Source organism: Lagopus muta, chromosome Z, assembly GCF_023343835.1.
Source record: "Lagopus muta isolate bLagMut1 chromosome Z, bLagMut1 primary, whole genome shotgun sequence".
NCBI lineage: Eukaryota > Metazoa > Chordata > Aves > Galliformes > Phasianidae > Lagopus > Lagopus muta.
In genome coordinates, this window is record NC_064472.1 from 58,427,417 (window position 1) to 58,489,688 (window position 62,272).

The 62,272-nt window shown below is 37.5% G+C and overlaps 1 long non-coding RNA gene across 1 annotated transcript; it reads left to right on the forward strand.

The window, feature by feature from the left end:
- Window positions 1-19,772: 19,772 nt before the first annotated feature.
- Window positions 19,773-47,842, forward strand: LOC125687190 (uncharacterized). The gene is made up of 3 exons (XR_007374011.1): window positions 19,773-20,041; window positions 34,597-34,699; window positions 47,702-47,842. It is a non-coding gene; the product is annotated as an uncharacterized LOC125687190 (long non-coding RNA).
- Window positions 47,843-62,272: the final 14,430 nt, after the last annotated feature.

Below are 62,272 nucleotides of genomic sequence, written 5' to 3' on the forward strand. Positions count from 1 at the left end.
ATTTCCTCTATGTGGTGTTTTCCACAACTTGTTAGCCCATGTCATTACAGCAAATCAGCCATGCTCCTGCCTCCCGATGTGTGCTGTAGGACTGAAAAACTCATGCCACTGCACTTGCATTTCATGACTGGACACCTTTTAACACATTTAACCTCCCACGAAGATGTACTAAAAAGCACTTCTTCACAAGAACAACAGAACAAGATTGGATTTTGTAGCCAAGCAACTAAATAACAAAAAAGTGTTTAGGTTGCCCTTTATTTAGAATTACTTCTCTGATTTATTTTGAATTTCCTCTCAAAACACAATTTTTGGTAAAGATCTACTTTGTGTGCTTGGAAGATAATGGTTCTGTGTGTGGAAATTTAGAAATATGGAAATAGAATTCAATGAGAATTTTACTTAAATGTAAGTGAAGTGTATGAAAGAATGTAGTGAGTGGCTTTAGAGTCATGGCTTCTTAAGTGCAAATCAGTAGATTTCCATTTCTCTCCCACAATTTGCAAAGACTGTACCTGTTAGTACTTATTTTCATACCAGATGCTAGGCTGTTAGGATCACTATTTGTTTTTGTTCCCAGAGATTTTTTTTTTCCCTCTTACATTTAACATGCTACTACAAAAAACTTGCACTGAGTAGATCTAACTGCTAATCACTTACTCACAGCTGAAAGCAGCAACCTGTTATGAATCATTCTGGGATATTAATAGACAATGAGTTCTTTCTCATCTTCTGGTTTAAATCGTTCTCTCTAGATAATATCCCTTATTTAAATTACTGTGTTTATCTTTTGAAGACAACTAACCCTCCCTTTAATTGCCTTATTTGTAGAAATACTTGGCTACTTTTTTTCCCCTCTTTGCTTTACAGCTTGTTATGAAAGGCATAATCCTTAAATCTTTGCTATCTCATGGGCCACAACATGAAGAAGGAAAATGCTTGGGCCCAGGGTGTCCACATCAACTTGAAGTGTGACAGGTATGGCAGTCCTACTGTAACTTCTCTGCAGAACGTTCAAGCTGCTGCATTGTATTTCCTAGGGGCAGACTCTGATTTGAGTGGAGGAGTAGTGATCTCCAGCAGAGGTGCAGAAATTCCTTAAAATGAAGCAGTTCAACCATCCGACCACAGCGTGGGTGGTCTCTAGTGAAAAGCACATCTGAGGATTCAGCATAGAGACAGAAGTTCAAGGTAGAGACTGCCTTCCAAGCCAGCTGTATCCCGAGGACAGACCTGCTTTCAAGCAGCCAGTCTGCAAAGACTGAGATCCAGGCTGCACTCCTTTGTGATCCCTTCATCTTCTTCATATATTACTTCTAGGAATAAAGGAAGATTTTTTTTTTTCCTTCGGTAAAGACTAGAATCAGCCCATTTGCATTGGACCTCATCATTAATGAGATCTCCTTCACCTGCCATGTCCTCACGAAAAGCAGACTTACCATTTGCTTAGAAAGCACCAAGTGTATTGAGGTCCTTCCTTCTTATGTCGCAATCAGTACTGAGCAAAGGCAACAACAGAGTTCTGCCCAAGGGTGAGTCTTACTTGAGAAATTTAATAGAAGCTAGTGATTTCTTCTGTTACACCACAGACAGAAAGTCATACTTAGTTTATATGCCTAAGAAAGCTTTTCAGAAGATATCAGATGTATTATTAGTCATTCAGCACCATACTAAACAAAGAGAATTATGATTTTTTTTTTTTGTTTGTTTGTTTAGATAGCTGTTACTTGTTTAATGTTTTCTTTTGTTTTGGAACAGTCATCTCCCCACTCCTCCTCCTTTTCTAATTTACCTTGGGGCTTGCCTGATATCTTGGTGCCTTTCCAGTTTATATTGCTTTGCTACTCAGATTCCATCCAAAACATGCTCTTGTTAGAGCCTGACTTCACTCGAGGGTTGCCTTAAATATAAATGATCATTTACAAAGTCCAGCATCTTATGACTTGGTATAGTGTTGGTTATCCGATTTACCTTCTTTCATGTCAATTTTCCAAAATCAATTGCATTTAATTTATTCACAGATTATTTGCTTAAGTGTTTGACACTATCTTAATAAAATAAAATAAAAAAAAAATAAGCCAAGCATTATGAGACAAAGCTATTTGTTGAGGGAAAAGTGGTCTGAACCTGTTCCTAAAAAGATCATAGCTGGTTAGGTTATCTGAGCTGCATCAATTAGTCAAGGGAGAATAAGAGATCAAAGAAGAGAAGAAGTGAAATCTGGTGAAGCATGGATGGGTATTGATTAAAAAACAGCTCTTATTCCACAGTTACTAAACTCCTATTTGTCTTCTTCTTCCTGAACTCTATTTACTGCTATATATGGTCTTTCTTCAAGCATCACAGAAAAATGATAAAAGTCCACATGAGATAATAAAGGATATCAGAATAATAAGAAGGTCTTGTCTAAAGAGAAATTAGTGTGCTTCAAGTTCCCCTATTAATTTCAGCAGTGATGCTTTATTGAAAATCAGTGGGGATAAAATGACAAAACAGAAGAACTCTTATAAGTTGGCCACAGTCTGTGTTCTGTTTAATCAGTGGATGAGCTCCTTTTTCAAATCCAGTCACTCAGCATTTTCTAAAATGAAGCAACTTATTGAGAATCATGGTACTACTGCAGCAATGTCTGGCAATAATAATACAACACAATATACTAGCATACCCCAAACTCTTTTCTACACCATCAAAGCACTTATGTAAATCAAACTGAGACATCCTACCTCTCCAATAGAACAGTAAGATAAGATCAAATTAAACTAGTGGCATTCTTTTTCTCTGATAGCGGGAACATCCTTATGAAAGTTCAATACTGAAAATTTCAGAATAATGTATCACTGAACTGTTGTCTCTCCAAACTCATGAGTATGCATTTACACTAAAGGATGACTTTTCAAATTTTTTACAATTTTTTACATGTACAGAAATATACAAATCCATAAAAAGAGATTGTTTATTATATGTATAATAAACCAATGAAGACTAATATTAATATATTTAAATGAAGGCAATGGCTACAAGTTTTCATCTTGAATCTAAAGACCTACATGGCACATGGTATAAAAAGCTGTCATAAATAAGTCATTTTATCATTTTAACATATTTATTTAAATAAAGCAGCACAGTACTATCTTCTGTACATCTGCACTGGCACTCCAAGTAAAGCTGAGCAGAGTTAACATGAGGAAAAGCCTTCAGGGGAAAAACACTAAAATAATAAAGGTATCTGCCTCTCATGCAGAACAAACAGAAAGTGGGAAAATCATTTGCAGAGGCTCTTGAAAAAAATCATCTGCTGTGTTAGGTAACTGGATACAAACATATGCTTACCTAATTTCTGCTTATCTGGTACCTTGCAGCTATAGCAGCAGCATTACTTTAGTAACTGAAGGTAAAATTAGCATCCCATCCAGAGAAATGAACAATCTGGAAAAGAAACAAAACATGATTTGTTGTTATGTTTTGGTTTGCTTAATTCAGCTGTATTTTGGCTCCATGTCTGTGGCTTAAACATATTCCTAGCAACAGCAAGTTTCACTGACCAAGGGATAGTGCCAGTAGTGGGGACTTGGCCAAGTTGGCTGAGGTTATGGAGCCAGCACCCCCTGGCCAAGCAGCTGCCACACTCACATCCACTTTTCATCAGCATCCTGGGACCTGGCAGAAACAAGAGTTAAAAAAAAAATGTAACAGTATTTTGGAGTCTTCCTTGGATATCTTGCACTCTGAAAATTCCTGAGGGCATCTCTACCATTTTGAATGTGTTCAGTAGTGAATATTGTTAAAAACAAACAAAAAAATGAAAAACCTAAAACACGCACAAAAAAATCCCCTAAGCCCACCTAGCCAGCTTTCTAGGCTACTTCAAGAGAAATGAACAGATGTTATACTACCCAGATTGGAAAAGGGCATCAAAATACCTATGAATGTATGTAAGCAGAAAACAATCAGTTTGGACTTGGCATTACTTCCTTTAGAATACAGACACACTGAGAACAGAAAAAACAAGATTTTTAAAATGTTTTCTTTCCAGTAAGTAGAAAATAAAAAGCGAAACTGTTTAGAATGAAAAGCACTTTTTGTGACACAGTTATAACAAAGTCAGGAAAACGAAACAGTAAGTTCGTATTTCATTATTGCAGTAAAGAGTGTACAGACATCCTGCAAGAGCCATCAAGACTCCAAATTATATTATACAAAAGTACAATATATGAAATTGGGCACGAAGCCATTAAAACAAAGGCAGCAGAGGATGAAAAGGAGCAAGTTTTCCAACCTTCGACAAACATCAGTTATAGAGAACTGCTCTCCAAATACAAATGTTACTAAATCAAAGAATAAATAAATAAATAAATAAAAAGAAGAAAGAAACAAAAAGCAAAGGTCTAACTGCCATGTAAACTCATTTTAAATGTCATGTCTTATTAGAACCCAATAAGTGGAATGTCTGTTTTCCCCCTTTGGTTGAGCCATCAAATTTGTCAAAATTTTATGATAATTCATTCCATCATTCCTCAGACATTTAAATGACAGGCAGTCCTTGGGAAAAAAAATCCCTGTAATCCTACTCTTCATGTTAAATTGCCTCTAGAGAGGTTTTTAAAATATACCACATTGTGATAGGAGCAGAGCCCTAAACTTCTCGATTCCACTTATGATTTGCTGCCTTTTTGGAAAATGACAATAAATTGGCTCTCTACTATTCTTGACCTCTCGACTTCTGAACCATGGCTGTCCATGCCTTAACTTTGCTTGTTTAAGTCAGCAGCTATCATATCACTCTGATCCTCTCCCAGAGGGTCTGGAGATTTAACTCTCCAGAACGGTTAAGCTCCCCCTCTAGTGTTCACTGCTCATCACATTATTCCTCCAAGAAGAAGGGAAGAGATGTCACTTTACACGGTTTCTCCTCATTTATAGCTTAAGAATATAATGGCATTGGCAAGGAGATTAAAAGGCAAAAAGAACTCTTGCAATCTGTTTCTATTTGGCTTCCTTCTGCTAACTTTGAAGAACAAGAAGAAAACAATGGTGAAGAATCTAATTTGAAATTTGTATGAAATAATGCCTGATCTTACAAACATTATCCAGTACCATGCAGAGTATCTGAAACAACTAGAGTTTAGAAGGCAAACAACAGTTCAGCATGATTTCTGGGAAGGCATCAATTTGTATATAGGTGGGAAAGTTAATAACTGAAATCATGGTGGAAGAATTCTTCACTTAAGTTCTCATTATTAATCAAATTGGGGTAAGAGTTTGTCACATATCTCTTTCCATATTCAGCCTAACTAGTGACTTGAAAAAGATATACTTTATTGATTGAGGGTCAGTATATTCATATATATGCATGCTCATCAATTATTTGGATTTACTTTGATGAAACAAAACCTAAATGAAAATCAGTTAGTTGTAATAATCAAAATCCGGGAGACTGAAAGGTTAAAAGTTCAGTCTCTTTGTTAAATGCAGCCTTGGACCCTCAGCTCGACACAACACAGAATTTATTGTGCCGTGGAAACGCGGAAGAAAATAAACCCAGCACTTCAGATGAGGGTACATCAGCATGTCATCTGCAAATCTGAATTGATTTTCTTTTTAAGGGCACACCATTTGAGTTGAACTGATGAATGTAAAAGCATCCCTGAAAACCCCAAACATATAAGAAAACAATATTGGTGCAATACCATTAAAATTCAAAGCACAGATTCTGACTGGCAGCAAAAAATATTTAGCCCAGATAATTTTTCTTGTGTATCTACCTGTGATTCATTTAAGCTGTAATTTATGTGGTAGCTTAACTGTATAAAAAGAAAAAAAGTTAGTTTTCATACTAGAAATTTCTGATTGTGTTTCAGATATACATCAAATGATCTCCAATTAAAATTATAGTGGGAAATTTTCTCTTATTCTAATGCTTCTCTTTCAACAAAAATGCTCTGAAAAACTATACTGATTTTGCCAATATTTTTCTTCCAAAAAAGAAAAGAAATCATGCCCTCTTTGATAAGTTCTACGTGGCCTATTTTGTCTTTTCAGCATTTTAAAAATTAATGCTAAATATTGCAGCTTTTAAGAATGAAGTAAAGATGTAAAGCATACCTGAGGAAAGAGACATTCTAATCGATCTAGTATTATTTTCTCATTGATATATTCTTTCATGAACAATCTGTTTATTTGTCTTGGTGGTTATTTTTTTTCTTCTTCTTTTTTTTCTTTGCAAATAACTCCTTTCTGCAGTGGGCAGTTCTGCACTCTGCATGCTTCTGTAAGGTCTACACAAGTCATTAGCAAAACTGTTGAAGTATTTTAGAATACAATACAACTGGGAAGCTTCTGAAAGTTGTTTATTCTGCTAGTGCTGCAGCAGAGCTCTGTAATCAGAGCACATTTAGACTGGTGAGGGCACTGAGTTGCAAGTATGTGTGGATTATATCTGTGCTGGGAAATTTCTAGCTGAAGTGGACAGAACTATTGAAATTCAGCTTAGTTCAATCTCTTTACAAAAGTGAAATTTCTAAAGTACTATAGAAATAAGCTCTGTAAGTGCAAAGACAGGGCATTGGTCGATTATTCTGGAAGGAAGTGACAGCTAAATACAAAACTATGAATCATCATCTTCAGCATCGTTTATTTTGGGTACAGGGCACTGTTGGACAGAGAACTGAAATATAATGAGCACAGACTAATGAGGACATTAAATCATCCATAAAGAGAAGACTGATGTCTTCCTTATGTGTAGATCACTTTTAGTTGCGTTTAAAAGCAAGTATCTAAACAACACTAAAATGTCAGCACCCATCTTGGTCTGCTGTTCTCCAGTGAATGCTCTGGAAAACACGTTGGTGAAGATAAAGAGAAGATTGTCTTACTTCACATTGGCCAGGCAGATGACCATTGCAGCTGTGTCACAATAGGACTGGTCTCACAGTCTCACTTGCAGGGGGGTAGGGAGAGTAGGGAAACAAGTTAGACGAGAAGTTCAATTCTGAAGCAAGGAAAAACAGTACTTGAATTGTAAATCCGAATCTTAGTATGTTTCTAAACTCTTCTGAAAAGAGACTGGCCACTGAGGAGTAAGGTGCAGAGAAGACATTCAGGACGATGTAGAAGAGAAGAAATAAAGACACAGCCTTTCTATCCACCATCCCATCTTCCTCATATGGAAGAGTCAGCACTGAGGAATAGAAAAAGAATTTTACTGAAGTATTTTTGTCCTGAGTTGTGGTTCCTTCAGCATTATCAATCCAAATAAAGCAATACAAACATAGTTACAGACATCTAGGACTACATGATATAATGTTCTTCAAAACATAAATTAAAAATAGTGGTATTGGCTGATAGAATAGAAATGAGTAAGAGAATGTTTAAATATAGATAGAGAGAAAGAGATAGAGAGAGAGAGAGTGAGAGAGAGAGAGATAGTAAAGAATGTTCTTCATCACTGTTCTGGACAGTGAAAATACTTCCAAAAAATTAAAAGAGAAAACAGAACCGGTAGAGGGTTCTTCATAAAGAAGTGTGCAATGTATTACTAATCAGTCACACTCATTGTGCCTCAAATACATAAATATATCCAAACAGACAATTTAACATACTTCTTTTAAAGTATTATCATAAAGTATTAAAAACAAAACAAAAATAACATAAAACAAAAAACTGAGTTAATAATATGATTATGCTTATAAATCGTATGTGAGGTAGATTAGAAAAACAGATCCTTGTTATGCAATTTGCTGCATTTGCAAGACACCATATCTCTTGCTGAAGACATTTTAGCACAACTTCAAATAACACATAGGACCCTGTGGTGAGCTACAGTTCTTTTTTGCTGCCTCTGTGTCTGCCCTTGTTTTCCAAAGGAGTAGCTGATAGTATAAACGTGTTCTTGGGAAAAGCCTGAACTTACATTTCAAATTACCACCCACAGAAATTATATGCAATTGAGTATGCTCCCTTCATCCAGCTAATAAAACTTACTAAACCACTGAGTAAGATTCAGTTCTCTTGAATTCTTTTCTCCCTTAACACCTGGTAAAATCATATAATACAGATATGTATCTATAACCATTTTAGGACTATAATAATGTTAAATTTGCAGTATCTGAAGCTTACATACAAGTTCATTTGTACCCAAAAAATATTTCCTTCTTTACTAATTTCTCAAGTGTATCTTATATAACTGCATTATACAGCAGTAAACTGTGGAATAAAACATCCTGTTGTAACTTCAATTAAATCAAAACTATTTCTGGCTTGTTTATGAGAGTGATGGGACAGAATTCTGATGTTTTCTGAACTCTCTTCCTACCTATTTAAAATATGTTTCAGGATATTACTTTATAACTATATATCCAGCCGTCTCTTACATGTTTTTTTTTAAGTTTTAGACAGCATAACAAAAGCTATTGCTTAATTTCTTGCCTTGGAATTGTAAGGGAAATTGATTTGCAGATAGGCTTTTTGCTTGCTTGTTTAATGTGTTGAGAGCACTTTTGCATGTGCATGTTTGTTATGTATGCATAAGAAGGAATTATTTTTGGAGACACAACTTTTGAATATAATTCCATGGTCAGCTTTGTGTCCTTTCTCATCCCTTATGAGAGTTCATTCCACAAATGAGGCTCATCCTGTAAAGTGGATAGCATTTTTATTTGGCTCTCAAGAATTCCTCCTTTTAGTTGATAATTGCCCTGAGCTGCTGCCATTAGGGGCCACAGAAAGAAAGTGGGTCTGGAGAGAACAAGGATCAAACTCTCAGAGGGATCTGAGCGGAATGCCAGAGACCTTGAACGAGACGCTGCCACAACTACAAAGTCAACAGGGAAAGAAGAGCATGGGACTAGTACCCTTAAATGAGCACTGGCTGTTGAACAGACTGATTGACAGACATTTTCATGGGGCATATATGTGTACACATATATTCACAAATAGAGTTACTAGCTGACGTTTTTTCAGGGTATGTGTTTTGATCATTAGATATAATGTGCAGCAATAATGCTGTCTTACACATTTTTCTTTCTCTTTAATTTTGTCAGCATGTAAATGCTGATCAAACTGATACACATGAGCACCAAAGCTATCCAATTTTCATTAACATGAATGTTCTCAGCTGCAAACAATGCTATCATTTTAACAGTTCTTTCTTGGAAATTCACTTTTTTTTTTTCCCCTGGTGGATCTTATTCACATGATTCTTTGGAGAATCAATCAAGGCTCCTTTTCCTAGTACAAATCAATCAATCAATTCCTCATGCCTGACATTGCCTGTTGTGTATTGAAGAATCACAAAGCACCCATTTGGATTTCCTTAACATGTTTACCTTCCATTTAACACAGAGAGATTGCCAAATACTTTAGAGGACAAACACACAGACATTTATGTTACTAGCTGCCATAAATTGTACCTCCTTCGTTATCCAGTTTCTGATATCAGGCCTGACTTTAAAAGACTGCTTCTCTACAGCTACGTAGTGTTGGTAAGAAAAATTAAACTGTACAGAGCTATTGCATTTTCTATACCTCACAATAATACAACAACTATTTTAAAGAAGGAATTCCCCAAGCTGCAGTCATTTACTATCAGATTCAACTTGTAATGGGGAGTGTAAAAGGGACAGTTTTCAAGGAACTTGCCTTTTCTTCTTTTTACATGACAGAAGGAAAACAGCTTTTTCAGCTTTGCAAGATATGTGACATCCACACAACCAGAAGAAGAGGATGGGAAAGGAGTGAGATGATGAATTCTCTACCAGGCCTACTTCTTGTTTGAGTTTGGTTGGTGAATTGAAGGGAAGGATACCAACAGAGTATAATATCTGGTTGTGTAGCATATTCTGGGCTCCACTAAGAAAGGATAATTTTTTCAATTTTCTAAAACTAATGATATATTATTGCTCTTAATGATCTATATACTGTTGAGACATCTTAGTTTCGAGAATTGGACTGGCAAAGAAAGTAAAAGAAGATTTAGCACTGCTCAGAACGTATAATTCCTTATGCAGAGTTTTACTCATGAAAGTGGTAGCAGATACACATCATTTGAAAACCCACACATCTTCAAAATTAGTTTTGTTTGTTTTCATGCATAGAACATTACTTAAAAAATGCTAAATGGCAACATGGCCCCAGTGCATATATTCCTAATGAAATAAAACTGTAATTTGGAGACAATTTCAACAACTGATTTTGTTCTATGAAGAGACATAAATTATTTAATGCAGTATCCATTTTTTTGTTAACTTTCTGCTCTCTAAATGTTGTCCAATGTTGTCAACCTTGAGAGCTGTATAAGTGCTAAATTTGCCAACTATCACATCCTGAAGAAACTGCCTTCTGTCTCCTCCCCCTCCCCCCCCCCCCGCATTATTATTATTATTTTAATTTAGAAAACATATTTTTTGCCCATTAAAAATGCTGGACTGATAGCCAGTGAGACCAGCTCAGTAGCACAGACAACAGAAATGAAAGTTTTTTGGCTGAAATTTTTGGACAAGTTTTAACTTTTCTCAAGATAAAAAAACATTTATGAGTTAAAAAGTGATAATTCTGTGTATCCATTCTGTACTTTAGACTTCTGTGCAAGGTGACTGTGAGGTCACTTACACTACCCATTACAAGTGATGGTAACTTTAAAGGGTATTTTGAAAAATGCACTAACAACCATATTTCATGTTGGCTGTGGAACACTAATAGGAAGTCTTGACTTCTAGTTGACCAAATAACATAGCAGTGCTTCAACACAGTTTAAACGTGTCTTTACTGAATAAATTGAAGGCATCATTTTGGCATTTAAATCTTATGGTTTCTGATTTTCAAGGGCAACTTATAAATGCAAATATAGAATTAAGGACATGTCAGTTTGGTTTGATAGCTTCTCTGAAACTGCCCTGGCTTGTCCATTAGAGGAAAGCTAGGTCTGTCATAGTGCTGTTCCATCCTATATCTACCATGAAAAGGCCAGCTGAAGTTTGGACAATGCAAACAAGCTATCATAAGTTTTGGTCAATTATTCTCACATTCCAGATATAGGACATAAGCATGGCTGCAGAAGACGCCATCAGAGACTACATGAGTTCAGAGTCTTATTCCTGGTATTAGATAAACTGATATTTATCAAAATCTGAGGGAAAACAAAAATTAACGCAGTAGTTCTACTTTGTTTTTTTTTTCTTGTTTTTTTTTTCCCTATCACATAAGGGTGATAAATGAGCATAGAGTACGAATACACAAGGAATTTTTTGTTTGAAGGTACCCATATTCTCCAAAATTCTTTTCAATGAAGTTACTAACTAATTCTTAAGATACTCTCAGCATCCCCGATTTATCAGAATACTTCAGCCTTCCTTCTAAGAAATACTTTTTGATCTTTCTAAAGCAGCTGAATTTATGACAAGAGAAATCACATCTGTATACAGCCCTACACCCAAAGATCAGTATGGGGATGTGGAGGTCTTCAAGATCTATTATAAAGATCCAAAAAAAAAAAATCGCTTTTTTTTTTTTTTTCCCACTGAGAATGCTAAGCAGGGTGAACAGGAAGTAGAGCCATGCTGTTTACCTAAGTATTTGCAAATTTCTTATGAATTTTTCTCACAAGATTGTTGCTAGATGACAATATTATAATACCATCAAAACTGATACTGACGTAGCCTCATGTACTTTGAGACAAGCTTAGCAGATTCTAATGATGCCTCAAATTTAACACTGTTTTACAATGGCACTCAAATATGATACCACCTCATCACCAAAATATTTACCATCCAAGCAAGGAAGAGGCTGTATCTGTTGCTAATATCAAAAATACTGCATTAGGTAGAAGGATAGAGAAAAAGTGTCTGTTGACTGTTGTTTTCCCATGTCTCCTGCATATTTCAAGAATTTCATGAATTTTTACTCTAGCATTAGACTCCAACATGGACATGATGTTTATTTTGCAATAAAGCATGAGAGGCAGAACTCTGCTGGATATTCTGAAGGCTGTGCACTCTTTTCCTGTTTGCTGAAAGTGTAGAAGATGTTGGAGCATCCTCAAAATTCTTAAGGATGTAAGATGTTGATCATGCTGCCCATCAATAACGCTGTAAGCTGTTGGTCTTTTTATTTTTCTGAAGATTTTAAGGATACAGTTTTGCAAGGTTTTCTAACCTGTTTTGTCTGTTTATTATCAGAGAAAGCTGCCAGAGTCTCAGTTTTGAGTCACAAGGTTGAGTCTTTTTCTGAGATTCTGTGAATTTGCTTGGTGTTCCACAAACACCACGCTGTGACTTCCACTGTCTCTTGTAATAGTGTTAAGAAGGGACAAAGAGGATATTCAAAACCTTCTGGTGTACATTGCGTTTGTGAAGAATCTCATATCGTATTTTTCTCCACAAAATTTTAGAACAATACAGTACCACCAATTTTAGTGTTGCCCATTCATGTTTTCTTTCCACTTCTTCACAGAGAAATACTGGCAACCAAAGAGCTCACACATCTGACACACCAGAAATCATGGAAAAGATTAGGAAAGGTAATTTTTGATGCTCAGTATTACATCTAATTGCTACTTCAATCAGTTTTTAACATCAATTTGCCTAATACAAATAGAGAAAAATAAAATCACATTGCCCAAATTTGTGCTACAGTTTAAAACAATCAAATAACCTTTATTTATCTGTACTACTGTCACCCAAGGAGGCACATAATTTTGTACATGTTTTTGTCTAGCTCCCATTCCATGAAGAATACACAGCTGCCACTAACGAATGTAATTTTGTGCTGAAAGTGGGACCAAGAACCTCTGAGAAGGATGGCAAGAATACCTCTAAATAGGAATGAAAAAAAGTGTGAGCAAATAAATGGAATAACAATGATATCATTTTCAAAACCAGGTTTGCTTGGTGGCTCTTAGAGTTCTTTGCAGCAAGCAAATTACTTCATTTTCTTTCACAGAATTTTATAGAAATGCTATTAAGATACTTCTGATAATGCGGGAATAGAGTTGAGAAGTAAAGTAACCCTCCTTATGATGCTCATTCACTTGCTGATTAGGAAATCTAAAAGAGCAGAAAGTTTATATGGTAAGCAGGCACATTAGCTTCTACAATATCACACCAGATGAATATTGTTTTCTTGAATTGCTCACTAAACTGTGAGGGTCACAGTTGCTAATACTCTCCAGTACTGATCACTGCAATACAAAGAAGAGCACAAATGAAGAACACTGCTGAATTCTAAATTTTGGATGGTAAAGCTAACTTAACTTTGTTATACATTCATAAACGTGCGAGGAAGCTAATATTTCAGTTAATTGGTAGAATGTGATTTCAGTGAACTCTTTGTATCATTTACTGCCTTGATGATCCTCAAAACTCCTTTTCATCATTCCATGATGTTTGTGTATTCTGCTGCTGAGATTCTTCACTTTGATGTTGTTAATATACTGCAAATTACTTCAAGAAGTAACATGAGGAGAAAAATTCATAAGAATAGAGTCCATTCTGAAGTCACCATTAGTGAAAAAAGAATTGCACAAGCAACATGGATGTAAGATGTGGGTGAATCTTAAAGTCAATTTATGTTTAAATTAGAATCAAATAACCATTAAAATCATTTACAGAAGACATCTGAGCATTGAAGCTGGATTGTGTAAGAAAATTGTTCTCCTTTTCTTGGGCTCAGCATTAATACAGTTGCCGTTCCTAAATTACTTCTGAAGATTGCCTTTTGTATTGTAATGGAATTGTTGTGCAAATATGGCTTACTACATAAAATTAGAGCTGTTATACTGTCCCTTATGGTTTTGTGCTAATCTATAAAGAGTTTAGTGTGTCCATACAAGTTGCAGCAGTTTCTGCCCTCTGGTGCCCCACAGACTGTTCTGCTATGCCTGGCACTGAAAATAAATGCAACTCCTGAGAATAAAAGAGAAATATATGTATACATGGAAATATATACATATGTGTGCAGGTGTATACATCCATTCTAAATTTAATAAGAAATAAATACAACAGAATGCTGATATAATTTAAAAAGAAGCTTTTTACTATGCAGAATGCTACTTGAAGGTGGTCCAAAAGTACATCTACAAATGGACACTCAGTCTGTACACACATCCATCAAAACTACTTAAAGGAATGTAAAAAAAAAATCCATTTTCTAAAAGAAAATACAGGGATGAAAGGGCAGGGATTTTACAACAATTATTCCTGTTTTCTGGGAATGGAGATTCATTCACATCCTTGTCAGAGAAAGAAATTTAAATTAAACGGATGTTGTTCACTATGTTCTATGTCTATTCTCATAGGAACACATCAACTGATCAATCACCAGATTAAGAAAGAAAGAAAAAAAAAGGCACTGGAGTCCTTAAGGTCCTAAAGACAATCCCAGCATTCAACAAGATTTGCACTATTCTTAAAATTTAATCACTGTTATTATTATTATTACTTAATATTCTTTAAATTTATTATTCAATTTGTTGAAGTATTTTATCAGGATCTACATAAACACTTGATGGTTACTGCTCATCAGATCGAATTATTAAACTTTTAGAAGAAGGAAAAAAAAACAAAAATTTTTTTTGATGGATATTCTCATCTTTTCTATTTGTGATCAAAAATTGCATGTTTCATATATTCAAAATTAACATTATGAGAAAAGCAGTTCAGCTGTACAGAGTTGTCTGTTGTTACATGACTGGAAAAAAATCCCATTTAAAATGACAACTTAGTGTTGAATTGCAACCATTTCAGTGTGACTATTATGCAATCCTATTCTGTTTATCAGTATAAAATGTTTCTCTAGCTTATCAAAAATCATATTTTCCTTTTTCTAGTTCACTTATCAACAGAAATATGAGATAAGTCAAACTGAAAACAAAATCTGTGTTTACTGGTTGAACACTAGGAAACTGTTTTCTATTAATAGGAAGAAATCACCTGCATATGGGGTAATATTCTTGATTTGCTGTTTATGCATTATCCATGTATGCATTTGTCTCTGCAAAAATAGTAAAACTTCATGCATGTTCTTTTAAAACCGAAATATCATACAAGGAATTACATTACAACACATATCAGCACCAAATGCTATGATCCACATGGTCAACAGCTGGCAGTTTTGGACTGACAGAAACACTGGAAACCAACCAAAGATAGGGGTGATACTCCAGTTTATATTTTTTTGTCAATCGATACATTAGCACATTGGAAACTGCGTTAATCTCAAGTTTCTTGTAGAACAACAACTCATATGTACCATCCCTTTTGTCTATACAAAATACACGAAGTAATAATGTGTTATACTTCTATCTCAGAGGGAGCCAGAGTCAATAACAAGTCCTCAATTCAGCAGAAGCAGGAGTGGAAACAAAAGGACTTAAAGAAACGATCTGTTTACAAAATGCTAAGTGAGGGTTCTCTCAGAAAACTGCATTAAATTACATTTTATTTTCTTAATGTTGCTTGGAAAGCTGTCTCCTGAAACTCTGTCTTGTCTCTGTCTAAGTGTAGAGACATGGCTTTGAAAAAAAGAAGAAAACATTTTAGTCCCCTCCCTCCCCTTCCCCCCAGCCTTGTCTACTTTGTCATGGATCTCTAAACAGTCCAGAAGAGATAAATCAAAGCCTGAACTGTAACCTTACACTTACATACTAGTTAAATGACTTTTTTACAGTCTGTTATTGCTAGCAATTGGATTGCTTTTAAACTAATGTTGTCTGGCGGGCAAAAGTGAGTGAAACTGCAAAGCCTGGAGGAACACTAATTACTTGTTTTAATTAGCAGCAACTTCCACTAGAGTATAATCTCCCTACAGGCCACTTTTTCGTAGGTGTGTAAAAAAGCCCATGATGTAGAAACAAACCAATAATCTCGTAGTTGCCCCTAAATGCGAGCCCTGCTGTGAGTCCAGCACAGGCACACCATGCTGCAGGGCGGCTTGATGGGGGCAGCCGGGCCTGCCGCTCGGGCTGCTCAGTTCCGAGGCCATTTGCAATCAGGCGCACAATGGAGCCCTTATCTTATACTGCTACATCATAAAAGTGCTCCTTTTGTGCCATTTCCCTACTCTAAAAGGACTTAATCCCTTTCTTTTCAGGCCAGCCTCTGGTGAAATCCTCAGGGACGCCCCACTTGCAGCAAGGACTGCAGTGGTCCACTTGGGAAGTGCTGGTGAAGCTTTCTGCCCTTATTTTTTATTCCCCCATGTTCCCATTGCCTGTCTTTTGTGAACGTAAATTGTGCCTTTCATCCTCGCCATGGGGGGAACCCCCTCAGTGATGACGGAGAGATTCCTCCACTGCCTCCGATGACACCATTTTGCCACTGAGCAACATCTTCCCAGTCTGGATTTCAAACATGCCGTCCAGCAGGTGGACCGAGCCAAAGGTCACCAAAGCGTGGCGGCCGCAGGGAACCCAGCCTCCTGTGGCTGATGAAGATGCCTGTGAAACCCGCCTTGTTTGCTGAGGCCTAAATTTATGACAGCTTTTAAAGCCTGAATACAGATGTTCCTCATAGACAGTACATGGGGTTGCGAGACTGACCCAGGCTGTTTTTTGTTAATAAGGGGTGACATAAATTTAAAGGCAAAAAAAGAGAAATAGCACCTCTGTTTTAGTTAAAGCAAAAGGGCCAGGAAAAATCTTAGAATCATAATTAAATATTGTCTGAGTAATAAGCGTTACCAAAGCCTACTGTACATACGCATCAGCCAATTAAACTATTTCTTTTCAATAATATGTGCAACACTGCTTGACTGCTAAGAGGAAAAAAAGAGTATTGTCATTGCTGATATGCATTACTTCGTGGCAAGTAGACTCGGCTTCTCAGTGTGAGATCTTCAGTGCACAAACACAGGTTTTACTGAACTGCAGAGCAATGCCAACTTCTGTCCCTTGTCTTAAGAAGACAATTCTAAAATATGGGCTCTTTTTATCCATAGGTAAATTTCCTCCTTAAAAATTGCAGAAAGTTTGTGTGCAACGAAAAGATAAACATTTCTCAATTAAATGTTAATTTTTATATGCCAACTCTTGTTAAATGGAATTTGAGAAGCAAAACTCAGAAAAATGTTCTCCATAGAACAGCATATGCTTTTCTATATTTACATGTGTATAAACACATGTGTACACAGGCATATCTACTTTTTGATTGTTATAGAAACCATCCACTAATTTGTCGACATGCATCATGACATGCATCTGTTGGTAGACAGAATGCAAGAAAATGCTTGTTTTCAGACATGAGATTACAGATGCTGGAGTGACAGCTGTCACTTTCCAATCAAAGTATTCATATTTTGGTCTCAACTAATCTGATGCTATGATACAGAAAAAAAAAAAACCAACACACACGCACACAAAAAAACACTTTACTGCTGCATCGTTTTGCGTTCTGCTTTTCAAAGTTGAAGAGTGTTCTTTAATATCTTTATGTGAAAACGTTTCTCACATTCTTTTGTTGCATTTTGTCATTCATTAGACAAGGTTGCCACATTTCATAATATATTCCAAAATGCACTTCATAGTGTATTTCAGACAGGAAAGTAAATAATATCTTTGGTGAAACAAAACAAAAACAAAAACAAAAACAAAAAAGAAAAAAAAACTACAAAAAAACAGCACCCCTCCCTACCCAGAAGCAAAAATCCCCACAAACTAGAAAAAATAAAATAAAATGAAATCACAAGGGCGAAAAAACAAAAAGCACTCAGGCAAACTCTGGACACTGTGAAAAAAAATATCCTTACTTATGCCATCATTGCCTAAGAAGGAAAAGTGTCATTGCTCTCTAAATAACCTTTTTATCATCTGGGGAAGAAAAGAGAGATATAAGTAGAATGATATTCACTGAGCAAACTAAAGCAGTCTCTTGTCACCCTGCATCCACACAACCAGCCTGCGTCCTCAGTGAGAAATGAGAGACAGTTGTGGGTAATAATAAGAGGAGAATTACAGACAAAAATAAATAGTGTTGCTCTGCACCCCCTCCTTGGAGGACTGGGTCGGGTTTTGGTTTGGTTTTGCTGTGTTTTTATCACGGTAGGCATGTGCTGGATTTCATTTTCTCTTTCTCTGCTTCTCCGCGTTGGCTCCAGCGAGCAGGTTGCCTGGAAGAGTGAGGCTGAGGGAAGGAGAAATTTGAATGAAAAAAGTAAACATTACCAACAAAGACTATAATTGAAAGGGGCTTTGTGAACAAGGGGTGTTGTCGGAGAACAGAATGGGCGAGGGTGGGGCTGCCTGGGGCTCTTTGTCTCCGCTCACACTGGAGCTGCCTGTAGTGCTGCATTGTAATAGGAAGGAATTTACCATCTCACAAGCAGGCTAATAGCTACCTCCACAAACAAATCGAACTATAAGGCTTAAATATTTATAGCTATTTATGGCTCCATTTTAATAATTAGCGGCCACCTTCACTTTCAGAGCTTTCTTTCTTTCTTTCTTTCTTTCTTTCTTTCTTTCTTTCTTTCTTTCTTTCTTTCTTTCTTTCTTTCTTTCTTTCTTTCTTTCTTTCTTTCTTTCTTTCTTTCTTTCTCTCTTTCTCTCTTTCTCTCTTTCTCTCTTTCTCTCTTTCTCTCTTTCTCTCTTTCTCTCTTTCTCTCTCTATCTCTCTATCTCTCTTTCTCTCTTTCTCTCTTTCTCTCTTTCTCTCTCTCTTTCTTTCTCTCTCTCTCTCTTTCTCTCTCTCTTTCTCTCTCTTCCTTCCTTCCTCTTCCTCCTATTTTATCTTTCTTTTTTTTTTTTTTTTTTCTTTTTTTTTCTTTTTTTTAATGGACTGTACTAATTGCTTGTTAGGCTGCAGAACACCACTTCTGAAGCTGTTCTATGAATGCTCTGCCACCCAGAAATGACTGAGGGAAAAAAGCACGATAGCAGTTATTTGTAGTATTTACAATCCAGTCGTGTTTTAGAACCACAGTTTCAGATGCCTTGCTTGCACAGTTAGATATTTCTTTGTTATTTACTGTTCATATTTCTTGCAGAATTGTTTTATTATTAAAAAAAAAAAAATTGTATCACCTGACGTACAGAGAATGAGAACGGGTAAAATGTAGATGATAAAAAGAAAAGTGAGGCTTAGAGTTGTTATTGTTGATAACAACTTAGCTACTTTCAAAGCAGGTTGTGTAACTGGGTGCAGTACGTAACCATCCTCTCAATAAATTATATTAAATGAGGATTAGAAAAAATAACAGCAATAACTATCGCTGGATTATTTTTAATCTAATATGTATAAAAATGTACACAGAGATTTCAATATAGCAGATATCTCTAGTCTCCTTGACTGCACAACCTCAAGCTGCCGACTGAATTCTTTTATTAAATCTGTGTATATATGTAAACTACTTGCATGCATAACAACGCAAACAATTAAGCTAAGGGAATCTTACAATGAAACAGATAAAGCAAAACATGTGCAAAACTTATCTCTTCAAAAAAGTTCACTTTATATTTTGAAACTTCTTACCAATTCACTCTTTCTTCCTTGTTACAACTCTTTGCCTGGATGCCGAGGTACAGGTTCCCTTACTTTCTTATTACTATGGTGCAGGCAATAATAGATTGTTAACCCGTGCTCTCTTTTAACCATAATGTCCTCATAATGCTGGAGTAAGTCTCAAAGCTTGAAGTCAGCCTTTAAGGAAATAGGAGATGGGTTAAAAGGAAGCAGGGAAATTTTCAGTTCGTGAAAGGCTTTACTTCCAGATGTTTCATTTCTCCTTTTTTTAAAGGCTGATCTAATACTTGTTGTAGAAAATAAAAAGATCTCAGGTGACGTAATTGGGATTTAAATAAGTCGATAAATCCCGTCTCTCCACTCTATACAACAGTATACCTCAAGAAAAGTTGCGATAACTAGCTTGTGAGATCAGAACACAGCTCTGCACAGCTCTGTAGCTCTAAGCAAAATCACTCAGTGTGGAGCATGAAGAGAAATGGATTTGCTGCGTAAGCAGTAGCTTCAACAATTTCTTTGCGGAGCAGCGTGCTCAAATGGTCGTACATTTGACAGGTCAGTGTCTGAAGCATCCTAGCGACTGTGGTAAGCACCAGGTATGTATTGAACAGCATTTTTAAACTGATAGAGGGAAGTGTTTTATTTCATAGTTTTTAAAGAAATGTGCTAATAACTACTTCCAATGTTTCTATGCAAATATTTTTGTCTATGTCTATTAACATCTTTATTCTATCTGACACATTTCTCAGAAAAATAGCACAATCTCTTTGTCTGTATTCCAGAGTAGCAGCAAAAATGTATTTAAATGTTGCTCAGATGACCTCTTCTCAATGTTGAGTGTGTTCAGAACAGTTCTTAATTCTAAGTTTCAGATGACTTTCTCTTCACTTAGGAAATCCATGAGTAATTTTTAGCTGTCAGTGTAAAATAAGACATTTAAGTTTTCATGTTTTAACTTTGCAAAATTACTTACTAAACACGGATTGCAATAAAGATAAAAGTAACACATGGTGACCAAAAGAAAACAGTATACACACGCTTATCTACTGTGAGGCATTTTTGAGAGCTATGCTACATACTTATGTGGAAATGCATATGTGATTTCTTTAGCTATCCTTTGAAAACTAATATTAATAATTATTCCAGTCTGAATGGAAAATTAACACAAATGAAGAGTATGCAAAAATTTGCTTCACAAAGTTATATTCATATTATGCCAAGCCAGATGTCCATCCAAAAGTCATCACACAGAATCAAAGAGAATGTCAGAAGGGGCAGGCAGAAATTCCGGGTCCATCTGGCCCAACCCCTGCTTTAGCAGTGGCAGCCAGAGCAGAATGCTCAGGTCTATGTCAGGGTGGCTTTTGGAGATCTCCAAGGAGGAGGCCCCACAACCTCTCTGGGTCCCTGTTGCAGTGCAATGCTATAGACAGAGGAAAACAGTTCATTTGTTATAGGCTTTGCCTTGCTTGAAATTAGAGACAGTGTTCATAACCTTCCATTATGTACTTAAAATTGCAAAGGCCTTGTGCATTTTTTACTGTTTCTCATCACCTGTTGTACGAATACCAAATTTTTCCTGCTTATTTCCTTTATTTCCTTAAAGACAGTAATCATCCTCCATCCTCCAAGTGAAGAATTGTTCTGTTTGCACTGCTCCTTTTATCTGCTGTAGTATTTTTCCTGTTGCTAGAATCAGGATGTGAAGAATCCAGAGGCCATCAATAGCTGCACTGTTTGAGAGGGAAATGGATGCAATGCTTATCAATCACTGGAACAGGCTTTAAGTATAAAGTGTTTAAATAAAGTTAGTTGCTGACCAAATCTGTGGTAATGATAGATAGGAATTGAAGTCCACTCACTCATAGACAGCTATTGGACTCATGAGGACTCTAGGGGCTACTACCCTGCAAGAGCATAAAATAGAATTCAGGCTGTGAAAGTAATATCTTCCAGGTTTTCAATTTTCCGATCTGGAGCCTATGAGAATTAAAAATTACATATTTCATTTATGAGGCCCTGGAGATGATGGCCTTGCAAGTATATCATGACCTGCAGGCAATGTGAGTATCCTACATATTTGACTTTTCATTTTGGAAGGTGAAACAAGAAGGTATAAATAACTTTGTGGTTCTCTAGCTGGTAGATCTAAAGCTACATTTGGAAATGCTGAAGGTGCCAAGAGTCACAGGTTCTACTCTTCAAAATCTTAATTCTAAGAAATATTAATCACTGGGAGAAAGCATGAACAAAATGTAAAGAACACATGTATCTGGTCAGAAAGTTCTGAGGATGAAGAAAACTTTTCCACTGCGTGTGATTATTCTGTAACTTTCACCACTGCAGAGAGTGGAAAGATTGCTCCATTAGCTTTTGAACTAACTGAGCATGATTTCTTACAGTCTGATAGGTTCTTCTACCAAATCAACCCCCCTGATTAGGTTTAGAAATAGGTTTTTCTATGGAAGAGTAGAAATAGGCAGGAGTAGGTTATTCTACCCCTGCATCTCTCCTATTCTTGTAGTGAGATGATGACTGTAGGAGGTTATTCTCACTCATTTACCACCTTGGTGAGAAGCAACATCATGGTTAGTTCTGAGCAATGGAAGTGCTGATTCACTGGCCACTGATATTTCCTCACTAAGCCATGTCCTTGGTATTACATCTAAACATTTCTTAAACACCAGCTGGGACGATGACTCCACCACCCCCCTGGGCAGTCCATTCCAGTGCCTGACCACTCTTTTGGAGAAAGTTTTTCTTAATATCCAGTCTGAACCTCACCTGATGCAACTTGAGGCCATTCCCTCTAGTCCTACTGCTAGTTACCCAGGAGAAGAGGTTGATCCTCATCTAACCACAACCTCCTTTCAGGGGGTGGTGGAATGCAATAAAGTCTCAACTGAGCCTCTTCTTCTCCAGACTAAATAATCCCAGCTCCCTTAGCTGTTCTTCTTAAGATTTGTGCTCCAGACTCCTCACCAGCTTTGTTGCCCTTCTCTGGACACACTCCAGAGCTTCAGTGTCTTTCCTGTAGTAAGGGACTCAAAACTGAACATTGCATTCAAGGTGTGGCTCCCGCAGAGCTGAGTACAGGGGGATAATCACCTCTTGCTCCAGCTGGCTACACTGTTTCTGATACAAGCCAGGTTGCCATTAGCCTTCTTAGCAATATGAGCACACTGGTGGCTGATTGGTAACCCTACTCACCACTATCTTCTGGGCCCGGCCTCTAGCCACTTCTTTACCCAGAAAAGAGTGTATCTCTCCAAGCTACAGGCTGCCAGCTTCCCCAGAAGAATGCTATTGTTCTGGAATACATTGTCAAAGGCTTTTCTGAAGTCTAGGTAGACTAAGTCAGCATCCTTTCCCTCATCCATCAGGTGGGTCACTTGATGTAGAAGGGGATCAGGTTTGTCAGGAAGGACTTGCCTTTTGTGAACCCATGCTGGCTAGGTTTGATCTCCTGATTGTCCCAAAGATGCTGTGTGATAAGCTCCCTTTCAGTACTGGAGAGCTGCAATGAGGTTTCCTCTGAGCCTTCTTTTCCTGAGCTGAACAAATCCAACTCCCTCAGCCTTTTTTAATAGAAGAGGTGCTCTAGTCCTCTGATCATTTTTGTGTCCTCCTCTAGATCTGTCCCAGCAGCATTATACCTTTCTTGTGCTGGTGACCCCAGGCATGGGTGCAGTACTGCAGGTGGTACCTCATGAAGGCAGAGCAGAGGGGGCAATCACCTCCCTTTCCTGACTGTCCATCCCATAATACCTGATCCAAGTGCAGCGTCTTGCACTTGGCCTTGTAGAATCTCTTTAGATTCTTGTGGGCTTACTTCTCAAGCTTGTCAAGTCCCTCTGGATGGCATCCCCTCCTTCTGTATCAACTGCACACTTAGCTTGGTGTCATTAGCAAACTTGCTGAGCGTGCAGTCAAACCAACTATCTAGATAATTGATAAAGATGTTGAAGAGCACCAGTCCCAAGATGGAGCACTGGGAAACATCATTCATCTGTGGTATCCACCTAGACACAGAGCTGTTTATCCAGCTAGACACAGAGCTGTTGACCACAAAACTCTGGCTGTGGCCATCCAGCCAGTTCCTTACCCACTGAACAATCCGTCTTTCAAATCTCATCTTTCCAATTTAGAAATAAGATAGTAATGTGAGTTCATATCGGAGGCTTTGCAAATGTTGAGGTACATGACATCAGTTGCCCTTCCTTTGTCTACAGTTGTCATCACTCCATCACAGAAGGCCTCCAGATTGGTTAGGTACCATCTGCCCTTGGTAAAACAGTGCTAGCTGTCATGGACTACTTCCTTGTTTCACATACATCTTAGTAACAGCTTCCAGGAGGATCTGTTTCATGATCTTTTCAGGTGTAAATGTGAAGTTCACTGTCCTGTAGTTACAGGCATCTTCATTTTTCCCCTTTCCGTAAAAATGTTTCTTTTTTCAAGCTGCTGTGGACTTTGCCTGACAGCCATGACTTTTCAAATATGATGGAAAGTGGCATGGCAACTATCTCAGCCAGTTTCTGCAGGACTCTGACATGCACAATGTTCTGTCCCATAGACTTGTTCACATGCAGTATTATCACATGGTCTTGAACTTGCTCTTTGCTTACAGTAGGAGGGATTTTGCTCTCTTGACCCCTACCTACTCAAATTTGTTGAGTACCTCAGTCTTCTCCGTGTTGACTGAAGCCTGTTCTCCGTTCCTGTTTATCAGAAGGGTACACTCTTCTTTCATCTCTTCTGATACCTGTAGTATCATTTCATGTTATTTTTCATATGCATAGCCAAGTCCAGTTTCATTTGCGCCTTGGCTTTCCTGATACCATATCTGCATGTACAGATGTTGTCCCTGTGTTATTCCCAGGACAAATGCCCCTGTTTCCACTGTCTGCATGTATCCTTCTTATCTCTTAGTTTAACTAGCAGGTCCTCATTTAGTCATGCCTGTTTCCTATATACAGTCAAAGATTTTGTGGGAACATATATAGGAACTGAATTGTTTTTTGTGAATGTGTGAAATTTCTCTGAAATCTGCTGAAATCGGCCAACTAGTCCAAAATTACTGAAGTGGAACTAAAAGGCAGCCACATGGATGACACAGTCTTATTTCCCTGGAAACCAAGTTATATTGTCAAATCCCAAATCCTATCGCTGTAGTTATGTTCCTCACATGTATAAAACGTATGTTTTACTAAGTTTGACTGAGCAGCTTGGATGAGACACCATGAAATATTTTCAGCGACTAGCAAGAAAGTTAATTTTCTTGTTCTGAATGATCACCTGTTGAATGATGCATCAAATATATCTGCAGAATGTAGCTTCTTCCTACTAAATACAGGAGACTTTTTTTGACTTAAGTAGTTATCTTGGAACAAGAGGCTTGTATTTTACCTTTTTCTCACCCACTTCCTTCACTTATGAGCAACATCAAACAGGCTGCCTGCCTGTCAGTTTGTCACACATAAGTATATGTCTATACTCCTGCACTTATCTGTATCTACAACCTGTATGCTCAAAATGCTCTTACAGAACTGATTAGTGAAAAAAAAGACCACCTCTGCTCAGGATCAGTATTTGTTATGGTGCTTATAGAGATCAGCCAAATACTCAGCTGATGCTCTAGAAGGAACAGACTGCTCTTTCTTTTTCTGTAAAACAATTCCCATGCAGATCTGAGCCTAGTGAACTGTGCACGCTAAATATTACTTTCCTTTCTGCAGCTTTGGATCGCAGGCTTTTTGAAACTGAGATTATTCCTAGCAGTTTTCTCTTCCTCATTAAAGCCTGAAGTACTGTGCATCAGCTCTGTAGCAGAGCCTGTATCCTGTGTGAATTTCTTATATCTGAAGGTATGTGGAACAAAACAGTGCACAAACTTGTAATTTCTATTGAGCTGGAAATACTGTTTTCCTAGGAAAATCTCATTTGGAGATTATTTGAAACATCAATTTCCAGTATTACTTGAAAAGAATAAAAGGGTATAAAAGTAGTGTAAAGAGGAAAAAGAAATTCTTTCTAACTTAACAATGAGAAGTTTGTCTATAGTCAGTAACTTTGACTATTACTAATTTTTTGTAAATGAAATGGAATGTTCCACTGGTACGTTTTATGGAAGAAACCCTCTGAACCTTGTAAGCAGTGGGAAGAGGATGAAGCTCAGGGGCCCCTATGAGCTCTAGTTAAGAACTGAGAAATAAAAAGATGAATCCATTTTAAGAGTGATCTTGGAAATATTCTACAGAGGTGTAGCATTCACATGCTGGAGTAAATACCACAAAGCATTTTTTGCTTCTGAAACATAACTGCTGTCATAATGACCATCTGCTGGCTTTAGGTTTCTAGCATTCCCTGACCTATGACATTTATGACAAATTGTGCACCAAAGTGCTAGAGACGGCTTGTTAAAATGAAGCCTGAGGCCCACAAGTTCTCAACCCCCTTTGTCTTTAAAAGCATGGGTTAAATGGGAACAAGAAGTAGTTTGGACGGAAAACAGACATGGCAATGGCTAAAAGGAAATGAAATCCTAATCCTCTAGCCCTTTGACTTTTGCAGCTTGCTGCACAGCAATGTGCTTTCAACCATTAAACTACCTTAACCTTCTGAAGATCCAAATCAGTTCAAATTGACTGAAAATTTGCACATCACCACACAATTCTTGATTGATTCTTATCTGAAAATTGTATAGTTGACAACCATTTAATGCAATATTTCTAACTAACAAAATATGTTTCACAGTCATCTAAGTGCACAGTATAACGTGTCATATATATAACAAAACACTTCTTAAAGCGAAGGAGTTAATCTGTAAAACACACTGGTGTCATTCAGATTTTGACAGATTCATAGAGTTTCTTCAGAGCTAGATAACATATATGGACATTTAAAAATTATTTGCATTCTTTTTAACTCCTTTACCACATTCACTACCTTGCTTTGTTGTACTTCCTCTGGATTTTTAGCTTTAAGATATCAAAAGCTTAAACTTTGAATATTGGAAAAGTCAGAAACTTACTTTTTTTTCTTAACCTTTTTTATTTTAAAATTTATTTTTTATTTAATCACTATGTAGCCTCTCAAATTTTATCAAATACTACAAAATAGTTAATTATCAGAAACTTTATAGAAAAATAAATATTATTACCATAGAGTCATAGAATCTTTTAAGTTGAAAGGCACCTTTAAAAGTCTTTTTGTCCAACTCCCCTACAACGAACAGGGCATCTATAGTTGATCAGGGCCCATCACCCCTCTGGGCAATGTATTCCAATGCCTCACCACCTTTATTGTAAAAAATGTCATCCTTATTTCCAATCTAAATCTCCCTTTTTTTTCTTTTTGTTTGAAAACCTTGTCCTGTCACAGTAGACCCTGCTAAAGAGTCTCACATCTGGATCAGTACTCCAGGTAAGGTCTCACCAGTGAGGCAGAATCACCTCTCTTGACTGGCTGGCCACACTTCTTTTGATGCAGCCTAAGGTACAGCTGGCTTTCTGGGTTGTGAGGACATATTGTTGGCCCATGTCCACCTTCCTATCTGCCTGCATCCTCAGTCCTGTAGGCAAGGCTGTGCTCAATCCTTACATCCCCCATCTTGTACTGATTGTATGGGTTGCCAGGGTCAAGGTGCAATCCACACTATCAGTACAAGTAGAAAGACCATGAGGATAAGACATCTAAAATCTTCATGCTTTTTCTACACACTACTTGATTCTTTTTAGAAAAACTTTTTGTACAGTATCCTGTGAGATATTTATTGGATAATCACCTACAAAAACAGAAAAACTATAACATCTTGATGTTAAATGACTACATGATGATATTTGGTCAAACCACTAACAGTGCTGTATTGCAGGAGTTAATGCATTCATCATCAGCTTCATCAACAGAAACTCCTTGCCATGCAACTTAGCTGAATAAAGTTTAATACAGAAACATAGATGTATAACATCTAGCAGAAGGGTGCATACAGCAGGTCTCCTCATCATTCCTCCCTACAGGATTCTACTGTCTACACTTATTTCTTCCTGGCATCTTCAAGAATGAATTCTCATAGTTTGGTACCTTTATGGTATCTCCAAGAATTAGCAGACTATCATGATTGATTACTTTGTCTTGGAATATATTTAGCTGTTGTCTTCTTGTTTCAAAAATTGGTGCCATCCTGAAATGAATGAAAAACAGTAAAATGGCTGCTGGCCAAGAATTTTATTTTTAGTTACTTGCCCACCAGAGAATCAACCTGGACTGTTGAGGAAAAGAGAAAAAAATATCCTGAGCTATTAAGGAAAAAAGAAAAAATTCATAAGGCAAGGAAAAGGTACAATTAAAATGAGAAAGCAGAAGAACATGATGGATATATAAGATTCATAATTCAGGCAAGGATTTAAGTATAAAAATCACTCTGCATTTTCAGACTAATGGCTTTGTTTTAATTGGATTTGCTTTTAATTTGTTTCTGTTAGAAAAATACCAGACATGATCTTCATAAAGCCTCAGTTACCTTAATTTTCTGCCACACTGATTGACGTGGAAGGAAATTCAGGAACATACAATGCAGCTAATGCCTGCTAAACAGTTACCTACAAAGATATATGGAACCAAAATAAATAAAGTTGTCTAAACATTAAATATCTCTGATGTATTCTTATCTATCTTTAAAAATGTAGATGAGACAGTAAATTATTTTCCTGTCTGACACAGGTCTATAAACTTTTCTTCAAATTTTCATTCCATATCAGCATGAAAGCCAGGATTTGCAGTTTGCTAGCTTCTTTCTCCCAGAAAAAGAGGGAAGAAACGGAAGAGAAAAATGAAATCTAAACCCTGATAATAGACAGCTCAGTGAGCTCTGACATTCTCTCAGGGAACACATGGTTGACAACTTGGTTTTCATTCTTTTACTGGCAGATCTGACATTCCACTGCTCTACTTCTTTGCTGAAAGAATTGGTTACATTCTGGGAGTCAGAAGACTTGACAAAAGCACTGTATCTGAGACGGAGAGGACAACCAACATGAATGCTATGATTATTTACTTACACAAAGTGGAATAACTCGAGCTGGTGTGCCTGAAGCCTCAACCCACTTTGAATCACTCGGGGATGTGTCTCAAACATCTCTAAATTAATATAGTGACCTAGTCTGTGGTCTAGGCTATTCTAAGACTCTTTCCTTGGTTTCAATCATAATCTATGCTAGAAGGCTGAGATATTTCTCATATTCTAGTTGCTGTGTTCTTCTTTTCATTTCTCTTGACAGAAATGGTCATTTTAGGTAATTCATTTAATTTTATTCTTAAGTTGATTATAGAGCTTTTCATATACTTAGGCACGAAAACAAAGCAAAACCATTTTTTAACACTATTGTATACTCACAGATGCATTAGTGTCTTTTCTATTAAAAACAAACAAACAAAAAAACCAACAACAAGTTAACACCATTTTATCTCAGATACTAAACATGACAGGTCATGAAAGTATACTGAAAAAAGCAGGTCCAGAGATTGGACAGACAAACAGAAGCTCATAAAAAATGGCCAGATAGAAAATCCTTCCAATGGCCATACCAGAGTTGATGTTGATCTCATCATGCTATGGGATCTTCTGGTCCTTTTCCATGGCCAAAAGCATTTCATTTCTATCTTAACTCAAACACACTTTCTAACAGTTTATTTGTAGTTGCACACACCACTTCTTTGATCTTCTGTGCAAGTTGTTCAAAGCCTGAGTTCTTCTCCAGTATTGTTTAAAACATAAAAATTTGAATTTGTGGTATCTCAATTTGCTTGGATACTGAAAGCATATCCAAAAGGCTTGATCCTCTCTGAAGTTTGTTCAAAACCCCTCAAGAATCTCAGCACTTTGTAAACCGCCTCCAGAGTAAAAAATATTAAAAAACAACAACAACACAACAACACATACTTGAACACATACAAAAAAACATATGACATTGATTATATTTAGAATTTGTTTTATAAACCTACCTCTTCTGCACTGTTCTAAATTTTTCTTTTTTTTTTTTGAAAATGGGTAGAAGTGTAACACTTTGCATCCTGTTCATTGCTTAAAAAAATAAATACACTAGTCAGGGTAGAAAATATAAAGCAGCTTTCTATGTGAGCAACACTCTTCGAAGTGTGGTGCTTGCATTACTAATTATGAGTTATACATACATGTTCTATCTGTAGCAATATGTTATGACATTAAGGTCATTGAAAATATTCTATCAAAGAAAACTACTGGTTTCTGAAAACATGATTTGAGATACCTCCCTATTTGTCAGAACAAATTAATAGTTTGAAATATTAATGAGCAAATTTACTTGGGAAATTACATTTCCCCTCTAAACAAGTAACAGAACTTTTTCTCAAGAAGTCACTGAAATCTGCTTGGATTTCATCTATTTCAATTCTAATTTCAAGTCTCATTTCATTTCTGTAAACAGTACTGTATACTTTACCACAAATGATCTTTTTTGTTTGCTGCTTGCAAAGCAAATCACATGATTTGAAGCTGTCATGGCCCCTGCTCTCATATGTTATTTGTAACCCAGTAAAAACATCAAAGCAACCCTTTGACTAGAACCCTGTCTTCAAACAAAAGCAATAAAAGGTTCACTTCTGAAGTTATATGGAGGTCACAGATACAAAAATTCTTCCATGTTTGAATCTCTGTAATCAGATTTATTAGAGCAGGCTAGCCCACCCTGCACCCACAAGAATCCTTGTCCTAAAAGGGAATTCAGAACTATCAAAAGCAGTTTTCTTGCACTTCCCCCATATGGAAGACAGTAGCCTTCTTTTTCAGATTTATGAACAAGTTACTGCTGCAGGAGGGCATGGATACAATACGGAATGCTGGATTATTTTCCCTGCTATCCATTTGAGATCATCTGTCTTAAGGTCTTCTGGAAACGTTGCTGCTCCAGCTGTAGCCTGCCTGTCTCAGAAGTCCCTTCCAACAAAGACAGGTGCTTTAGTAAAGTGTTTATGCAAAGCTTTTTTACAGAAAGTATTTATCTTCTTGCTTTAATGAAGGTGGTAAATTATGAGATATGGCAAACAAGGAATTAAAAACATGCTTTTATAAATATCTAAATGCAAGTAGTAGACACAGCACAACTGTGGTGGACTTTTCCACTTAGTGCTTTGATTCCATGCCTGCTTACCAAATTGGTGAAGCAGTAAGGATGATGGAAGGCTGAATGATTAAGCTATGGACTTCTTGATTTGTCTTTGAAAGAGTTGCTAGGAAGTCTGTGTTCCAAAGGAAGTGGCTCAAAACCAGCAGTTTTCTCAGGAAAAACAAACAAGCAAAACCAACTTTCAGATAGATAAGTACTTAATTGCCTCTTTTGGGTAATTCACTCTGAGGGGCACAGTCTTGATTTGTATTTAAAGACCTCAAATTTTATAGTTTAGGAAATACAAAAGGAGGGCAGGCTACATAGCTACTACATTATTCCAACATTCTAAAGCAATAGCTCATATGACTGGATAATGTTTTGTTAAGGAGAATAAAATATCTGTTCTTGCACTTATGTCTTACCTGGGAGATGCCAGCATCATTCACACTTAATGGTAAAACCCTGGAGGAAGTTTAGGTGTTTCCTATCCTTAATCTTCTAATCTCTCTAAAAAAATAAATAAATAATAGGGTGATTTTGCACCTTCTCTTAGGAATGATGGTGAATTTATTTTAAATAGTACAGACACAACTGCTATGAGTAACTGATGTCAGCACATGGTTCAAAATCATATAACTAGCCTGGTATATCAGAAACAAATAGCCTATCATTTTTGTATTAAAAATAAGAAATAGGTAGTGAGCATAGGGGCAAGCTGTGTATTACAGAGATCTAAATTCACACCCTAGTCAGATTGCAAAACCAGTCATTTCACAAAATGACTGAAAATAGTGGAGATTCTTTACATGAAACACTGGTTATCCATTATTTCAGGTTATCACTGAAGTAACACAAAAAATTTTTCTGCTTGCAGATTTTTTTTTTTTAAACAGACCATTTAAAATTTATTTTTCAGATTGTCATCAATAATCATACCTGCGTGCACAAGCAATGCTTATTTTTGCAATTAAGACTGACCTGATACTTCAGCTTTATTTTCTGACATTCAAGTTACCTATTTTATACCTACTGTTAAATTTTACAAAATCCTGGTCTCCATTCAGTGAAAACTGGAAAAAGATCTCTCAAACCAGAGAGAGTAAGACAGAACAACTACTAAAGAGTTTCTATAGCATGATTCCATCTCTCACTGAATGGCAAAATGGTTATTCTCAATTCTTACTATGATGTGCTTTGATGCAATTAAGCTCTAGGAATGTGGTCAAACACAGTGTCTTCAAGTCTTACAGACCTGAAGTATAATTGTTTGGGTTTGGTAAGAATTCTTGCAGAGAAGCCTGCAACCTGAGCTATGAACAGTGGTAGTTAACTGGCCAAGGACTCAAGCAGCCAAAGGTTATTTGCTCTGGGACAAATTTGGATGGAGAACTCAGGAGGAATCTGCAGAGACAGCAGATCTGGAAAAAAATGTTACTTTTGTTTTAATGGCTAGTTACAAATGTAGTTGTCTAGAGCAAATTTATTGATGCAGCAAGGACAGAGACAGAAGAATAGGGGACCAGAAGCAGCCACGCTAGGTGAGCAGCTGATAGCAAAAAAAAAAAGCAGTTGTCTTGGCGTGCGTATGGAGTCAACTTGTGCTCATTGTCAGGTGCCCACCAACCTGCTCTCATTCACTCTCCTCAACAGAAAGGGAGAGAAAATCTGATGGAAAGCCTCATAGACTGGGATAAGAGGAGGGACACAGCTCACCAATTACTGTCACTGGCAAAAAAATTCTTCTGCAAATCCTTGTCTCTGCAGGGTTTCTTCCTCATTTCCCACACTATATTCTTCAGATATCTCTAAAGTAAAAATAAAAAATATCTATGTTTAAGCAGTTGTATAATTTTCACAAAGATGGCAAGAGCACATAGGTGGTTAGTATAGTTAGGTATTGCTTGAGCACATTAGAGGCATAAGAATTATGATCTTTTGCATATAAAAGACTATGTTCATTTTCCAGGTCAGTAATAGGGGCCCAACTTTTCATGCCTATTGCACTTTATCATCATAATTAACAAAGCTTCATCATCATCTTCATCTTCAGGAGTTCATTATGGAATACTGAACTGTTTAAGGTCTAATTCCTTCCTTCCTTCCTTCCTTCCTTCCTTCCTTCCTTCCTTCCTTCCTTCCTTCCTTCCTTCCTTCCTTCCTTCCTTCCTTCCTTCCTTCCTTCCTTCCTTCCTTCCTTCCTTCCTTCCTTCATTCATTCAGATACTCACCTGGCCAGCTAAAACCAACCAGCAGATGTCAAGTAGCTTATGTGAATTGAATGCTGCTGAGCTCCAGACCTACTGCTTAATTTTAACTGGAATAACAATTTGGTTGGTATAAAGTTCATTAAGAATTCTTACTTATACATTGTTATGGTATCTGTAGTTTTCACTCAGCCGTTCTTTCCATCGAAAAGTTTGGTCTGTAGTTCTAAATTTTACCCAATAACCAGAATCTTCTTTGTAATTTCCAGTCCATTAGTTTTGAAGAGTAATGACAATTACAAGGAGCACCAGTAATGCTCTTGTTCTCACACCATTTACTATTTTTGCTTGAAGTACTTTCTCACAAAGCTGTGTAAATACCGAAATATTTACATTTAATTTTCCTAAGCAAGGTTTTAGTATCTCTCTGTCTGAAAGCGTAAGCCCTAGTGCAAACTTCCAGCATTCATTATTGTTAATTTAAAATCTGATATTGTTTTGTAGTTGAACACATTTTCCATGGTGGGGATCCACAGAACATTTATAACGTAGGCCTACTTGTCAGCAAGGTGCCCCACCGCAGTGACCAGGCATGTGATCTAGGCAGAGAGTGCCATTTATGCAGTGTAAGTGTAAGGCAGATGAGGACAGGCAACCACCAACCCTGATGCTGTGGGAGCACTCCAAGGACAGCTTCATTTGTGCAGCTATGCTAGAATTACCTTAACAATAGCGTATTCACTATTAATAACCACAGAGTGACAATATAAAGATGAAAGCATTGCCCTGTAGGAGCTGGTAAGGACAAATCAAGCTGGTGTATCTGGCACTATTAGGACCTACTGGCACATCTCCCTGTGTAGCAGAGCTACATATCAGTAGCTCCAGCGGGGGATGAACTTCTACGCAACAGCCAGTCTGGACTTCTCTAATAAACAGAAGTTTCATCACAGTAATGAGACATCATCAAAGGAGGTGTTCTGCAAAGCAGAATGTAAGCTTGAATGCATTTACAAAGCCTTGTCTCCCCCCTCAAATCCTGAAACAGGCAGTCCTCTGTCAGAATGCACTCAGACTCATACCTGGTTTTCTGTCAGATCCCTAGCAACTTTCAAAACCCTACTGTGCAAGAGCAGAGCAGGCAATAAACTGCCTGGAGGGAAGTATGAAAGCTACAAGAACTTCATCTGTTGATGCTCAGTCCAGCTCCAGCTTCTCCAACTGTGATAAGGAAAATTCAAGTTGAAACCCAAGGCAAAAAGTTCTAATTCAGGCAAACTAGCTTAATTTTGCTTTGCAGATTTTTTAGAGATTATTTAGATTATAGAGATTATTTTTTAGAGATTATAAAGCAGAGATTATAAAACTACAAACATAACAGAAATAAACTAAATGAATTATTTGTATAAAATAACAATCTACTTAACACTTACATAACTACATTCTATCTTTCCCTTTATCTTACATGCAAAAAAAAAAAAAACAAAAAAAAACCCAAACAAACAAAAAAACCAACATACTGTTATCTTTGTTATATCAAGGTATGCCTAATATTCCTGTTAGGGCTTAATTTACTTGACATTTCCCATAGTTTTACTATAATTAAATCATTTTTAATTTTACTAAATTTTAACCTTTTTAGCTGAAATCTTTCAGTCTGGTTCTTTGCCTCAGGACACAATTTTATGTGAAGTGTCAACCTAAAGAATACATCTAATATGGCTGGGTAACATTTGTATATTTTTGTATTGTTAATTGACTTTGACAATACTTATTCTAAGAAGAATTGATGCCTTGAAACAGCAGGTGGAAATCATGAACCAGTGGAACTGAAAATCAAGTGAAGGGAGAGCAGGAGCTACTACATCAGATAAGAGCTGGAGAAAGATGACGTGCCGGATGTCAGGTAGGTGAAGGGCTAACAACCAAGTGAGAACATATGTACAAATAAATATGGATTGAAGGTAGGAGAGATCAAACACTGCAACTGGTGGTTGCTGGTTGAGAATTGCTGGGATAGTGTCAGATGAAAGACAATTAAGCCTGCATGGGAAGCCAGCTTGGGGACAGAGTGAAAGCTGAACTCTTTCCCAAGTCCAAGGCAAGGAAGATGTTATGTAAGCTGGAAGATGGAGGATAGAATGAAAAAGATGGAAGGGATGGGATAGCTCGGTTTTGGTGAGGAGGAGAACGACGGCCCTGTGTTTATCCCCTAAAAGACTCTGTAAACTACTTCAGTGTTGCTGCTATCTGTCACTCTGCCAGAAAGAGATGGGTCTTTCAGCTTTTAATTTTCTTTTCCTTCTACTGAAACAGATATAGGAAATTACAAAAGCACATAGAATGTTTAGGTCTTAGTATCTTTTTCTAAGCTTAAAAAAACACTAAATCTAAATAAAAACATTATGATTGAGGAGTGATATGTAGTGAATTTAGGATATATCAGTATTAAGGCAGTTCATGCCTGTGTAATCAGTGTGGCCTGTAAGTATATATTATGTTATAATCTTTATCTGTAGAGTTAAATCTATCTATCTATCTATCTATCTATCTATCTATCTATCTATCTATCTATCCGTCTGTCTGTCTGTCTGTCTGTCTCTTCAAAGAACAGCAGCTCTTTTTGTTCATTAGATGAAAAAGTCCTCTCCCAGGTTGAATCAAGATGTCCAGGTAACAAAATCTCCTGTCACTAATTAGTCCACATCAATCCTATCGTAAAACTAAGAGTGTTCACTTGAGTATGGTATGGGACACTATCAAGTACATTATTTATGCATGAAAAAAGAATGATGAGAATAGTTGGAGTGTTTCAAACAATGGCACACTGGTATATTTCTAAGAAGGAAGAAGCTTGTTTGAACTTTTTCTTAGAACAGGTAACTTGTTCATTAGTACCAGTGAAAATTCTTTCCCACACCAAGAACGTAGAAAGGTTATTGTGCCACTGTTTTTCAGGCAGCAGAACTAAATGGGGCTGAAATATTGATAACTGAAAATTTTTGAATGTGGGAAGTATAAGGAGAGTTTCATGGAAAAGGAGAATTTCAGAAAAGAGGAGACTCTGGAAAGAGTTCATGGCATGAGCTAACACGAAACAAAAAGTTTCCAGTAGGTAAATGGCAGTAGTTAGAAACTGATTCTGCAGTATTATTCATCACTTCTGGAAGTAAAAAATGCACGATTTCTACTGAGCCTTGTGATCATTCACAATTGACCAATTTTGGGGCATTATGGCAGTGGAAGTTGTGATTATGAAGTATAATGAGCTGGACTTTGAGAAATTGCACGTATCAAACTCCCCATGCAGTTGTTTATCCATTAGTTTTCCCAAAGGTTAAGGAATTGCAGATATGTTTTTATATTTGTCACTTCTCAATAGGATCTTATTTTACCGGCATTCTTCCTGACATGAGTGGAGATTTACGCAGTCAGTTTGTATGGATTCCAGGAGGGAAGGGCAAACTACCTCAAAATTGCAGTTTAACCTAGAACATAGAACAAACAGCATGGACAGGTCAGGTGAAATCACAGGAAATATGTTAGCTAACCTTGTTTTTACTCTGTCTTGTGGGAAAGACTGGAAATTACACATTCCTCTTTTTTCATTATCCCTATGTTTCACAAAAAAATGTTATCAACAAGGCAGAAACCAAATAATCTGCATACATACCCACAAGGTTCTATTATCATGAGCTGAAAGGTCTGTTCCTATAGCTCACACTGATGGAGTTAAAACAATACAGCCCCCTTTCTATTTCACAGTAATTAAAATGTTAATTTGCTAAGAAGTTTTGCTACTTTTCTTAAAAGCCCTAAACTTCAACATGTAAATATCGGATTTTGAAAACCAGCAGCCTCACAGTGGGGTATAAAATCTGTGAGCCAGGATAATGCCTTTAAAACATTCAGAAGCAACAACAAAATACTTTTTTTTTTTTTTTTTGGACATGCCAGAAGGAGTTAACTGTGATTAATTGCTTTTTACTTCAGCTTATTTCATGATTAAGATTTCTGAGTCAAGGAATTGTCAATATAAAACAATATATCAAAGTTTAAATATCAGTAATAAAACAGTACAGGAAGATATTCTGTGACTACTTAGAACTGAAAGTATTTTATTGAAAAAGGCCGTGTTTTATTTGGCAGCGTTCCATGACCTCCTACTGTTGACAAAACTAGCAGCAATTCCTATTTGAAATGTACCAGAAGATGATCCTGCTCAGCAGAAGCTGCTGCTTTAGAGCATTTACAGGATTTATCTCTAAATTAATATTTTCATCGAACACGCTCACTATACACCTTACATAATCTTTAAATTATAGGAAAACGCTAGAAGGGTGTTCTGAGAGTCGGCTGCTGAAGTAATGCTGGAGATTTATGGCTCTCTGAAGTCGACATTTGTAACTGACCTACAGCGCACCAGGGCTGCTATTTCCCTTTCCTGATTCATGATAAGTGCAGCTGTCTCCAAATAAGCCTCCAGAGCCCATTAATGCCCAGTTCATTCCCATATGGTAAATATGCACATCTCTAGCTTCACTTTTTAATGCTCTGTTGCTGTTAAGTTGAATAGAAAATTAGGTTTCCTGTATTTTCCTCCTTTAAAAATAAATTTCTCAAGCACCAAGGTAGTGACGACTTTAAAGACTCCTGCTCATACAATTGTGTTTCTGTCTAAATAGGTATTAAAGAAACAAGCAGCTAGTTACACAAAAGACTGCTAAACTGTATTCTCTTGTGTGATGGATTTTTTTTAGTGTGGTCCCCTAGCTTCCTCGCATTTGTTGTGTGAAGCATACAAAAGATACAACTAATTAACAAAATCATTTGCAGGATGATATGAAGGTAAATATTAAAAGGAAAGAGAATGCACACTTTTTTAAATGTCAAAAAACCCAGTGCATTTGTCATCGCTTTGCCTCAATTTGTTTTTCATTAATAAAATACACATTGTTTTCCATTTGGAAAATTTAGCAGTGGCAACACATTAAGCACAAAGCTCTGTCTCTTTGGAGATGAAGTCTTTGTTTAAGCCTCAGCGATGCATTTTTTTGTGCCATTGTCTAATCTGTCAGATTGGATGAGTGTGTGTATTTAGGGGTGCAGAGATGTGCGGCCACACCTGCTGTGCAAAGCTGCAAACTCACAACTCTCCCGACCAGTACAATGTGTTGCACTCAGAGCTCCTTTGTTGTGATGGAACTGCTGGTGGCTGCATGGCTGAAGTGTCACAAGTGTCAGGCCTCATTACGGTCACAATAAGCACTCTAAAACAACCTCTTATTTTGGCCATTTAACATTGAGGGGTGGGAAATTAAAGGCTAGATAGGTTCTGTGATGACTGCCTGTTCACCAGGTTGTGATATGAAAACAAAAATTAAAAAGGTCTGATAACTGAGTAAAGCCTGTTGTTCAGACTGAATTCCTTCACCTGAAGCACTGTTTTATAAATGACACCATGAACACTGTGCAAACAGGTGATGAGTCATTTAGATGGCATGTTAGCAAGTTATCAATTTATTTTATGGAATTACTTACGCAGAGTTATAGGATGTGCAATATTTAACAAGACAAAATAATTCCTTAAGTTTATGTTTTCACTCCTTTTTTTACCATGTTGGTATATTTTCAGTGATCCACATACAAAAGAGGTGGGTTTAGATTTCAGTGTATATGTTCCGGGAGTATTTGGATTCCAGGGTTTGTATCAGCTGATTACAGAGACAACAGTTTTGAACCCTGGTGAATATTATTTCTGAATTCTTAATTGATAAGTAGAGCTAAAACCTGCACATTTGGTTTGAAGCACATCTATCTTTTAGTTATACTGTCTCCCAGCCATGTGTTGATTTTTACACTTAATTGGTGAAATACTGACTTTTTCAGTAGGAAGCTGGAAGTACATGAAGAATACAGATATATCAATTCATGCCAATAATTCATATACTTGAAGGGTTTTGTATTTTATTTGCCTATATAGGACATGCTGAATCTTATGAACACGTTTTCTCTCTATAAATCATACCTCTGACTTTTATTTTTCTTCAAAAATTTCCTTTTCAAATATATGGCTTTGTAGTTTCGGAGACATTTTCACCACAGTCAAGATATGGGTGATCATCACTAATTAAAGATTACAGCTGATGATCTTTATAAAATTATGCTTAAATAAAACCTACATCTGTTGTCACTCATAATACAATACAGTCCACTGTAGGATTAATCGATTCTAATCTAGATGGGTCTTTTTAGGGACCTTAGACCTATATGGCCTCATTAATTCAGATGGTACGTGACAGTTCAGAGGTTTCTCGAACCACCCACAGCCTGTATAAACAGACTCCTGTGCCAGCATGGGATGCACACTGTTATCAGATTAGAAATTCTGTCTTCCACCTGAAGTGATAAGGCAGCAAAACTAAATGCGTGGACTCTGTTTTCTTCATGAACTGAAGGTAATCACACGCAGTATGATGCTCCTACAGCACAATTAAGTGCAGTAACAGTTGTGGGATCACCCTTATACATGCTTCAGTGTCATCAGTAACATAACAGCCACCGTGAAAACATGGAAAGGAATATAAATATTATGAAAATTGAAGAGAAAAATATCAGAACTTAAAAACAGTGTAGTAGTTCAGACACCCAAATAGTTTAAATGTTGCCCATTTCAGTTGTCTTATAAAATGCTCATAAAGAATTGCTGCACTACACAGGCAATATGTGCTGCCTTTTTCCCTCTCTCCACAATCTTTTAGCACTTGCCATTTGCCTGAGGTCCAGTCCTCCTCTTTTAGTGACCTCTCTCTTTCTCATCCCCAACCAGAGATATATCTCAGCTTTTCACAGCAGGTGTGATACCCTCCATAAGGGTGTTACAGCACTTTGAAGAACAACTGTACCCTGTCACAGAGATAGCAAAATGAGTTACCAGGTGCTAACACTGCTAGCTCCTCTCCAGCTAGAGCAGAAATACAAACCTCAAACTGTACAATTCAGAAAACTGGCACTCAGTCAGACAAATTTTCTCAGGCTTCGTAGTTATGCTCTATGTCAAAAATCTGACAGATTCCAGAAAAGAAAAGGAATATGCATTTCAGGTGGACAGTTTGCTCTCCCACATGCTGATGTGGGGAGAAGGTAGCATGTGCTGGGTGAATGATACCACCCATAAACTTTGCACAGCCAGCTAAGCCATGCACAAAGACACCTCCAGAGAACATCTTTTAAAAGCACAGCTCCTGTAACCTGCCATTTTAAGGATAAATGAATTCTTGCAGGACAGCCAGTAGCAAATTTTCCTTGTCACAGCCCTCAAGAAAGTTTTGTTTTAACTCATTGAAATAGAAGAACTCTGTGATAGAATAAAGATGAATTAAAATCACACCTTTTGTCTGCCTTAACATCTGAAGACCCATGCCCTCAAGCTCCTGAACTGTTATGAACTCAATTACAAGTAGCTCTGAAGCTATCTTGCACTCTGCTTTGATGAGATAAATGTAACAAACTTTTACTAAAATAAATATAGCACCTTAACCAAATGGAGTTAAAGGCCATAGAAAGTCCATGAACACCCGTGAAATCACTAAATTCGGTTGTGATCTGATCCTTGAAGTTGGGCTGCTCTATTTGGAATTATACATAGAAATCAATTATGTAATTAGATTGGTTAAAATGGATGGAAAGTACGTATCAAAAGGGAGAGCTAAGTCTGTGCTGAACACTGAAAACTCCCAAATTTTCCATTTAGGATGCAGAGAAGCCTACAAAGGAGAACACTGGGAACCTGTAGGGGACGTACATGAAAGCTGAGGAGGGACTTTTTGTCAGGGCATATAGTGACAGTATGAGAAGAAATAGCTTTAAACTGGAAAAGAGTAGATTTAAACTAGATGTTAGAAAGAAATTCTTTTCTATGAGGGTGGTGAGACAATGGAAGTGGTTGCCCAGAGAAACTCTGGATGCTCCATCCCTGGAAGCATTCAAGGCCAGGCTGGGTGGGGCTTTGAGCAACCTGGTCCAGTGGGAATTGTCCCTGTCTAAAGTGGGGGAGTGTGCACTTTTATCATAATTTTATTTCCCAACTTCCATGACTTGTTTGCATCAATGGGCTCACCTATTTTAAACCTTCTGAACATACAATGTTGTACATGAGAGATTCATAAGATGGTTGGTTCCTTTAGCATGAAATTCATGAAAACCTACTGTGAATAAATGATCCCTAAAAAAAAAAAAGAAAATGTGTTATTACTTTTATGGAAAATATCAACAGTTTCTAAAGACTATTGTCAAAAATATATCTAGATCTTCTGGTAAGAATCAATATTCTGACTTACATTTTTATGAGCCAGATTAGTCTTTATATTTGTTTTGATAGAAAAGCAGGCAACAGCCTATTTCATGGACAATAAATTCAAGATAGTAATGAGGAGATAGTATTGCCTCAGCTAACTGCACACAGATTGGAGGGTCACATATTTGACATAGATCTAGTATGTCCCTTAATGAATCTATATACTTGATTAGAGTTACTGTCTTTCATAGCACTACGTAGCTTCACATCGAAAACTAGCACTTTTTTAATGAGGTTAGGAGAGTCATTCTGTTTTAGAAGAAAATAACCTTTAGAAAATTTCAAAAATGTTCTAGATTTCTTGTGAATTACTTCCTGTGCAAAATGCTCAGAGGGATTCTTCTGTCCTGATTTCAGAGATAAACAATGTTATATGAAAATCCTCTGTGAAATAAAATGTGCCATATTATATTAAAATGTATATGTAATTTCACCTTGAAATCTTCATTTTTTGCTTCTCAGAGATTTTTCCTTTTTCACTCCCTAATCTTCTCTATTATTACCACTACGCAATTTTTAATCTACAGTGCCTCCGTTATGTGAATATCTCAACTCCTCTTTCTCTCATCTTGATTTCATACCCTACTTGTCAGTTTTCCTTCTCAGGATCTTTTTCTTCCCAATACGTCTCCATTTTCTGACTCCTCTTTTTTACTACTGCTTTCCTGTTGTCTGTTGCTTATTCAGTAAATCTAATTTTCCATCAGGAAATGTAACTCTCATCCTTCCTATTAGCCTTTATAGAAATTTGCATTAAATAGAATTCAATTCAACAGCACAACTAAGTCCAATCCATTCAGAGAGTGGAGATTTGGCTCCACAAAGATCAATAGCAGATCTTTTCTTGGGTCAGGACTTCATCTTAGAAAAGTAGGTAGCATCATCAACAATTTCAACCTAGAAAATAATATGGGGATAATAATTCAGAAAAATGCATTCCCATTTCTAATTTAGAAGATCACAAATGACTCATGCCGTATTCCAAGTCATTTCCCAATAAAACTGCATGAATAGCAATCCATGCATGTCACATATGGAATCCGCATAAAATAAGAATAATAAGGTGCAATTGGTAATTCTTTACAGGGGAGCCATCCAGGATGTAAAGAGCAATTTCCAGCTGAGACAAGCTTAGCTTGGCTAGGAAGATAAACCTGTTCTGGCTCAATCTACTAAAGCTGCTGTCTGTGCAAGAAGCAGGGTCCATTTTGAGCTTTAGCTGTTGCAGCATGCAGAGCACACACGGGATGTATAGGATATAGCACATGTGCAGAGTTTGGGATAAAAAGACAATTACACTGTCTAAACTCAGATTACAGCAGAGATGTTTGAGCCCCAAATTCCATCTGTCTTTTAACAGCCACCATATAGATTAAAACCAAATATCAAAGGAGTGTAGACAGAACACAGTTCCCTTGGTGCTATCTAACCTAATTCCCTGGGAAAATATAAATTTATACATCTTGGGATAAGTAGCTCTTTTGCCATGTAGATCATTTTGTCACTGATCCTGATGGGTAGATGTCTGAGAATTAACTTCTTTACCTTAAGACCAATGGAGCAAGAATTCTTCTGTGCTTTACTTTTGCTCTATGTCTTGGGTGAAGAGAAAGATTTGCTCTGCCATTGCACACTGTTGGAGCTCTACTCTGGCTAGCTCTGTGAACATGAACTATTGGAAAAAATATTTATTTATCTTTGTATCACCTTGGTAATATGGTAAGGACAAGTGTTTGTCTTTCATTAATATATACTGCCCTGCTCTACCTCCCTCTTAAAACTTTACAGCATTATGCTATAATGTTACTGATAGAATGTATATATGTTTTAATTCCAGATTACTTTGAATCTTTTCTTTTAATTTATTTATTTATTTATTTATTTATTTATTTATTTTGGCTTTTCTTCATGCTTTTCTGCAAGATATCCCTGTAAAAACCACTGTCATAAAATAGCTGGCATAAGCTATACCCCTTGTCAATCTGTCTTTCAAATGCAGGGATGGTGTTTTTCCTGGTATTTGATTACATAGTTCTTTCATGTACAGAGTGATGGCTCTTGTTTCATTTGCCACCAGGGCTTCTATTTTAGGTCAGGATAACAGAAATACTGCAAAAGGAGTAAGTAACAACATCAAAGTAGAATACTCCAAAATTCATATATAACACAAATATACATATATATACATAGATAACATAGGCATATTCTGGACTCTGGATTTAAAACAGAAGGCTGAACACTGATTTCAAAACTGTATTGTTCTTACATATAACTACTGGACCAGAAAATGAACAAAAATGAACTTTTCAGCAAGCATCCAGCTACAGAATCACAGAATCACAGAATTGTAGGGGTTGGAAGGGACCTCCTGAGATCATCGAGTCCAACCCCCTGCCAAAGCAGGTTCCCTACAGCAGGTAGCACAGGTAGGCATCCAGGCAGGTCTTGAACATCTCCAGAGAAGGAGACTCCACCACCTCCCTGAGCAGCCTGTTCCAGTGCTCTGTCACCTCACTGTAAAGAAGTTCTTGCGCATGTTTGTGCGGAACTTCCTATGCTGCAGTTTTTGGCCGTTTCCCCTTGTCCTGTCTCCACTCACCACTGAAAACAGTCCGGCCTCGCCATTCTGCCCCCCACACCTTAGATATTTATAGACCTGGATCAGGTCCCCTCTCAGTCTCCTTTTCTCAAGGCTGAACAGACCCAGTTCACTCAGCCTTTCCTCATAGCGGAGATGCTCCAGGCCCCTCACCATCTTTGTGGCCCTCCGCTGGACTCTTTCCAAGAGATCCCTGTCTTTTTTGTACTGGGGAGCCCAGAACTGGACGCAGTACTCCAGATGAGGTCTTACCAGGGCAGATTAGAGGGGGAGGATTACTTCCCTCGACCTGCTGGCCATGGTCTTTTTAATGCACCCCAGTAAGCCATTGGCCTTTTTGGCCACAAGGGCACACTGCTGGCTCATGGCGAGCAGCCCTTTCTATGTTTGATCAAAGTTTAACTTTTGAAACACCATTCACATTTCATCAACTTCTCTACAAAGATGGAATTCTCAAAACACAGGCTTTTTGGATACATGGGCTATTCCATCATCTACTACTCAACAACGGGATGAGCTGTGCAAAATTGAAAACAAGATTTTTAAGAAGTGATATTATCATTTTGGAGCCAAGAGCAACACTGAATGCTGGCCTAACCTGTTTCTTCAGATGTAATTTTTCTGACACATGCCAACGGTAATCTCCCTTTTCTTATTATTTCTAACAAAACCTCATTGTGCAAAACTAACTGCAATGGAGATTAACCGATTTACAATCACAGAATCATTTCCACTATCTCTTTTCATTTATCACGTAATTTGTAGAACATGACACAGGTAAAAACTCTGTTGCCTGCCTTGAAGAAGTGAACATTTCTATTACCCATACCACAAAACAGGAGGGAAATTTTTAATGTAACAGTAAAGTTACATCTTCTACCAGCTCTTCACTATTGTAAATTCTTGTGTTCGATATCCTGCATTTTTTTCCTCCAAGAGAATAAAGAATTACTCTGTGAGTGATAGTAATCTATTTTTCTCTCCTAGCAGGGATACATTAACCAGGAAACTCTGCACACGTTTATATCTGTTCGTGTAGAAAAGACAAGCAGACATACCCCCATTAAAATATATCAATGAAAAATAACTTCTTCCTTTAAATTAACTAATATCTACGTTTAATGAAGCTCAGTTTATAGTGATTTTCTGGATGAAGTGCTCTTCTTTCAGTCTAATTATGTGCACAGCTTTCAGACAACAAGGAGTGTCTTTAACATTAGATAAGAACCTAGGCTTTTATCTCAATCAATAGTCTTTAGCCTTTGAACTCATGTCAGAGGAAGACCAGTCTGTCACATTCATTTCTACCTGACCTCTTTCTTCTTAATGCATACTGTCATTTACAGAAGAAAAACACACAGATATACAGTACATAAACAAGTAAACAATTTGGGGCATTTTGGGTATGAGGGGGATGGGATCCTTTATGGCTGTAAAAATGTGTGACTGTAATGATGATGTTAAAATTTTCTTGTTTCCTTTCACTGGGCTTTGTGTATCTCAAAGGAGCCCCATATGGTGCTCTTTGTCCGTGTCATTACCTCGTTACAGCCGCTGTCTGCCAGCCAAAGGTAGAACGCTGCAGCTGTAGACAGCAATACAACTGGAATTGTCTAAGGTCAACAGTGCCGTAATTACTTTAAAATGTCAGCGTACAATAAAATACAACAGTTCATCTGGCAGAAAGCAAATTAGCTTTGACCATAGCGTAATTACCCTTTTCTCAGCACCATTAGAAGAGATCAAATCTCCACATTCAGTGTTTGAGGAAAGGCCATCAGAGTACACTCTACCTGACAAGGATGCACATTTGCCATTTTGAGATGTAATTAATTGTCCCTATAATAGAAATTTTTATATTTGACTCTGGAATTGAAATGTGTAATAACCTGGCTTCTTCATATTTAACCATTTCCACTCTGAATAGATATGCATTGCAAAGTGAAACTAGATGATATCAACATAATGAAAATGTGTTAACCACTCAGTCAGTCAGTAAAAAACTGAAGCAAAATTATTTTTATCAATTAGCTTAAGCATAATTGGCTAGTCTCTGATTTCACCAATGTAGATGAATCTGGAATAACTTCACTGAAAAAAAAAGATAAAACTCAGGGATTGCATAGGCTGCAGCGACTTTGAAGTTCAGTTCATAACATTATGTGGGCTATAAAGAGTTTATCCAAAGGAGAAAATAAAGAATCCAAAAGATACGTGCACTCCCTCCCCTAGAAGAATATATATATATTTATATATTTTCCAAACAACTTCTCCAAATTTCTACATTCAATCACATACTGATAGCTTAAACCAAAGCCTAAGTACTATTATAGGCCAACTTCAGCTCCTGATTCTCACCTGAATTTCTGCCACAGTGTCTTGTCATGCAGATTTTCTCATCAAAGGTGCCAGGATTAATGCCTTACATTGAACCAGCTACTTCTAGGAGACTTACTAACAGCATCTTCACCAGTGTTGCAGCAATGTAGCTAAATGAAGAACAAAGGGTGAGAAGCAGACCAATGACTATTGTTGCTGTAGGGCAAAGCAAGGTGCCTTGCATGCATGTTCAGTTTCATTACTCTTTAAGGGTGCTAAAGAAGCTCTAAGCTGATTGAAAATGGCTTACAATGTCTGAGCATTATACCACTATATATCTGAATGTGGATCCACATGAAATAGCTATTTCGTATCAGAAGTCCCATACTGAGTATTTAGGGAATTCCACCAAACCGAATTCATTTATACTTGTTGTGTGGTGAGTTTTATTTATGTTCACTGAATTTAAAATTGGAGCATGTTCTTGTGACTCTAGAACTGAAATATGGAAGGCTAGATTAAGATAAAGAAGCTTTGAACATAGTTGGTAAGAAAAAGAAAGGATGTCGTAAGACACGCCAGAAACATGGCAAAACTTTTTTTTTCAAATACTTCTTTTGTAGTCATATATATTTAGATACATTCTTGGAATGCAATACAGCAAATAACCCCTGAAAACTGAAAAATATCTAGGCCTACTTATTAATTCTCAAAACATTATCAGGTTCTAACTGGCTCCTCTCCCTGCAGTGTTTGCCCTATCTCAAGTGTCACTTACAAGTCCTTGGATTATTATTGCAGAGTGATAGTTATACACACAATATGAATGCAAACAAAGCATATTTCTACTGAAATGAATTCTCAGCAGTACTGGGCAGATAATCACAAACTGGCAAAAGCCCGAATGTTTGCTTTGTTAAAAAAAAGAAGTAAGGAAAAAAAGAAAGACATGGAAAATAAAGGAAAATAAAAATAAAATTAAATGAAAGAAAAAACAAAAAACAAAAAACAACACCAAGACCCAAAATACCCCCAACCAAAAAAAAAACTGGGGGGAAGAAACTCAGCTCTCTATGGCTTTGCCTGCTTTGTGCCCACAGCTAGAGCAAATGTGTCTCACTGCAAGTGGCTGTACATGTTTGAGGATGCTACTGAAGATCTAATTCAGCTTTCCACATCATTGGATCTGAAGCTCAATCTTACTCATGTACTCATCAGTACTTGCACTTAGAATGAAAAGTTAATGGAAACTCAGTGCACTCAAGTGGGAGTGAGAAAGGAAACACGAAAATAAATAGAGCCCAATCACACAAACTAGGTTAGAATAGATCTCAGCCCTTTATTTGATTTTGAAAGTTTGTGTAGCAAAGGATATAAAAATAGAGTTAAAAAATGTTGAATCCTATGGAATAAATAACAAAATGACTGTGAGTCAAATAACTTATTGTTATAGAAATATCCAATAAAATAATGATAATAAAAGATATAGAAGATAACAAAAGGTAAGAAGTGAATATACTGCATGTAAGATACAAGGTTTCCATTATGAAAGACAAATTTAGTACCATGTGTATATATAATATCATGTGATTTTTTTTACTGATTGCCACTGTCTGACCTGCATTTGTCTTCAGGAACACAGATGGCCAGAACAGCCAGAAGATACAAAATATGCCAAGTATGCCAGCAGTACCATCCCTGACCTCAAGAAACGTGATTGAAAAAATCCAGTTGGGATCATGCATCAACCAAATGAAGATGTATTGAATCTGGTTTTTATTTCATATATGCATAACACTGTAATAAAGTCTGTTTAAATCCAGTACATTCAATTGTAAACTCATTGAAAATGAATTCCAAACACTTGAAAATATGAGCTTGGGCCACATCGAAATAAGGCAGAACTCAGGGTCAAAATCTAGCCTTACTGAGAAGCATCATGGTTAGCAAAGTTATTTTCTTTTAACAGCAACATTCATAGGCTTTCCTTAATCAACTCTCAAAACTTGTTTATGTTTTATATGAGAAAAAAACTTGTTTGCATGATTTTAACCCTTATAGATTGTCCATGGAGTAGTAGAGTATTTGTTTAATTCTCTGCCATCATATACTGTCATGGGACCTTGTAAGGGAGATACTGATAACTTTACAGCTGTAGAGCAGTGCATTCAAAATTCCTTCTCATGATTAAAAAGAATCTATAGATTCAACCTATTTTAAAAAGAATCTATAGAATCTGTGTAGATTCTCTATATATATCCTATCTATAGATATATCTATATATAGATATAGATATACAGACAGAAGAACAAAATCCCGGGAAAAATGTGTTCAGGTCCCATCAAATCATGTGATGATATCCATGCTACCTTTCTCTTCTTTGGTTTTCTGAATGCCTGCTATACTACATAGTATCTTCCTATGAATTAGTTGCATGGTTTTGCATTTGACGGTTCTTTTCTGAAGGAAAAATGTCCATTAGATCCGTTTTCCCATCATCTTATCCAAGGTGTCTTTCCTAGGTAATGGCCTTATTCAATGATTGGTAGTTCATTCAGGTAGCCAAATGAAGACTAGGCTTTTCCACACTCTAATCCTAGACAAAAACCTTAACGCTTTCTGCCTTTAAAAAGGATTTATAGAAATAAAAAGTTTAAGATGTGCATATTCCTCTGTACCCAACACTAGAACCAACCTAGCAAATGATGATCCAACTCTACCTGGTTTATAGTGAATGATCAAATAAAGATTCAGAATCTCAAATTGCTGTCACAAAATATTGTAGAAAAGGAAGAAGAAGTAAACACTGAAGTTTTTCTTTTTTTTTTCTGGCTGACTCAAATGATTCTGATTCAAACTCTATTTTCATAGTTTGCCAGAAAGGAAAGAACATTTTAAAGGTTGACACATACTTATGTACAGTGCAAGCATCTCCTGATACACACTATCACTGGCCACACCAGACATTAAATATTCTCTATTTTCTAATAAAGAGATAGATATATAACAGCTGAAAACAAAATATGACATGCAATTTCATAATGTTCAATACAGTGCTCACTCTGCATTCATAATAGCACTTTGGTTACATAAACTCTGTAAGTTTCCAGAGAAATCCTGTCACATACAACATTAAACATTATTTACATTTAATTAGGCAAAATCAAATCCTGCAAGTTAGTTCATTAGATTTCTCCAAGGCCAGTTGTTTATGCAAGCACTGAATCATTAGTATGCAGATGCTTCCATAATTATAAGGCTGTCAGATAAGAAACCTGCTGCCTCGGACAGATAAAGAAACTTAGAGATAGTCACAGATATAAACCCTGATTCAGCTCTATGGTGTTTAGAAAAATGTAGCCTGAAAATGCAGAATCACACATAGATGTAAGCTGCGCATGAATGAATTACCAACATTAATGGTACTTAGATTAAACAAACAAACAAACAAGCAAACAAACAAAAGGATCTTTATTTTGAAAGCAGCATCTCTGAAAGACATGATGAAATTCAAGGCAGGGCCAATATGTTCTTACAATTATTTTTTATCATACCTGAATACTTCCCACAGCTACCACATATGCATGATGTGGTCCACATTGGACTCCAATACTCTAACTTGGTAAAGTTTTCTCCAAAGGTACAAATTCATTTTTTTCCCATAGTTTACCATACGTTTCAAAATAGCAAAACATTACTGAGGACATAGAAGGGCAGAGACTAGAATTCTTTTATGGGTACATTATCTTCTACTGCTATGGATACACAGAATGAAAACACTCAGTTCTTGAGGCTGAAGCATCAGATTGACAGAAGGAAGGGAAATTCTGGCTCATTTGAAAATCCTTCTGGCTCAGAATGGGTGCTGACTTTGCTATTAAAACACCTTCCCTCACAGAAAAACTCTTCCGTTGCTCTTATTGTATAATCCAAATCACCTTCTCATGCATTCCTAACCTCTGCCACTACAATATTTTTTCAGACTAAGTAGCAAAAACATATCAGGTACCGTTTCAACCTTTCAGTGACAGAAAGGCATTCTGCTGAAATTCTGTTCTTTCAGTCTTATGTGATCGTACTGGTATATTCATTAAGTTGACAAAATCTGAGCTTTACATATGCATTCATTACCTAAAGCAACTCTCAGTTTTAGCAGTTTCAGCAGTTTCAGTGCTTCCTCATATTCGTACCAATGTACTAGATCAAGTTATGTTTGTATCTCGTGAATGATCTATTGGCCTTTTCCACATTTTATGCACAATGTGAGGGCTTCAATCAGGAAAATACTAGCTAAATCAATAGTTTTTTTCAATAGGTAATGGTCTTCAAAAATGTAGATTGGGTGCTGCTAGAGAAGGAACAGCATATAAAATAAAAATAATGTATGGTGGAAAATGATGTACCCTAATATACTATATTTGGTGTTGTGATGATGGCTCTTTAAGGTATGATTTAGAGGTAGGCAAAGAAGAGCTCAGGCAGAACGAGGTTATATTATGCAGAGAGACTGCAAGGATTAAAACTGGTTGGTTTAGCAGGGGACAGGAAAAACCTGACAAAGCAAAGTTACAAAAAACGTAGACTAAGCTCTTCTATGAGAACAGAATAATGCTCACTGAAACTAGATAAAATTCAAAAGGAGTTATCTCATTAGGTGGTACACTGCCTATAGAACAAAATGACATTGAATATTATTAAGATTTATATGAACAACACTGGAAACTTATTTTTGGCTATGTTTGTGAATACCCACAGGTTAATAGTAGAGAAGAGATTAATAGAGAAAAGATTATACGTATATTTTACATCTGTATAGCTCGAGGTATTAATATAAATATCAATAAAAATACTGTTTGCTGTAGTGGTGGCAAGTGTTGATCAGCTGTTTAAGCAGCATGTGCTGCTTAAATCTTTTATAATTTTTTCCAGCAGTACAACACCCTCTCTGGTTGTGCCCTCCCACCTCTGTATGTCCTTCCTTTCCAACTCTGTCTCTATTGATAATCAAGGAGTGTAACACTCATCAAACGCTCATTCCCCTTCAATTGTTAGGAAATTTTTCCTGTGTAGTAATTCTCATGCCTCCTCAGGCAAACTGTACGAAACACTGCAGGAGAGAGGATGGAGACTGAAATGAGAAACTCACCTAGATTATGCAGCAATTATTGTATGAATTTTTATTCATTAGCACATTTCCCTTTTTTCCATAGCCCAGTCTCTTAAATGTACAATTTAAACTTGGTCGCAGAAAGAGGCTAGTGATTAATAAATCCTTAAGAGGCAGAAAGACTAGACAGATGATGCCACGGTCCCTAGACACATTCAAGGTGAGTTTGAAAGGAGTCATGGACAGCCTGATCTAGTAAGTTGCAACCCTGTCCAAGGCAGGGAATTGGAACTGAATGGGCTTTATTGCTCCTTCCAACCCAAACCATTCTATGATTCTAAGAATACTGAGAGCTTTAGTGGTGATAGCAGCTTAAAGTACATTAGAGATAGAAATATTGAAATCTCAGGATGTTAATATGTAGTAATTCACAACACCAGGCCATGGGAATGGGACCTTAGGAGATGAGGGTGGGATGTGAAGCTGTGAAAATTTTCATCTGAACATTTTCAGATGGCAGCACTGGATGTATTATGTCTGGCAGGGCCGTTGGCAAGCCCCTAAACCTGTGGCGCGTCCATAACTGTGCCATTAAGCAGAGTCATCTGCAATTGGGTGATGACCTGGCACATTCTCAGCAAAAGTGTAGACAATATAAACCTGAGATGCCTGCAGTCCCCTCATAATCCTGCAAGTCTGCTGGTCTGCCTGCATATAGGAGAATCACAGCCATTCTGCAGGTGCATCACAAGGACCAGTTGTGGGTTCAATCCTATTGAACATTCTCAAGAGTGATTTAGATGATGGAGCAGGGTGTACTCTAGCACGTCCACTGATGATCGCAAACTGGGAAGAACAGCTGATGTAGCAGAAGGCTGTGTAGCCATGTAGGCTAGAGAAATGGTCTGATGAGAATCCCATGAATTTTAACAAGAGGAAGTGAAAGTCCAATTCATGGAGAGGAATAGCTAGAGGTACCAGGGAATGTAGCGATCCTATCTGGAAAGCAGTGTTGCAGGTAAGACCCTGGGCCAGCAACATTCTTCAAAATACACTTGGCAAGGAACATGGAGAATGGCTTCCAAAAGTACATTGGCCAGAAAAGGGAAATCCAAGAAGTACACCCCCAGCCCACTAGAAAAGTAAGACAGGAGAAAATGTGAAAACTGACAAGGAAATGGCTGTCATTTGAACACCTCCATGTTTTGACAGCTGAGGACATTTGCCAGGAGGTGCAGACACAGCCAGTGGAGACCCCTGATGAGCAGACATCTCCCATTTGTCTCTGCCCACTGGCTGACATGGCCGTGTGGTACCCTGCCCACACACCTACTGCAGGGTCTGCATCCAGTGCTGTGCCAGGGCTGCTGCATACTCTGCCCTCAACCCATCACTGCCATCTGAGTCCAATACCAGGCTTCCCAGAGGATGCCTTAGCTCACTGATCCTGAGGGAAGTTCCAACAGACAAGAGAGCACAAGGAAAAAAACATCTTCACACTGATCCTGGAGGATCTCACACCAATGCGTGTAGTGCTGTCCATCAAGGCTCCCCTGACAGCGAGTCCTCAGCCTACATTGATGGTGGGAGTGCAATGGATGCAGCTGGTTTAGGTCACTGAGGGACATCAAGGATGATGAATGGCTGAGACGAGCCTGAGAGGAGCAGCCAGGCATTGAAGACCAAGTGTGACACTGCATCAGGCCTCAGTTCTGAGTGGAGGGACCAGCCTCACCTGGGGCCACCATAGGAATGGATGAGTGCAGTTCTAAGGGTGTCTTGGCCTCATGGCAAAATGGCTAACAGAAAATATCTCCTAAAACCCTGGCAGAAGAAAACACTCACCAACCACCCTGGAAACTGCAGCCTGGGAGCCAGGCTTTTCCTTCTGTTTGGCCATGGTGAGACCACACCAGCAGCTCTACCCAGTTCTGGGCTCCCTACTCCACGATAGACCTGAGCATATTGGAAAGAGTCCAGAGACAGGCAGCTAAATTACTTGGAAGGTCTGGAGCTGGAGCATCTCACCCATGAGAAGAGAACTGGGACTCTTCCTCCCAATAGAGAAGGCTCAGAGGCATCTTGTCAGTGTCAATAACAAATCCTGAAAATGGTGGCAGAATAATTGCTTCTATTTCCTTTGTCAGGATGAAATGTAAACTTAACCTAGTATTCCACTGAAAAGAAAGGATAGGGAGGGGCTTTGGCACAGTGCTTGGGACCCCTGTGGATGCCATTGCCTCTTGGTCCTCCTCTGGAGCTACTTATCCTGCCCAGCAGCGTATGTCCACGTACGGGGACAGCGTATGTCCCCCTGATCTTGGGGGGTTTCAGGCCTTCTTCTGAGGCACCTTTCCCTCAGATCTACCTTGGATGGGAACTGGACGCACTTTAAGGTCTTTTCCAAAACAGGCCATTATGTGAGTTTGTGACAGTGAAATCAAATGTGATGGCTAAATAAACCCAAGTTTATTCCAGGCACAGGAATCTTTGGAAACGCCTATACCACAAAACTTAACTCAGTGCATGATTGTTGTCTCATGGTTGCAATTGCAGTGTGGATACTTGTGGAAGATTCAAAAACTTGAGAGCTGAGGAGTGAAAATCCCCAAAGTCCTATGTACACAGCTCCACTGAAACACTAAAGAAGCTGACAGATACTTTTGATGAAAGTCTTCCAAACTTTCCATCCTTCAAAACTCCACACAACCTGCTTTTTTTCCCCCTTTTTTTTCTTTTAACTGAGTGAGCCTGTGTGCCGTGGGGAGTTCTCCAGCTTCCTCACTGCCCCCAAGCTCTCACAACTCTTACATAGCACAAGGGTAATGTGTCTCTAAAAGCAGCAATTAAAATAAGACCAGTGAATCTCTAGTAGTAATAATAGATGTCAAGCACTACAAAATCTCTGTGCTTACCCATCGACTTCTCTTATTACAAACCCACAAGTACTATTTTCATAAAAGCACCTTTCAAGTAATCTGCCTTATACTGAAATGTGACTGCTACTGTGTACTATTTTAAAAATGGCTTGGCAGAATTGCTAATGTTCTCATTCCTTCAGGATATTTCCTAATACTTGTAGCCTTTTCATGTTTCTAATTAGGCCAGTAATGGTCCCTGAAGTTAAACCAATTAAAATTATTTACTGTGACACATAGTGTGGAGATAATTATCTGATATCTGAATCTAACTTCTGCTTACTTCGCAACATTACTTAATAGAAAACAGGAAAACTGATGCCCATGCTTTCATTTTACTTGTCTACCAAATGTGTTTGCCCTATAGCAAACTGTTTAAATTAAGCATTAAAATCTTTGTGGTGCTAATCAAAATGTTTAAAATCCACTCACACTTCCTTTATAGTTCTGAGAACCATATAAAACTCTTACACATTACCTTTTACATTATAGTTGCTGACCAATGTAGTATTATTACCACATTTTACATAGATAATGCAGCCTCTGCACTTTCTAAAGCCTTTTCCAATTTTTTTTGTTTGTTTCTGTTGCCAGCATGCATGCAGCAGAATAAAGACTTGAAATTTTTAATCTTATAAACAGAATACAGTTAAACTTTTTTCTTTTTTTCTTTTTTTTTTCTTTTTTTAAGCAAAGGTGTTTAGTCTACTCGTATGATTTTGACTATCCTATTTCCCTTAACTGAATTTTTCTGGGAAAAGGTGAAACTGATTTTCAGAGGCACCGAAGTCGATAATTTAGGCAAAGTTCACTTAGTAATTTAGTAATTTCAAAACCTTATTGGAGGAGGAAATACATGAAACAAAAGATACTATACAATAAGTTCAGGGGATATATAATATTTTTCATTAAAACATTAATACTTTAGTATTCCCCTCAGAAAAACATCAAAATGAAAGAAAGGAGAAAATCTACAACCCAAACTCTAAATTTGGAAACAATTTGGCCTGCATGTAAGGTGAAACTGATTGAAGTTTTCACAGAGAAACCTGAACCAGTAAAAGAATTTCTGTTTTTGCTTAAACCTCTCGAATGCAAATTGCAATAATCTAGAAAGGTGTTCAACAAACCATATAGGCTAGCCAAGACAACTTCCACAAGATAGCACTCCCATAGCACAGACAGTGGGAGGATGCTGTATTTGTTTTGCCAAATTCTCTGAGCTTTGTGGCCAACCTGAAACATAGTTGAAGTGTTTATGGATTTGTCTATTTCAAATTTAAAGTTGCATTCATGCGCTTTACTCCTACCTGCAAATATATGTATATGAACTTTGTGTACAAGAAATTTGCTCTACTTATAGGCTGAGAGAATCAAGCCTGTAGAAACACATGCAAAATAGGCAGCAATACAACATGCTGCAGGAATGTGATAGGAGGCCAAGGGGAAGAACTTTTGGAGGATGAAGGTAGTTCAACATTTCATGCTCAGCTGGTCACTTTTTTTCTTCTTTGGAAGATTTTAGTTCATTAAGAATGTAGAAAAATATAAGGAAAATATCTTTAGAGCTATTGCCCCTTTCTCTCAGCATTCAAAATGCTAAAAGATTTCAAAGCAATTATAATATTTAATGAATAAACATATTTCTGCATCACCATTATCAAATCCCTTCTACTTCCTTCAATTTTGCATACATCACAGTATTTAATTTACCATAAAGTTTCACTAAAATGAGTGAAGCAACTGCAGACATTGGTAGACATTGTTCTTATGCAGAGATGATTTCATGTTTTAGAAAATTTCTCAGTTCTGATAAAGGGGATGGAGTTAGCTTATGGACAGTAACTAGTGTTTACATCTTAATTTACTAAATATTTCTTTCACCCTCTTGTCATTGCTAACTAATTCAGATACTTACATTCTTTTATCTTAGTGATCATCAAAACTAATTAATTCTTGTCTGCTCATAGCGCTATTGAGAGCAAAGGAATGCACATCAATTCCTGTCACGAAGGAGTTAAAAACTCCTCAGCCTTCACTCTGGAAGGTTTGCTCTTATGCCCTTTTAGACAATGACAAGCTGTTAAGTGTAAAACTAATTAACATTTCAAAATCTAGCGTTAATCAGTAGTACTCAAATTCATTGGGAACTCTGTTCTGCTGAGCTTTTCCAATTGTTCTTTTCATACCATAACTGCCAAATTATTTTGCTGCTTTTAACTGCTGTTTACCGCACTGAAAACACAGTGAAACATTAAAAGACTAAAGTTTTTAGAGATACATGTGTGGTATATTTTTTAATACCTCCCCAAAAATCTGGTCTTTATTCAGTGTTCCCTCTCTCTCCTTCCCCCATTGTTCTCTTGAGTGGCAGAGCTAATCCTCAATTGTTTTTATTGTTGTGTTAAATGTTGACTTACATTTAAAATAAGAACTGACTGTTATCTTAAATCTTGGACCATGCCCTACAAAAGGAATTCAGATGAAATCTAAAGTCCCCGCTACAGAAGACATATCAATATGAGTCCCTTTATGTTAAAAAGTATACATATATATATTTTCTACAATCACAGTTTTTATTTATGAAAGCAGAATGATCATAGAATCATAGAATCATGCAGGCTGGAAAAGGCCTTAAAGATCATCGAGTCCAACCATGACTTAACCATACTACCCTAACTCTAACAAACCTCTGCAAAATCATATCCCTGAGGACCACATCCAAACGGATTTTGGGATGGTGCCTCAACCACCTCCCTGGGGAGCCCATTCCAGCTCTTAACAATACTTTCTGCAAAGAAGTTTTTCCTGATATCCAACTTAAACCTCTCCTGATGCAACTTGAAGCCAATTCCCCTCATCCTGTCACCTGTCACCACTGAGAAGCAATCACCTTTCAGATATTGGAAGAGAGCAATAACATCTTCCGTGAGCCTTTTTCCCAGACTGAACAGCTCCAGTTCCTTCAGTTGCTTCTCATGGGTCATATTCTCCAAGCCCTTTGCAAGCCTTATTGCCCTTCTTTGGACCTGCTCCTGCATTTCTGTACTGAGGTGCCCAAAACTGAACACAGTACTCAAGGTGAGGCCTCACCAGTGCCAAGTACAGGGGCAGGATGACTTCCCTAGTCCTGCTCACCACACCATTCCTGACACAAGTCAGGACACCACTGGCCTTCTTGGCCACCTGGGCACACTGCTGGCTCATATTCCATCGACTGTCCATCAGTACAAAAAGTCCCTTTCCATCCGGCAGCTTTCCAGCCACCCTTCTCCAGGCCTGTAGGGTTGCCTGGGGTTGTTGTGACCAAAATGCAGGACCTGACACTTGGCCCTATTGAACTTACACAGTTAACCTTGGCCCATCGATCCAGTCTATCCAGGTCCATCTGTAGTGCCTTTCTCCCCTCAGGCAGATCAACACTCCCTTCCAACTTGGTGTCGCCTGCAAACCTACTGAGGCTGCACTCAATCTCCTTGACAAGATTGTTACTAAAGATGTTAAATAGAAGCAGTCCCAGACTGGCCGTCAACTGGAATTCACTCCATTGACCACAAGTCTTTGGGCGAACAACCAGCCAGTGTTTCACCCAGCGGAGTGTATACGAGTGTACACCCATCCAAACTGTGGGCAGCCAGCTTCTCCACAAGAATATTGTGGGGGACAATGCTTTACTGAAAAGGCTTTACTGAAGTCCAGGCAGACCACATTGACAGCCGCACCTTCATCCACTAGGTGCGTCACCTTGTCATAGAATGAAATCAGGTTTGTCAAACAGGATCTACCATTTGTAAACCCACGCTGATTGGGCCTGATCCCCTGTTTGACCTTTAATTGCTCCATGATGGCTCCCAAGATTATCCGTTCCATAACCTTCCCTGGCACCGAGGTGAGACTGATAGGTCTGTAGCTACCAGGATAACCTTTCCATCCCTTTTTGAAGATGGGCGTCACATTTTCCAGTCTCCAGTCCACCAGGACATCCCCAGTTAGCCAGGACTGATGAAAAATGCTGGAGAGTGGCTTGGCACCTACATCCACCAACTCCCTCAGTGCTGTAGGTTGCAATCCATCTGGCCCCATGGATCTGTGAGCATCCATCTTCTGGAGCAGGTCCAAAACCATCTTAATTTCACATTACATATAGTTCATAGAAACTGGGAGCAATTTTCTACTATAAAGAGGCTAAATTGCTCAGGCCTGCTGTTGAATACAAGCTCTAAGATGCATTTGGATATGTCCTAGGGTAGACCATGTCCAACCTGTGTCCTATATGCCTGTACTGCAGCTCACTCTTTTCCCATGCCATTTTGATGGTGGCTCTTCCCAACCCTGAACAATTCTTCACTCAGAGCAGCCCAGACAAGCCTAAAGGTGGGAGAAATTATCTTGGTCTACATATAGAATATACAATATGGTTAATGTGTATTATATAAACTTTTTTTTAAACAACATTTTTTGCTATAAAAACTATGGCAATAAAAGGATAAAGATAGTGGAATATTTGACCTTGCTTTTGTGAAACTGATGCACCAGTTCAATCAGTTCAATGAAAGTTGTTGCAGTTCTTAGTGAGGTCTCAAGATGTTTGTCAGGGCTTTTTGATGTAATTGTACTCTTCCTGTGCTTCACCCCTGATAACATGGTAGAATCATAGAATGGCTTGGATTGGAAGGGATCTCAAGGATCTTCAAGTTCCAACTCTCCTGCCAGCGCTGCCGATTACTAGACCAAGTACTAGATTAGACTGTGCAGGGTCCTCCAACCTTTACTTAAACACTTCCAGGGACAGTGGCATCCACAACTTCCAGCACCTCACCACTCACTCAGTAAAAAACTTCCCCCTGACCTCTGATCTAAATTTCCCTTCATTTCTTTTAAAACCATTCCAAATTGTCCCATTCCCATCACTATCCACCTTTGTAAATGTTGATTTTCCTCATGTTCATAACTTTTAAGTATTGGAAGACTGTGATGAGGTCTCCCCACAGCTTTCTTTTTCCAGAGTGAACAAGTTCAGTTCCTTCAGCCTGTCTTCATAGGAGAGGTGCTCCAGCCCCTGGATCATCTTCGTGGTCCTCCCCTGGACCCTCTCTAAAAGCTTCACATCTTTCCTGTATTGGAGGCCCCAGACTTGGATGCAGTATTCTAGCTGAGAGCAGAGTAGAGGGGGGCAATCACCTCTCTCTCCCTGCTGGCCATTCCTCAAATGTATGTACTGCCAAAAAGAGATGACATGGATAAGTTGTGACTGTGAAGGAAGGGCTGTTTATTGACAGTTGGATACATCTTATAGAAGTCCGATAAAAGAGACATGATCAAATTTTTCTTTGAGTCTGATAGAACTCTAAATCCATTACACTTAAAAATTTGCAGGTAATGCATCTATATTGTTGGAAAATGATGTCAAAAATATACTAAAAATATATATATATATTTTTCAGAAATCTTGAAACCTATTCTCAAATTCCTTTACCTAAACAGAAAGCATAGCTGCACATTTTTTTCTGTAAATAGTTTAGATGATTGTAAACATTTAGCCGATACATCAAAATGCATACAATTGTTTGCAATAACTTGATGTTGCCATAATTTAAGTTTCATTTTGAATATTGTTATGGTTTGAAACATAGTGCAGATAAACTGATTTTCACCTTGAAGATGCACTCTAAAGTCATTTAAGTGAGAGGTCAAATCTACATAAATGAATAAATAAATAAATCACAAAGTATTTGTACTTTTTCTGAGCTTTTTGAGGTGTTGAACATTACAAGATTTTGCTCCTTTGTCACCTGAGTGGTCCACGTTCTAGTTATGCGCAGCACTGATATGGATTAATATTGATAAAGGACAAGAGATGAAAAATAATTCAGGCTCATTAATTTTTTTTCAGTATTCTGTTTAAATCTGAAATGCTAATATTCAACACTGCCATACTGAAGTATATCACAAGGCAGCATCCTTGTGTGTTCCTCCATGAAATAATCCCACAAAAGGAGTTTCAACATTATTTTTCCAAAACAAATAATGGTATTATAAATGCATTCCAGTCTTAAATTATTTTTAAAAAGCTAATGAAATCCCACTGCTAGACAACTGCAGATGACATTAGGATACCTTCACAATCCCCGCTTGAAGAGAATATATAAGATACACCTTATTCACAGGACCTGGACACTCCACTACATTTATCTTAACTAGACATTAATTTCAATACAACTTATACAACTTACACAGCTTTATAATATTTATGCAAAGGATCAACATCACTAGAGAAAACCTGTTTCACCATCATAATATGATGTCATAATTTGATCAAACTGAATTTATTTTTTCATTTTCAGCTAGCTTACAGAGAAACTACTTAAGGATTTGCTTAATTTGTAAAAAAGTCAGATTTTATAGGATTTCACTAATGCTATTTTCTTGTGATGAGTTTTTCAAATTTTTTTTTTTTTTTTTTTTCCAGCTCCAATGGAGTCATTAATTGTATTCTAAATGCACTTGCAGGTGCTCATGGTTATTTTGCATATAATTAAAAGAAATGTGCAGATGGAAATATTCATGCTAAGTTGGATCTGCAACATGAATGCTTTCCTAGGATTCATATTTATGAACATGTATATAAAACACCTTGAACAGGTTGAAATTTAATATCTATGTTAAATTCTGGGACATGTTATCTTTTAATTTCTTCTACAAAGCAATGGAGTATCAGAGAGATTTTTCTCCAATCAGCATGTTTTGAAAGAGTTAAGTGGTGTTTACCACTGTGTCTGAAAATAACTGTCCCTTACACGTCTGTCTTCAGCTTTTTCTGCCTTGAAACACATGTATGATCCATGAAACCTGGAGCAAATGTAAAGAAAAGCAATATTGTTGAACAGGCACCCTAAATGATGGAACAAAACTTTATTTTCAGGGGATCACCAACTCCATTTCTTTCAGATAGGAAAAAGCATATCAGACATTCACTTTTAGGGGATGGTAAATACCTGCAAAATGTGTATTTGGGGAAGCAGAAATTAAAAGAGAAATAATAAGCCAATATCTCAGTATCTATCATTCAGGTTCAACAGTTTGCTTATCTAAGTGTCCCTTCTTAAGAATCTCACCAAATAGTCAAACCACAAGGCTTTAGAAAGAAACATTCATCCACTCAGCACAAGACACCAAAGTGCAAGCCTTCCGTTCCTGCTGCTAGAGGTTTTCAGGCCTCTGCCAAGCCCACAGTTGGATGATCTGCCCAGGACGTGCAGTAAGAGGGGCATTTTCTTGATGATTGTTCATCCTGTTTGAGAAGAAAGAAATGCGTTTTCTCTAAAGCTACAGGTTTACTTCAGCACTATTAAAACTATGACTATTTACAATATGGGAGCATTCCTGGCCTCTGCAGCCAGCTTACAATTATTATTTTACAAATCAAGTTCTTACAGCCATAATTTTTCCACACCGATTTTCTTGTAGGAAAACATAATACGTTAATTTGTACTGTGAGCATGATGTGAAGTGCATGTAAGCAATTTCTGTAAATAACTGATCTTATTATCCTTTGCAAGTGAAAATCCATTCATCTGTCCTTTTTGCAGAGATAAGTTTCATTAATGGTGATATTGCAAACCACTATGGCATGATGTTTTGCTGCATGCATTTCTTAAAGAAGAATTCTGTGAAGTGTGTCAATGACTTCATTAATCCATTCTTATCCCCTCTTCACATATCAGACAGGAAGCACATAAGCCTTCCTGGTAGTCAGAACAACCCACTCCCTCAAGTCTGGAAAATCACTCACAATTGGCAGAGACGTTGCAGTTGTCTGCTGTTCTTGCACTTCTCAGGGAATCATATGGTAGTGGTCACAGCTACAAATAATCCTGAAGTAGAGTTCCCAGATGTAAAACTGCTGGATCTCATTACTGCTGGACCTCAGCTATTAAAAAGATGCCTACATTTTGCCTAGTGATACTGTAAAAGAGGTGCTTATGGACAAGCACTTTATCTAGTTATCAGGTAGTGGCTGCTTTGCTATCCACCTGGTGAACATCTCCTTCTGCTGGAACCTGTTGTGCAGTGCCTGCCACATTGCCCACTGCACTTCTGCGTGGTCCAGCACCTGAGTCAGCAATTTTCTGGCAGTAGCATATGAATCTTTGTTTGTCCTTTTATGTGGCCTATAATGG